At 37.9% G+C, this 72,089-nt stretch overlaps 1 protein-coding gene and 1 long non-coding RNA gene across 8 annotated transcripts; one reads left to right on the top strand and one right to left on the bottom strand.

Annotated features, from left to right (window-relative positions):
* Positions 1-2,640: 2,640 nt before the first annotated feature.
* Positions 2,641-9,453, bottom strand: LSM8 (LSM8 homolog, U6 small nuclear RNA associated). Its single transcript, XM_017681130.3, has 4 exons — positions 9,287-9,453; positions 8,114-8,154; positions 5,443-5,570; positions 2,641-2,899 (listed from the first exon to the last, which is right to left on the bottom strand). The coding sequence occupies exons 1-4, from the start codon at positions 9,315-9,317 to the stop codon at positions 2,809-2,811; spliced, it is 291 nt and encodes a 96-aa protein (XP_017536619.1). The 5' UTR covers positions 9,318-9,453; the 3' UTR covers positions 2,641-2,808.
* A 47-nt stretch (positions 9,454-9,500) lies between these two features.
* On the top strand, positions 9,501-58,279 carry LOC108410170 (uncharacterized). Of its 7 annotated transcripts, XR_012132166.1 has the most exons (7): positions 9,501-9,622; positions 25,432-25,571; positions 33,520-33,607; positions 51,802-51,835; positions 53,712-53,850; positions 56,391-56,554; positions 58,053-58,279. It is a non-coding gene; the product is annotated as an uncharacterized lncRNA (long non-coding RNA). The 7 variants fall into 7 exon arrangements; XR_012132168.1 differs by lacking the exon at positions 53,712-53,850 and having other exon boundaries at positions 58,053-58,278; XR_012132167.1 differs by lacking the exons at positions 51,802-51,835; positions 53,712-53,850 and adding an exon at positions 15,073-15,141 and having other exon boundaries at positions 9,556-9,622; positions 58,053-58,278.
* Positions 58,280-72,089: the final 13,810 nt, after the last annotated feature.

A 72,089-nucleotide genomic window follows, 5' to 3' on the forward strand; every position in this document is an offset into this window, starting at 1 on the left:
AGAAAGTAATATTTTTAAATCAAATTTCCCCATTACTTAAAAACAGGTAATAGCCTGAATTAAGAAAAAAGAGCCAAAAATTGGTAAAATTTAAAACGAGTAAATTTATAAAATGGGTAATAACTATGCAAGTTCAGAATGGGAATGTCCCAGTTTACATGAGGTTTCATTTTCAAATTCCATGAGTCAATGGTTGCCATAAAACAAATTTAATCTTTCTGTATATTTAAAACAATGTCAACATGTTGCACCTACCTTCCACTTAACCTGAAATCCTTTCTCAGATAAGGTAGCCAGTGGGACTCTGAAAAACTAAGGTGACAAGACCCACATTTATTAACTTTTCCACATTGGCTTTTGAATATCTAGAATGACTGTTTATTGTTATATCCCACAAATCGTATTAAATATTTTAAATGCAGTCTAATTTCATTTGTCACAACCCTGAAAAACAGGTATTATCATCCCTGCTTTAAAAGGATTCTGAGGCATAATTAGGGACTCATCCAGGCATATGACAAGTGCTAGGTCTCTTATTAATTCTACCACAGTTCCTTACTTAGCTATTTAGCAACTATTCCTTTTTGCTCCATTCCAGGTCTACTGAACCAGTAGCTCTGAATCAGTGAGATTAGGGCCAGAGAATATTTAAAGCATTTTGGGTAATTATAATGAGATGAAAATCACCAATAATGCACTTTGGGGAACTGCCTGAGATCATCTAAGTATTCTGTTCAACCAGGCTTCTGATAGATACTTGCCAGCAGAGATTTTGAGGTTATACTTTCTACTGATAGGCAGTATTATATAAGGAATACAAAGACCTGGTGGAACTAGAGCCTTGTTACTCACAATTCATATTTAGGGGACGATTTTTTCTGACATCTATCAGGAAAATAAATACATCTTCAAGGCATTTTAGATTTCAGAGGGCATATATCCAGTTAGGAACTCTTCACTGAGAGGGAGGGGGATTATGGTACACTAGCTTATGTATAATTTATGTCAAGTATGTTGGGAAAATATGACAACTTCATTTGTACTGTTAAAATACATTTCACTTAGCAATCTGTATTCCTGAATTGACTTTTGGAAAGAGTTTGCCAACTTAAAATTTGTTAAATAAATAAAGCTATTTTTTAAATAGATCATTTGGTTTACAGTCCCTAATTAAATTTGCCTGTTTTATTTACCCACTTTCCATTATTGAAAATTATTAAATTGATTATAAAACCTAATACTACAAAGTCAAATATTTATGAATAGCCAATACTAGCTAACTTTCCTGTAATCCTCAGAGAGTCCTCAACATCAGAACATCAATCAATTTACTGTGGATGATAAGGCTTGATGACCAATGAAGAAAACTATCTCAACAGTTCTTTCCTTATAAGTCTTATTTCTGTCAGAGTGAAGCAAAAAACTACCATGTCTAGTAAGTAATGTTTTAAATATTAAAATACACAAATGAAATCCACCTCAAAGCACTGAAAGGATCATTCCAGAAGCACTTTTCAGAATTTAATACAATTGAGCCATCATCTCTTATTGAGATTGTATTAAGCCAAAGGTCAGCAAACTATGGCCTGTGGGCCAAATCCAGCCTGCCACCTGTTACTGTAAATGAAGTTTAGTGGAACACAGACATGACTATTCATGTATGTATTATCTATGGCTGTTTTCATGCTATAACAGAGCTCAGTAGCTGTGACAGAGACCATAAGGCCCTCAAAGCTTAAAATATTTACTATCTGCATCTTTACAAAGAAAGCTTGCCAACCCCTAAACACTTTTATCTGAAAAAAAAAGGAAAACATTAATTCAAATTTTGTTTGAATTACAAGAACGTAAATATTTTCTTATTCTCATCACAAAATTATACTCTATGACCTGCACAAGTTGAGACTTTTTGTGTACTAGCCTGGGTATATAAACACTACTTCTTTGTTCTTATGGATTCTTTAAAAAGTGTGATTGACAAATTGCACAAAGAAATTTTAGAAAACAGCATATTTATAGATGAGGAACATTATTTACATAATTGATCCATTCAAATTATCAACCAAATTGGCCTGTCCAGCTGTGAGATACCATGTTTACTTCTGTTGAAATCAGGTTACGGACCCAGGAGTCATGGCAAGCTGCTGCCAACAGGAGCAATGCATTGCCTCATATAAGTTTAGTCTATGTACTTAACATTTATAAACAAATAACTTTATACTAGAAATACCCAAATTCTTAAAATTAAAGGCTAAGATGCCTTTTAAGACTATTAGCTTTTTCAGATACTACACAACTTTGTTAGCATTTTTCCTTTTCTCAACCAAACACATTTTACCCATACCTGTGAAGTGCTAGGGAGCAATCACCAGGGCAGTGCGATGACTGAGCATGGTTCAGGTAATTGCAAAAGACAAGACTCACCTCCAGGGACATTCTTAAAAATCAGGGAAACACTACTAATGTATCAGTATAGTATACTTGATTTACTAGCACACGAATTTCTTTTTTCAACTAATTTTCAATAAATATTAAAATATCAGAAATACTTTTTTCTCAAAGTTCTCAAAGTAATCATTAGAATTTGCTCACTAACAGAGAAAACCAAGCTACCAAATCTATGATTTAGGCAAAAATAAATAAATTTCATGAAAATGTAGAAATATTTTAATTTACATCTCATAATACAATGAATCAATATGAAGTCAAAATCCACAATTACACTCTCATAAAATTTCCATACATCATCCTCAGAATAGTCAGTTTTTGTACAAAGATTTACAGATGTCCAATGTATGTAGTTTTCCCTCAGTGTGCTACAGAGTTTAGAGGTTCTGCTCGAATATTCCCCAAATCAAGTGCAGAATCTGTCTCCTCATCAATTTCTCCAATGACTGCACTGTAATTATTTAAAGAGAAAAAAAATCAGTTAAAACAATCTCATTTCTGGATAAAACTGAGAGGACATCATAAAAAGAATAAACTCCAGTTGATCCTTGAATAACATGGATTTGAACTGCATGGGTCCACTTATACCTGGATCATTTTTTAATATACTGGAAATTTTTTTGGAGATTTGCAACAATTTGGAAAAACATTTTCTTTTTTCCAGCTACTTTATTGTAAGAATACAGTATATAATACATATTACCATATAACATACAAAATATGTTAATCCTCTTTATGATTTACATCATTGGTAATGCTTTCCAGTCAACATGTATACTTTTAATAGTTACATTTTTGGGGGAGTCAAAAGTCATCCATGGATTTTCAACTGTGCAGAAGGTCAAAGCCCATAACCCCCATATTGTTCAAGGGTCAACTATACTGAGGTGAAAAAAAAATTTTCATCAGGTAGTGAATTGCACATTTAAGCCACAAAATTCAAGAAATAACTTGAAAGAAACAATATTCGAGGGACCTATATTAAAGGACAGATTGCATTTAATATGATTGGATCATGAGTCTTCAAAAAGAAAAAGACACATATGATACATAGTACAAAACCCCAAAACTTCCAATTTTATTATTTCAACTTGAATCAGGGATTGCATGGGGATGAGGAGGTCACAAATCATTACTAAATAAGAATAACTTCAGTGAACTTAATCTATCAATGGTATATAATATCTATTAGTTTCCTTTTCATGATTTCTCAGTTTACTCAATTTAAATATAAGATCACCAAGTACAGTTCTATGCAAAGTTAACAGTAGCCAACAGGTACTTAGGTATCTAACAAATGATTCTTTGGTGTGACTGGCTAGGGTTAAGGCCAGCAAATTTTTCCTTGATTCAACAATAACATATCATCTATAACATAATTTCATTAAAACTGTGCTACGTAATCAAGCCATGGCTCAGACTATGGGACAAGTATGAAAACATTATTTCATAAAAAACTGGTTGTTTATATTTGTTTGGTTTTAATGAGAGTAAATTCTACAGATAGAATTATAATAGACTTTCAATACAGAATTTATCCAATTTTGCTTTAAACTATACAATGCCTTCAGTTCTCTAATAAATGGAAAGTACCAAACTCTGGGAGAATCCAAGATCTCAATTCCACCCTTAAAAATTTAGTATCATAAAATCCTCATGGAAGACAGCAGAGTGCTGGTAAATGTTTTAAAACCAGCTCTCCAAAGGAAAAGGGGGAGGCTGATATGCAGTGCTTACTGACCACGTAGTGGGAGTGCAAATATTCCCACTACGGCCAATTTCAAGCTACAAAGAAGGTATCAATCAGCAGCTTGCAAAATTCTTGAAAATGTACCAATCTGCTTCTGTGAGTCAGTTGAAGCTGACTCTAGCACACCACTAGGTCTATAGCAATATTTAATTTTTTTTAAAATCAAAGGTCAAAAACATGTTTTTGCTTTGTCTTTGTTTTTAAATTAAAGTAGGAGAAAGCAGAGCCCCAGTATAAACACTGTTGTTCTGGTCGGTGGACTTTGGGCCCCACCTGCTTTGCCTTCCTCTCTTCTTTATAAATTCACACCTAAAACTTACTCTATAGAATATTTTATAAACCCAATTTTGATTAAAGATCAAATAATTTATCCACATAAAGATGATTTTCCAACGATAAACAATGTAATGAATAACGTATTCCTTCATTTTGTGTCGTCCTTGTCCCCCCAAATCTCACATGCTAATATATCTTTTGCTGCCTTCTAGCCATGTTTTCATTCTATATAGTACTTACCAGAAGACTGATTCAACAATCTCCTATCCTCTATAACTTCACATGTGACTATTACAAGTAATGGTACAATTAAGTAAAATTTTAAAATCAGTTCCTCAGTCACACAAAGCAATTAAATACTTTTGAATTCACCAACTGAATACTTTTCCATGTATTCAATAGTCACACACATGGCTAGTACCCACTACAGTGGACAATGCAGACATACAATATTTCCATCATCCCCAGATGTTCTATCAGACAGTATTGATCTACACTGTTGTGAGGTTTCTTAAATTGCCACCACTAAAATGTTTCTTCTTAAGCTATCATTTTGGTGTGTCACAACTTAACTGAGGCCAGAGCATAAACATCTTAAGTGTTGTAATTACACTAAAAAGAAAAACTTAAGTAACAGATTAAGTATTTCTTTATAAATTCAGCTTGTGTTATAGAGCATGAATTATTTAAAACTGTTCACACAAGAGATTTCAAAGACATTTTCAAACCTTAGCCTTGGACCCTAGAAGTAAACTTACGTTTCTCAGAAATTAGGGGTATTTTGGAAGAACATTTTAAGAAGCCTCTCCAATGAAATACTCAGTGTAAGGCAGGGCCCCTTCTGGACCCTATAAAGGCCACTTAACTATAAGAAATATGAACAAATCTCAGTAGATTTGTATTCCATATAGCAAGGCAGTAAACCTATTGTATACTTAACCTGACTTAAAAAAAGACATTTTACTTACACGTTATCACCTCTTACGATGTATAACCCTAGTACCACTTGTTCTACTCCCTGTGAAGAGCTGAACACTCGTTCGTGGCTTTCATCCAAAATCAAATTAATGGTCTGGTCAAAACCTTTCAATGTTCCCTATAAAGAAAACATTCAAGAAAAAAAGACAAATATTCTGATTTACCTGAAAGTGTAAATTCAACCACACAATTTTAGCTGCTAGATAGTCCAACAGAAGTACGTATTTCAAATACAAGTTCACTGTACATAGTATGTCTTCATAACCAACAGTATTCTTGGGCACAAAACTTACCTCTTGATTTTTTTAAGAGGGGTAAAAATACACCATACATCTGACTAGCATGCAGAGCAGTTGAGTTACAAAGGGCACCTATGTACAAGTGTATTTCCAAGGAAGTAGCATAAAAGTCCATGTAGTCCAGAAGCTAACACTGGATAGATGCATACTAAAACAAATGAAATTTAAGGGAAATATATATATATATATACACACACACACACACACACACACACACACACACACACACACATATGTTCAGACAAATATGTATATATTCATATACACATACAATGTATATATATTCTCATACATATATGAACCATACCAGCTACAGCAATGCCAAATACCACTTCATGCTACATACTAGTACTAGACCCAAACACAATGTACATATTATCTCAAAAAAATCTTTACCCTTTGATACTATAGTCATTCCCACTTCAGAGGAGAAAGATTATAGTAGATACTATAATCATTCCCACTTCAGAGAAGAAAAATTGAGGCACAGAGAGTTAAATAATCACTCAAGGTTTCATGGGTAGAAAGAAGCAGATCTAGGTCTGAACCAGGAAAGGCTAGCTTCAAAGCCAGACCACTGAACTACTACTACATTATACTCCTATACAAGCAACATCATTTCCAGGAATTCAAATCTGTCCTATAAATATATACAAACTTCAACTGGTAGTAGCAGCTAACACTTACTGAGTACTTACTATTTGACAGATTGTGCTCTACAGGCCTCAAATGTATTTATTTATTTAATATCCCCAATAATCCAATGAGGGAAATGTAAATATGGCTGTTAATTATTAGAACCAGAACTCAAAGGAAATTGAGAAAGGTTTTTGGAAGAATACTGGTTTCGAATAAAGAAAGACATTGGCTAACACAATAAAGTAACACAGATGCTATGCAAGTTTCTGAAGAAACATCAACTTACGTTGATTTGATTGGTTAAATTTCTCAACTGCTGTTCAACTGTTTCATGTTTTGAAAATCAAAATATATACAATCAGAATGAAATAAAGACAAAATAACCTAGGATTTGGAAGAGAAACAAAATCTATTTACTAAAATGGTTAAAAAATAAGTTATCATATCCATACATAGTCTCTTGCTCTCATTTTACAAGTACCTTTTCAGTATATAGCTTTCCTTCTTTTATAAATTTAAATTGTTTCCAATTTATTATCTATCCCATTAACAAAAATAGGAAAATTTAAACTTGGGGTTTTCTCAACTTAAAATTGACTTGCAAATATTTGTTAATGTCAATAGGCTTTTCAAAGTGTTAAAATGAGATTAAAATACTTCAAACTGTCTTTATTTGAAAAAATACAGTGTGAGGTGCCTAAAAAAACATGGAGGAAGCAAGGCAACTGGAGTCAAATCTTTTAAACCCAAGTTTGGTTCTGCCACTTATTATCCTTGTGACTCTGGGGGAATGACTATTTCTGAGCTTGGTTTCTAACCTATAGTACAGGGGTAATTCATCACAAAGCTGAAGACTAAATGATAGAACACGTATCAAGTGTGTGGAATATGATACACTTTTAATAAATGGCAAAGTCTAACACTTTGGTAATAGTCACTTAAGGACCCACTGAGAAAAATCAGAAGGATTAAAAAGAAAAACAAAAATAACTGCACAATGGGAATGTAAGAGACTAAATTATATTAAATAATTAGAAAACAGAGAAAGCTTAGCAGCCTTAGTCTCAAAATTTTTTGAATGCAAGCAATCATATAATTATAAATGAAGAAATAATTAAGGAGCCAAAAATCCTGGGATGAAGCCCTCACATCAAGAAGAAAATCCAAGATTTTTCTGAAATTAAAAGGGGACACTGTAACAAAAGGACAAATGAAATGAATTTAGAGTAAATCATAATTTGTCCTAGATTAGACAGAAGTCATAAAAGCTAAGAATATTCAAGGACTATTAATACCATACGAGCCTTAAATGTTCATTATTCTATATATGAAGTATCTAAATCATTAAGTTTCTAAGAGACATACACAAAATTTCAAAAAAACTGATTCATGTAGTGAATGTAGAGCACTGAATAAGGAAGGAAATAAAAAAATTAAAGAACAAAATAAACAAAATACTAGAAGATAGCTGCTGGCTAGGCTAGGAACTTGCTGAAGGAAGAATCTACTGTTCATCCTAGTTCCTAGAAGCCTTATATGTAACTTACACTTAAAATTTATTAATGAAGAAAATATGGATCCACAGCTATTTATTAAAGAGAGTTGAATCATAAGCAAAGTGCAACACAGGTGTCCCCTGGTGCCCAGGCATTAATTAGGGATCAGAGGTTCTATATAAAAACGTACAACCAAGAAGCAGAGAATGAGTATACCAAATACTTACCACAATCATTCTCCCGTCAGAAGTAATAACAGCAACAGTTCCTGATAACTGAATCAAGGAAAGCATTTCTCAGGGAATGAAAATGAAAACTTAGAATCTGATAGGGAAATGGTTTCAGTTTCTAGGAAGAAGATGACAGAATTAGATACAGCTATTCAACATAGCCCCTACACTCACAACATAAAAACTTTTGAAGTTTCTAACTTCTTCAATTCTTTGTGATAACTGCACAATAAAAAGGGAAGAAAATAGAAAAAAGTCTCTTTCTGTATATGCTCAGTGTATCCCGTCTCAAAACAGCTGGGAGGTTTGATACTCTTTTTTACTCCGCAACCTGACTTTGAATAAGACATTCCCCCCTTTCTTAGACCTGTTTCTTCATCTCTGTAACAAAAACTGGATCCGTGATAAATTAATGTTGAATGATATCAAACGCATTAAGATACTGTCTTCCAGAACGTGGCTTCTGGAATTAAAAAAAAAAAAAAAGCTAGTCAATGTCACAAGGTACCAATATGCTTGCAACAAAAGCCTTTAGTTTTCCACTTTGGCCTCAAAGTTGGATAGGAGAGCAGTGCTGGGTTTCTGTCCTGAGACTTTAAAATGGTAACACTTGTATAATACGAGTACTTCATATGAGCTTTTAGTTATTTACCCTTCATGATGATCCATTACAACAGCAAGCACTGTTTTCATCCTATCAACATTAGACGTCAAGTGATAAATGGGGCTGAAATTCAATTTGTTCACCATCTTTAGAAGTTTTTGCCACCTCCGAACAATGAGCACAGCTTATGAATAAATAAGCACCTGTATTTACAACGTCGCCGCTAGGGCCTGTTCTTCGTTCATCCTATTCCCAAACTTGAACGTACAGGTCGTGGGGAAGTTACAAAGGTTAAGTTAACAGTCGACCAGAGACAGGGAAAAGGTCGGAATAATCACATTGGTTTGTGTTTTCTTTAGGTTAAAAATAAAAGGCGCCTCCGGCCCGCAGCGCAGGGGAGACGGGCTCCCGTCCAGAGCGCGGGAGTGGCCGATCGCGGGTTCTGAACCCGGCACCCAACGGCCCGCTGACCCAAACCCCCGGCCTCTCCCGCACCCGCCCTCTCCAGCGCGGACGCGGATCTCGCCATGGCTCGGCTAATGCTCGCGGCGGCCCCCAGAGGATACGGTTGATGTAGTTCTCCAAGGCGGACGTCATGATGCTCGGCCCCGGCCGCCACGGGTAACACAGCAGCAGCGGCTGTAAGAGTAGCTAGAAACGCCCGCCAGGACCCGGCAGTGGCTTCCGCCGATTGGCGGGAGTAAGTATCGTGAGAGCTACCGAACCGTAGCGTCCGCGAGTTAGCGGTTGAAAGAAATCGGCCCACCCTACCCGAGAGGCAAAGCGGTGACGAGTTAGTGCGCCTGCGCAGTGCGTCTCCACAGTTTTTTTGGGCGGTGACTCGGAAGCCAAGAGGAAAGAAAGTGACTGGGAGGCGGAAGAAAGGAAGGCGCTTCCTGAAGGTGGGGTAGGAAGGTGAAGATGCGAGAGTGGGTTTCCTAATGAAGTAAAAGACTGTGTGGTAAAAGTTACTAGGGGAAAATGTGGAGAAAGACAGATAAGGCGGGCCAAAACGGAGGAAGGTGTTTTCGTCACAAGTGAAGTAGAGTGCTGTCCTATGAAAAGTAGGGGCGGGGAATTGGAAACTTGTTCCTGCCAAATGGTCCGAAAGTTTGTCTTAGAAGTTAGATGGCTTAGGACAAAGTTGCACGCTGTAACCATGTGGTATACATCTGTGAGAACTCAGCAGTAAAAAACATCTGCATATTCTGCGCTTGCCTCTGAACGTGCTGCGGCGTGGAGACGCGAGGTAACTCACCGAACGGAGAGGGTGTGTGAGCCTCGCGCAGGAAACAGCCTCCTTTTCATCAGCCGCAGGTCCTTTCCTCAAAGTGAAATTAGTAAATGAAAAAGGCAGGTCTTCGTATCACTCTGGAAAGGACTGATTACAAGCAGCGGACTAGGCTTTAGTGGGCTTTCCGACCAGATTGTGTGGTGACATTGCACAAGTAACATGAACTCATCTGGGCCTCAGTTCCTTTGGTCCTGCCACAGCTATCATTTTGGATATTTCCATACACTTCTAGGAAATGACACTCTTACTTTACCCTACTGCTCTAATTTCAAAGGGCTTGAAGTTAGACAAGGTCTTTTCTCTCTCTCTCCCTCTCTCTGTATATACAGTACCAGCGGGAGCTACTTAATGCTTCTTACAAAAAGATGATTTCAGTTAACCTTGTGATTTCTTAACTGAAGAATTGTGGGTTTGAAATAATTCTTGCAATGTCAGAGGTTTTCTTCTGAAAAGTGAAGCATGTTTTCATTCAGCACATCCACGAAATTAATCTACAGAGCAGTCCCAAGTGGTTAATATTTTAAGTACTGAAACTTACTCTGACCTGTTTGAAACTGCATTTAGTCAGGAATTAGGTGGTGAGTGTCTCACTATGGGGCGTGAGGGGGGAAGGAAAGTATGTTCCATAAATGAAAAAAGGAAGAAAAAAATTGTGATTTGCAAATGTTAGACATTGAACTAAAAGAAAACCAAGCACTAATTAGTTGTAAATGAGGTATCATTAGTAAAGAGATTTAAAAAAGATAATGTACCACGTTTTTAAAATGAATATTCCCTGTAGTTTCATTTCACAGTGTGCTTATGTTTGAAAATGTTTATGAACATTATATAGTAATTTATATAGGAACTAATTTCATAGTAAACACATTACAAGTTTATGACCTTGTGTGGTTTCCATTATATTAGTATGACAGATATAGCAGATATGCATTGTTTATGGAGCATCACAAAATCTCTTTGGTTTGAATTTTTTACACACATCTTAAAACTTATATTTTCTGTAGTCCCTAGGGATCATAAATGAGGAGAGGAAGCCTATGGATAAAGAAAAATCCATTTAGTAAGAAAAAACATGAGCTACATCTGCATGCAAACAATACATACGTGATTTATCTAAATTAGCCTGTAGCCTTAGGAGTACATGGGCATAAAGAGTTCAACACCTCATAAAGGAAAATTAAGTTTAAGTTTCAACAGAGGAAAATGATACATATAAATATCTGACAACTAAAAAATTAAGAAGTTATACAGTGAAACCTGCAGCTTAAATTAGAAATCTCTCAAGGTGCTACTCATTTAAATGCCTACTGTATCCCTGTTAAAAAGAGTCAGCCAAAGTATGCCAGAATGGACGTATTTTATTCCATTATTTCTGAATCTAAATCTTGAGCAGGAGTTTTTTCTTTTATATTTAGTTCAAGACTGGCCCAGTATTTTATGTATCTCCCAGCCTCCTCATGAGCCTCGTCATTAGAAATCCAACCCCACATATCTAGAACAATAACGATTTATCAAGAATGGGGCAGAAAAGAGATGGAAAAGGGTAGGAAGGGGTTCCCTAAACATCTGACCTTACTGAAGTTACTTTTTATTGGTAGAAACACATGTATATAAAATGGATCTCTCTGGAAGCATGGCTGAAGAGGATCTTAATGATACCCTTGAGAATCAGGGCATAATTCATCTCCCTTTGTATGCTGTTTTCTTTCATTAACCAGAAGAATCAGACTCCTGCTAGAATTTGAGGAAACTGAATTTGCACTTTCCTGTGAATAGTTCATGGAAAACAATGACCATAATAATTGGAAATTTTAAATATCACTTTTAACCTAATATGGGAACCTTTATTTTATGTTGATTTATATTCCTAAAAGTTCCAAAAGTGTCCACCAATTAGTAATATATATTAGATAGCTCTTCCTGGGGTTCTCTAAGGTAGAAAAGGACATAAGTAAATCATAGTCTCTCCTTACAAGGTTATTCCTGAATAATTAGAGCTTTAATTATAAACACAAAATAATTAGTGCATGGAAAAGTAATAAATATCCCAAATTATAAATATAGGTAACTGATGTGGAAATAATTGTTCCTTAACACTATCAATTACAAAGTGTTTTCTATCCATTTTTTTTCTTTTAAACTATTAAGACAGGCATTTTTAACTCCCGTTTTTTAAGAGGTGAAAGAAAATCAAATATAACTGACTTGCTTATTGAGAAGCAATATAGGATCATGATTAAGAACACTGACTTAGGAACTAGACTGTCAGGATTTGGATCCTTAGTGACTTTGACTGGATTATTTAACTTTCTTGCCTCAGTTTTCCCATCTGTGAAATGTAGAAAATGATGGTACTTACCTCACCAAATTGTTGGGGGACTAAAAGTTATTCTTATAAAGCCTGGCATATAGTAAGCACTCAAAAAATATTAGTTATTATTGCTCAAGGACATAGACTACGTGATAGGTAATCTTTTCCTTAGTCCCAAAGCTTGTTGTACTAGGATACTTGTTCCCTGCTTTTTTGTCTGATTGGACAGATTGAGCAGTACACATTTTAAGTGTTTAAGGAAGAGGGAGATATGTATATGTTGAAGCTTGGAAGTTTTTATGAAAAAGGTAAGACTTAAATTGGGGCTTGTACTTTAGGAATATTAATCTGATATTAATTATTTAGTGGAGCTAGGAACTAAGGATAAGGCTAGCAGGAATCCAGGTGTGAGTTTCTGATTTGAAGCAGTAAGAATGGAAAAGCAGAAGAAATGTGATTTAAATATAGTGGTTAAGAAAGACAGTGGGGGAGACAGCAAATCATAGGACAGTGACAGTAGTTGGTGAATTGTAAGGATGGCATGGGTAGGAAGAACCAGGAAAAGCCAAGACTGCTTGATAAAAGTAGATGGAGCCAATCTGTAGAACTGTATTAACATGATACATGTTGCTCTCCAGCCAGTATTTAAGCCACAGAACATACTAGTCAGAATGGTATAAAATTTACCTTAAATGTCTGGAGAACCAGTCTTATCTCAGGAGACCCACTGTTTCCATTTATAAAGGGTATTAATGCATATTAATAAAATGCTTATGTATACTTTTATGCATTCTTTACATTATTTTTATTTTGGAAACAGTAATACAAACATTCAGCCACAGAATGATACATACATTCCTGAAAATACGTTCAAATAAATCGCTCACATAGAATAACATAACTTAAGGAAAAAACAGATCTGGGAAAGACCACCCAAAACCTGAAGAACTGAACTAGAGCAATGGCTCTCCACTGAGATCACCTAGGGACCTTTGAAAACTACACATGCCCTGGCTCTTGCCTCCAGACATTTTGAATTATTCGGTTTGCAGGAAGTCGTATCAGAATTCTGAAAGTTCTCTACATGAAGCAAAATATGGGGACCACCGAATGGCAGCATTAAATGAGACAATAATACTCCAAATGAAAACAGCATATTTAAAAGGACATGTGAAATTCCTAATAAATACAAACTATAGTAACTTACAAAGCCTTACCTTTTAAAAATGTTGAAGGTAGCCTGAAAAATGACAGTTTAATGGAGAGTTGACACTGCCGAGTGATGGAAACAAGGGCAGGAGAATATCAAAATCAGAAGTTGCAGGGAGAGAAGTAGTTGCAAACTTTGCACAAAATGTAGAGATACCAGAAATAGATGACTCTGACTTATTGTCTAAGAACTGTGAAATAAGCTGTAGTAAAGTGAAGCACATGGCTGAGCTACGCCGAAGAAGAACGGGTGCCACACAATGAAAGGATGTCATTTGTGTACTATATTCCTCCAGATCTGGTGTGATTGTGCAGTAAACTGAGTTACCTTACATTCAGCTATTCTTACTTGGTAGCCCAAGACATTAAAGTGCTAGGAAAAATTAAGTATGAACCAACCTGCTTGCTAGTTAGGTACTCTAACATTATATCCCTATTTAACATTCACATGTGAGCTGATTTTGTATTACACAAAAGCAGTGCTCTAGCAGAAGAGACTTAATATTCCACTGAGAATCAGGACTTTAAATATGCTTAATCTGTGCCTATTTACTTACCTCCTCCTGTAGTTCATTCTCCCTTTCAGCACTAGGTAATTTTTTGGGTAGGCAGCTCTTATACCTCTGAGCTTGCACCAAGAGAGTGCATGAATTCATGCAACTTGGGACAGCTTGATTTAGATAGCAGGAAAATGTGTGAATAATCCAAATGGAGTCCCAAGATCTGAGCCTTATCAGTATCTTTTTTTTTTAATTACCATCTGTGTATTATCACTACTGCAAAGCAGATTAAGGAATATTATTTTAATTTGAGTGTGTGTGAATAATCCAAATGGAGTCCCAAGATCTGAGCCTTATCAGTATCTTTTTTTTTTAATTACCATCTGTGTATTATCACTACTGCAAAGCAGATTAAGGAATATTATTTTAATTTGAGTGCATTTACTTCTGTTATTTTTGCTGGGCTTTTAAAGATTAGTGTCTTTAGTGGGCTGAATTGCAATACAGGTAAAATTATCCTGTCCTTTTCATTGTGATTTTGGCACAATAAAATTGGAAATTAATATTCATGGCAGAAATAACTGAGGTCTCTAGTATCTTCAACTTGAAATCATTCCTGAATGGTATAACCCACATTGAATAATAGGTTGACTTAGACCTGTTTCAGACATATTGCAAGAGATATCAAAGCTAATTTATTGATATCCTTGGGGAAAAATACTAAGATTAGGCTATGAGAGATAAGTAATGTATAGAAATAAGAAAGTACAGAAATAAAATGGAGTGGTAGAGTGAAATGAAAAGTATTAGGTTGACACAAATGAAGCATAAGTAACCTAAAGTCACTAATGGAAAGCAAATGCCTGAAATGACATCAAAATATGTATGGAATAGAAAAAAATGAAAAAGAAGATCAAAGCTTTCCCTTACTATTTCCGAAAAGTTCTCTTTATATAAGTTTTGCTGCTGTTTTGTTTTTATACCTAAAATAAATATAACTGCTTTCCCACTTCCACTGCCCCCACCTTTTTTTCCCAGATCATGGATCTAGATTTGTAGAGCTGGAAGGAATTTAGGAAGTTTCAAGTCCACATTCTCATACAGTGGGTAAGGAAACTGAGTCCCAAAGAAGTTTGATTAACTCTTATCAGGGTTACATAGTAGAGCGTACATGAAGGCCTGCTAGATTCTAGTTCAGTGCTTGTTACAGTTGACTCTTGAGCAACATGGGTTTGAGCTACATAGATCTACTATATGTGGATTTTTTCAATAAGTATATTGGAAAATTATTTGGAGGTTTTCAACAATTTGAAAAACTCAGAAATTAACCAGATAACCTAGAAATATTGAAAAAATTAAGAAAAAGATATTTCATGAAGACATAAAATATATGTAGATACTAGATCATTATATCATTCACTATGATAAAGTACACAAGTCTATTATAAAAAGTTAAAATTTATCAAAATTTAACACATTTATAGACTACATGGCACCATTTGCAGTTGAAAGAAATGTAAACAAATGTAAAGATGCAGTATTATAACTACATAAAATGAATTGTACCTACTGTACTACAATAATTCCATAGCTACCTCCTGTTGCTAATGCAGTGAGTTTAAGTCTCAAGATAATTCATCTTATACGTGGATGGTGTAAACCTACAGTATTGATAAACACAGCACAGTACTGTAAATATTTCCTTTATGATTTTACCATTTTATTTTGTATAGCTTACTTTATTATAAGAATGTAGTATATAACATATATAACACACAATTATGTTAACTATTTATGTTATTAGTAAGGCTTCCAGTCAGCAGTACGCTCTTAGTTAAGCTTTGGGGGAGTCAAAGTTATACTTAGATTTTTAAGTGTATGTACAATAATTAGTAATAAGGTAACTTGTACTCACAGGATAAAATCTGAGTCTGTATCTGAAGATGATCAGCACATATCCATGGATATGTCATTGTCTGCCTTTTTAGGTAGACTTTTCAAAGATCAGAAGTAACTGATATCCAAGAGTATACTGCAAGGCCACCTGGTATTTTTTAGTTATCAATATCACTGGGAAGAATAGGAAAAGCAAGAAGGATATTGGGATAGGCAGAGTAATGCCTCACTCAGTGACAGACCCAGAGGCTGCCGCTGGTGTGCAGCTGCCTGGCGCAGAGGAAGCCAGGGCAAGGCGTGAAGGGCTGCTGTTCTCACAGGAGAGCACACCCGGTGCGCCTGCCACTCCCCGCAGGACTCTGGATTACCCTGAGGGCTGTCCCGCCCACAGCACCTCAGGGGATTAACCTGGAGGCTGCTCCTGGTGTGTGGGTAACCAACACATGCAGCAGAGAAGGGCAAGGTGACCAGCAGCAGGAAGGGACTTTGTTCTCCCAGCTGACACATGCACCACCTGCCTATGACTACCTCCATCACCATGAAAAGGCAGAGGAATTTGGTCCAGTCAAGAATCACCCAGGCAACCCCCCTGAGACAGGGCCTAGGGAGATAGATAGAACCAATCTTCCTGAAAAAGAATTCAAAATAAAGGTCATAACCATGCTGATGGACCTGCAGAGAAATATGCAAGAGCTAAGGGATGAAGCCAGGAGGGAGATTACAGAAATGAAACAATCCCTGGAAGGACTTAAGAGCAGATTGGATGAGGTGCAAGAGATAGTTAATGGAATAGAAATCAGAACAGGAATACAGAGAAGCTGAGGCAGAGAGAGATAAAAGGATCTCCAGGAATAAAAGAATATTAAGAGAATTGTGTGACCAATCCAGACGGAACAATATTTGCATTATAGGGGTACCAGAAGAAGAGAGAGAAAAAGGGATAGAAAGTGTCTTTGAAGAAATAATTGCTGAAAACTTTGCCAAACTAGGGGAGGAAATAGTCTCTCAGGCCATGGAAGCCCACAGATCTCTGAACACAAGGGACCCAAGGATGACAACACCAAGACATATAATAATTAAAATGGCAAAGATCAAAGACAAGGACAGAGTATTAAAAGCAGCCAGAGAGAGAAAAAAGATCACCTACAAAGGAAAACCCATCAGGCTATCATCAGACTTCTCAACAGAAACCTTACAGGCCAGAAGAGGATGGCATGATATATTTGATGCAATGAAACAGAAAGGCCTTGAACCAATACTGTATCCAGCATGATTATTATTTAAATATGAAGGAGGGATTAAACAATTCCCAGACAGGCAAAAGTTGAGGGAAGTTGCCTCCCACAAACCACCTCTACAGGCTATTTTAGAGGGATTGCTCTGATGGAAGCACTTCTAAGGCTAAATAGATGTCACCAGAGAAAATAAAATCACAGCAAAGAAAGCAGACCAACCAAATACTAACTAAAGGCAAAAAATAAAATCAACTTCACAAAAGCAGTCAAAGGAAACACAAAAGAGTACAGAATAAAACATCTAACATAAGAATGGAGGAGGATGAGTAAGAAGGGAGAGAAATAAAGAATCATCACACTGTGTTTATAATAGCTTAATAAGCAACTTAAGTTAGACTGTTAGATAGTAAAGAAGCTACCCTTGAACCTTTGGTAACCACAAATCTAAAGTCTGCAATGGCAATAAGTACATATCTTTCAATAATCACCCTAAATGTAAATGGACTGAATGCACCAATCAAAAGACATGGAGTAATAGAATGGATAAAAAAGCAAGACCCATCTATATGCTGTTTACAGGAGACTCACAACCCAAAGACATAAACAGACTAAAAGTCAAGGGATGGAAAAAGATATTTCATTCAAATAATAGGGAGAAAAAAGCAGGTGTTGCAGTTCTTGTATCAGACAAAGTAGACTTCAAAGGAAAGAAAGTAACAAGAGATGAAGAAGGATATTACATAATGATAAAGGGGTCAGTCCAACAAGATGACATAACCATTATAAATATATATGTACCCAATACAGGAGCACCAACATGTGAAACAAATACTAACAGTATTAAAGGAGGAAATAGAATGCTTACATTCATTCTACAAGACTGCAACACACCACTCACTTAAAAGGACCGATCAACCAGACAGAAAATAAGTAAGGACACAGAGGCACTGAACAACACACTAGAACAGATGGACCTAATAGACATCTACAGAACTCTACACCCAAAAGCAGCAGGATTCACATTCTTCTAAGTGCACATGGAACATTTTCCAGAATAGACCACATACTATGCCACAAAAAGAGCCTTAGTAAGTTCAAAAAGATTGAAATTCTACCAACCAACTTCTCAGACCACAAAGGTATAAAACTAGAAAAAGTTGAGGTAATTTACCTCCAATAAACCAGCTCTACAGTGTATTTTAAAGGGACTGCTATAGATGGAAGTGCTCCTAAGGCTAAATAGCGGTCACCAGTGCAAATAACACCACAGTAAAGGAGCTGGATGAATTAATTACGAATCGAATGCAATATTAAATGAGATACCCACAAGTCACTCAAGGGATACACAGAGAGTACAGAATATGACACCTAAGATATAAACAGTGGAGGAGGAAGAGAAAGAAGGGAGAATAAGAAAAAGAGAACTTTTAGATTGTCTTTGTAATAGTGTAATAAGCGAGTTAAGTTAGACTGTTAGATAGTAAAGAAGCTGCCTTGAACCTTTGGTAACCACGAATCTAAAACCTGCAATGGCAGTAAGTACATATCTATCAATAATCACCCTAAATGTAAATGCACTGAATACAATAATCAAAAGACATAGTTACACAATAGATAAAAAAGCAAGACTCATCTATATGCTGCCTACGAGAGACTCACTTCAAAGCTAAAGATGTACACAGATGAAAGTGAAGGGATGGAAAAAGATATTTCATGCAAATAATAGGGAGAAAAAAGCAGGAGTTGCAGTATTTGTATTGGACAAAATAGTCTTCAAAACAAAGTCACAAGAGACAAAGAAGGACATAACCTAATGATAAAATGGTCAGTCCAACAAGAGGATATAGCCATTATAAACATCTATGCTTCCAAGACAGAAGCATCTACATATGTGAATCAAATACTAACAGAATTAAATGGGGAAATAGAATGCAATGCATTCATTTTAGGAGACTTCAACACACCACTCACTACAAAAGGCAGACCAACCAGACAGAAAATAAGTAAGGGGACAGAGGCACTGAACAACACATTAGAACAGATGGACTTAACAGACATCTACAGAACACTCTACCCAAAAGCAACAGGATACACATTCTTCTCAAGTGCACATGGAACATTTTCCAGAATAGATAGCATACTAGGCCATAAAAAGAGCCTCAGTAAATTCAGAAGAAATGAAATTGTACCAACCAACATCTCAGACCACAAAGGGATGAAACTAGAAATAAATTATGCAAAGAAAATGAAAAAGCACACAAACACATGGAGGCTTAACAACATGCTCCTAAATAATCAATGGATCAATGACCAAATAAAAACAGAGATCAAGCAACATATGAAGACAAATGAAAATGACAGTTCAACACCCCACTTCTGTGGGACACATTGATGGCAGTTCTAAGAGGAAAATATATAGCAGTAAAGGCTTACCTCAAGAAAGAAGAACAATCCCAAATGAAGAGTCTAAACTCACAATTAATGTAAGTAGAAAAAGAAAAAATGAGGCCCAAAATCAGTAGATGGAGGGACATAATAAAGATCAAAGTAGAAATAAATAACTTTGATAAGAATAAAACAATAGAATGAATTAATGAAAGCAGGAGCTGGTCTTTGAGAAAATAAACAAAATAGATAAATCCTTAGCCAGACTTACCAAGAAAAAAAGACAGTGTACACACATAAACAGAATAAAAAATGAGAAAGGAAAAATCACTACAGACAACACAGAAATACAAAGAATTATTAGAGAATACTGTGTAAAATTTTATGCTAACAAATTGGATAATCTAGAAGAAATTGACAACTTTCTAGAAAAATACAACCTTCCAACACTGACCCAGGAAGAAAAAAACATCTGAACAGATGAATTACCAGCAATGAAATTGAATTGGTAATCAAAAAACTACCTAAAAGCAAAATCCCTGGAGCAGATGGCTTCACTGCTGAATTTATCAAACATTTAGAGAAGACTTAATACCCATCCTTCCAAAAAGTAGTAAAGTAGGGAATACTAATAAACTCATTCTATGAGGCCAGCATCACTCTAAACTAAAAAAAGACAAAGACACCACAAAAAAAGAAAATTACAGACCAATATCTCTGATGAACATAAATGTAATAATACTAAAGAAAATATTAGCAAACCAAATTCAAAAATACATCAAGAGGATCATACACCATGACCAAGTGAGATTCATTCCAGGTATGCAAGGTGGATACAACATTCAAGAATCCATCAACATCATCCACCACATCAACAAAAAGAAGGACAAAAAGGGTATGATCATTTCCATAGATGCTGAAAAAGCATTTGACAACATTGAACATCCATTCATGATAAAAACTCTCAACAAAATGGGTATAGAGGGCAAGTACCTCAACATAATAAAGGCCATATATGACAAACCCATAGCCAACATTATACTTAACAGCGAGAAGCTGAAAGCTTTTCTTTTCAGGTTGGGAACAAGATGAAGATGCCCACTCTTCCCACGTTTATTCAACATAGTTCTGGAGGTACTAGCAATGGCAGTCAGACAACACAAAGAAATAAAAGGCATCCAGATTGTCAAGGAACAATTTAACTGTCACTGTTTGCATATGACATGATAATATACATAAAAAAAACCCTAAAGAATCCTGTCTAAAACTACTAGGGTCTAATATCTGAATTCAGAAAAATTGCAGGATACAAAAATACACAGAAATCTGTTGCATTCCTATACACTAACAAACTAGCAGAAAGAGAAATCAGGAAAACAACTCCATTCACAATTGCATTAAAAAGAGTAAAATACCTAGGAATAAACCTAACCAAGGAAGTGAAAGACCTATACTCTGAAAACTGCAAGACACTCATGAGAGAAATTAAACAAAGTACTAATAAATGGAAACACATCCCATGCTTATGGATAGGAAGAATTAATATTGTCAAAATGGCCATCCTGCCTAAAGTAATCTACAGATTCAGTGCAACCCCTGTCAAAAAGTCAACAGCATTCCTTAACGAACTAGAGCAAATAGTTCTAAAATTCATATGGAAGCAAAAAAGACCCCACATAGCTAAAGCAATCCTAAGATGGAAGAATAAAGTGGGAGGATTACACTCCCTGACTTCAACCTCTACAAAAAGCCACAGTAATCAAGACAATTTGGTACTGGCACAAGAACAGACCCATAGACCAATGGAACAGACTAGAGAGACAAGATGTTAACCCAAGCATATATGGTCAATTAATTTACAATAAAAGAGCCATGGATATATAATGGGGAAATGGCAGCTCTTCAACAACTGGTGTTGGCAAAACTGGACAGCTACATGCAAGAGAATGAAACTGGATTATGGTCTAACCCCATACACAAAACTAAACTCAAAATGGATCAAAGACCTTAATGTAAATCATGAAACCATAAAACTCTTAGAAGAAAACATAGGCAAAAATCTCTTGAATATAAACATGAGCAACTGTTTCCCTTTGGGCAAGGGAAACAAAACAAAAAATGAACAAATGGGACTACATCAAGCTAAAATGCTTCTGTATAGCAAAGGACAACATCAGCAAAACCAAAAGGCATCCTACAGTGTGGGAGAATATATTTGTAAATGACATATCCAACAAGGGGTTAACATCTGAAAAATACAAAGAATTCACATGCCTCAACACCCAAAAAGCAAATAACCCTATTAACAAATGGGCAGCGGATATGAACAGACACTTCTCCAAAGAAGAAATTCAGATGGCCAACAGGCACATGAAAAGATGCTCCACATTGGTAATAATCAGCAAAATGCAAATTAAATCCACAATGAGGTATCACCTCATAACAGTTAGGATGACCAACATAGAAAAGACTAGGAACAACAAATGCTTGTGAAGATGTGGAGAAAGTGGAACCCTCCTACAGTGCTGGTGGGAATGTAAAATAGTTCAGCCATTATGGAAAGCAGAATGGAGATTTCTCAAAAACCTAAAAATAGGAATACTATTTGACCCAGGAATTCCACTCATAGGAATTTACCCTAAGAATGTAGGATCCCAGTTTCAAAAAGACATATGCACACTATGTTTATTGCAGCACTATTTATAATAGCCAAGATATGGAAGCAACCTAAGTGTCCATCAGTAAATGTATGGATAAAGAAGATGTGGTACATATACACAATGGAATATTATTCAGCCATAAGAAGAAAACAAATCCTACCCTTTGCAACAACATGAATGGAGCTAGAGGGTATTATGCTCAGTGAAATAAGCCAGGCGGAGAGAGACAAGTTACAAATGATTTTAGTCATCTGGGGGGCATAAGAACAAAGCAAAACTGAAGGAACAAAACAGCAGCAGACTCACAGAGCCCAAGAATGGACTAACAGTTACCAAAGGGAAAGGAACTGGGGAGGGGGAGTGGGAAGGGAGGGGAGGAGAGAGGAATAAGGGGCAATATGATTAGCACACATAACATAGGTTGGGGACATGGGGAAGGCAGTATAGCACAGAGAAAACAAGTAGTGACTCTATAGCATCTTACTATGCTGATGGACAGTAACTGTAATTGTGTATGTGGTAGGGACTTGATAATGGGGGAAATCTAGTAACCAAAATGTTGCCCAAGTGATTTTTTGTTAATGATACCAAAATAAAAAATAAATTAATATGCTAAAAAAAACTCAACAAAATGGCTATAGAGTGCAAGTACTTCAATATAATAATGGCCATATATGACAAACCCACAGCCAACATCATACTTAACAGCAAAAAGTTGAAAGCTTTTCCTCTAAAATTGGGAACAAGGAAAGGATGCCCACTCCCCCTACTTTTATTCAACGTAGTACTGGCAGTCCCAGCCATGGCAATCAGACAGCACAAAGAAATAAAAGCCATCTAGATTGGTAAAGAAGAACTAAAACTGTCACTGTTGAAAGATGAAATGATGTTGTACATAAAAACCCTAAAGAATCTACCCCCAAATGACCAGAACTAATAACTCAATTGAGCAAATTTGCAGTATACAAAATTAATACACAGAAATCTGTTGCATTCCTATATACTAATGATGAACTAGCAGAAAGAAAAATCAGGAAAACAATTCCATTTACAATTGCATCAAAAGGAATAAAATATCTAGGAATAAACCTAACCAAGGAGGTGAAATAACTATACCCTGAAAGCTGCAAGACACTCATGGGAGAAATTAAAGAAGACACCAATGAATGAAAATACATCCTGTGCTCATGGATAGGAAGAATTAATTGTCAAAATGACCATCCTGCCTAAAGTGGTCTATAGATTCAATGAAATCCCTATCAAAATACTGACAGCATTCTTCAACAAACTAGAACAAATAGTTCTAAAATTCTTATGGTAGCACAAAAGACTCTGAATAGTCAAAGCAATCCTGAGAAGGAAGAATAAATCTGGGGGATTACACTCCCCAACTTCAAGCCAGAAGCCAGAGTAATCAAGACAGTTTGGTACTGGCACAAGAACAGACCCATAGATCAATGAAATAGAATAGAGAGCTAAACCCACACATATATATGGCCAATTAATATAAGGAAGCCACGGATATACAATGGGGGAATGACAGCCTCTTCAACAACAGGTGTTGGCAAAACTGGACAGTACATGTAAGAGAATGAAACTGGATCACTGTCCAACTCAATGTACAAAAGTAAATTTGAAATGTATCAAAAACCTTAATTTAAATCATGAAACCATAAAACTCATAGAAGATAACAAGACAAAAATCTCTTGAACATAGACACGAGCAACTTTTTCCTGAACACATCTTCTCAGGCATGGGAAATAAAAGCAATAATGAACAAATAGGACTACATCAAACTAAAAAGCCTCTGTACAGCAACAGACACCATCAGTAGAACCAAAAGGCATTCTACAGTATGGGAGAATATATTCATAAATGACACATCCGAGAAGGAGTTAACATCCAAATTATATATAAAGAACTCACACGCCTCAACACCCAAGAAGCAAATAATCCGATTAAAAAATGGGCAGAGGATATGAACAGGCACTTCTCCAAGGAACAAATTCAGATGGCCAACAGACACATGAAAAGATGCTCCACATCTAATCATAATCATCAGGGAAATGCAAATTAAAACCACAATGAGATATCACCTTATACAGTTAGGATGGGTAACATCAAAAAGACAAACAACAAATGCTGGTGAGGATTTGAAGACAGGGGAACCCTCTTATACTGTTTGTGGGAATGTAAATTAGTTCAGCCATTGTGGAAAGAAATATGGAGGTTTCTCAAAAAACTCAAAATAAAAATAACATTTGACCCAGGAATTCCACTCCTAGGAATTTACCCAAAGAAAACCAGATCACAGATTCAAAAAGATGTATGCACCCCTGTGTTTATCATATCCCTATTTACAATAGCCAACACATGGAAGCAACCTAAGTGTCCATCAGTAGATTTATGGGTAAATAAGATGTGCACATACACAATGGAATATTATTCAGCCATAAGAAGAAAACAAATCCTACCATTTGCAACAATATGAATGGAACTACAGAGAGTATTCTTCTCAATGAAATAAGCCAGGCAGAGAAAGACAAGTACCAAATGATTTCACTCATTTGTGAAATATAACAAAAAAACAAAACTGAAGTAACAAAACAGCAGCAAGCTCACAGACTCCGAGAAGAGACTAGCGGTTACTATAGGAAAAGGGGGTGGGAGGGCTGGTAGTTAGGGAGGGAGAAGGGGATTAAGGGGCATTGTGATGACCACACATAATGTAGTGGGGGGCATGGGAAAGGCAGTATAGCACAGAGAACACAAGTAGTAACTCTATAGCATCTTACTATGCTGATGGACAGTGACTGCAATGGGGTTTGTGGGGGGGACTTGATAATATGGGTGAACATAGTAACCACAATGTTGGTTATGTGAAACCTTCATAAGATTGTGTATCAATGATACCTTAATAAAAAAAATAAATCAATTTAGGTATACAAGTGAATTTATTTGAAGAAAGATAAACAATGAAATTAGTGTTTTCCTCACATATAATAAAACTCAAAGTCATAAAGTTATGACTGAAATTTGGGAAATGTTGACTTTGCCCTTCAGCATGAGTTAAAGGACTTGTAAATATAAATGAAATGTTGTCTACTATGTAGAGATAACCCTAAATGTTCTCAAAGAAAGTTAAGCCGTAACAAGTATAGTTAATTCAGGGCAGAGAAAAGCAGCAGCATCTTAAAGAGATACATCTTTTCCTAATTAGAAAGCTGCAGAAAAAAAGAAATTTGTAAGATCATGCCTTCACCTGAAGAGAAACTATTCTCAGGCTGATTCAAGAAGTCACTGGACAAGGATTACACTCCTTTCATATGGAAGCCAGATGTCATTACGCAAGTAAAGTAAGTCCTTGTTCTGCCTCCTTGTTTCCAAACACCCCTGTGATAATTTGGCTCAGTAGTCAGGTTGATATATCTAGACTGCTTGGCAGTTACATTCCTTGCTTAAATAAGTGGCTTAAACAGTAGTCTGTGATGAACTTTGTAGTATGGATCAGCTTCCTGCTAATTCTATTCACATTGGTAAGTTTCTGTGTCTGAAAGGTTGAAGGACATGTGTACTGGGTGACTTCAACAAGGTACCTGCTCGCTTTGATCTGTTTGGGTGAGCAGCATGCCCAGAAAATCCCCACCTCTATGGCTCACCTCTCAACTTCCTTGCCTCTACATATTATTAGTGATTTGAACCAAGCTCTTCATGTTATTTTATGCTATATTAACATGAGATGGTTTGCAGATATTCCTTTAAGGAAAAAAGATGTTTATTTCTGCCTCTTATTTTTTATAATGCAAGTACTCGAAAATTTGCAAAAAATGTTGAGTTATTTGAGTATCCACCTGGCCTGAAATTGAAACATCAGACAAGTTAATTATTTCTCACTCAAACTACTATATTTCTTTCTCTTCTCTTCTTTGCCAACTTTTTGAATGAGGCATTTGCTCTCACTGCCTCCACTCCTTTAGTGCCAAATCTCTCCTCTCCACACCCCACCATCTGGCTCCCACCCCCATTATTCTGTTGAAACCTTCTCAAAGCTTTCTGACTGAGAGTAGAGTTTCTTAATCCTGGTTTCACTTGACTTGTCTGCAAAGTTGGATGCTTTGTTTTACACCCTTCTTTCAACAACCTACCTCCTTTCTTTCATGATATCCAGGACCTACTGTCTCCTCTTAATTTTCCTCCTGACAACTTAACCCCTCTTTCTCTGGGTGTTTCTTACTGGAAGCCTTTTTGAAAAAGAAATGTAACATGGCAGATAAAGTTAATCTACTCTTTCTTTTATTTTCCTTTCCTCCCTATTCTCCTCCTATTCTGAAGTTGTATTATCATTAATATACTTTTCTACATTTGTGTCTCCTCATTCAATGTAAACTATTTCATATTTTAAATTTCACATATGCAGAATAATAGTACAGTATCTTTTCATGTGTCTGTTGGCTATCTAAATTTGTTCTTTGGAGAAGTACCTGTTTATACTGTCTGCCCATTTTTTAATCAGATTACTTGCTTTTTGGGTGTTGAGGCGTATAAGTTCTTCATGTATAATGTGGATGTTAACCCCTTCTTGGATGTGTCATTTATGAATATATTCTCCCATACTGTAGGATGCCTTTTGATTCTGCTGATGGTGTCCATTGCTGTACAGAAACTTTTTAGTTTGATGTAGTCCTATTTGTTCATTATTGCTCTCTTGTTTCCCTTGCCTGAGGAGATGTGTTCAGGAAAAAGTTGCTCATGTTTATATTCAACTTTACCGTTTGCTTTTATTGAATGTTATGTACTTGTAATTTATCTATTTTCATATATCTATATTTACACTCTAATTCCTCTACAGTCTTCTGTTAATGAGTTTCAACTATCCTTTAATATAGGTTTCACAGCAAATTGAGTGGAAGGTACAGAGATTTCTCGTATACCCCCACATCTACCTAACCCCCCTATTAACATCCTCCACCAGAATGCATGTTTATTACAATGAAGGAACCTATATTGATACATCATAATCATCCATAGTCCATAGTTCATGTTACCATTCACGTTTGGTGGTGTATGTTCTCTCTGTTTGGACCAGGGTACCAGCTATCAATATAGACCAGTGACTTCCGAAGCTCCATTAACCTTCGAGATCAACTGGGGGATGATTTAAGCAAACTCCATGCATATTTCTTATAAGTATAGAACTTCTCCAAAATCACAGTTGTTATTATTCCTGGAAACTTTCACTTGTCCCACCCCTTTTCTCCTACCAGAGTTGAGAATATTACCATTCTCTTAGTCACCAAAAACAGAAAACCTGGACTCATTTTTGTTCTTTACCAATTCTGTTTCTTTTTGTCTCATATTTAATTATTTCTCATCCTACTGATTCTGATACACAAACTATCCTTAAATTTTTTCTCTTTTCCATGTCCACTTTCATTGCCTTAGACCAGGCCTTCATCATTCTTACTTGAATTAACACCAATTCCTTCCAGATATTTTCCATATATTTAATTTTTTCCCATTATTATTTATCCTTCATCTTGCGCCAGTTTTATTTCTAAAACAAGATGCTGAGAATTTTTTCTGTAAGGAATAGGTAGTAAATCTTTTAGGCTTTGTAGATCATATGATCTCAACCCTGACATTGCAGCATGCTAGTATACAATAGACAATAAATAAATAAATGGATGTGGCTATCTTCTAATAAAGTTTTATTTACAAAAACAGTCAACAGGCTAGCTTTGGACTAAGGGCTGTGGTTTGCTGACTCCTCTCCTACAACATAACTTTGGATCATGTAACCTCCACCAAAGCCTATTTTCTACAGAACGTAATATTCACCATCCTTCTAAATCTGGCATCATCCCCAGTTTACCACTTAAGGTCAATTGCCTTGAACTCTGAAGTTCTTGTTTATATCTGATGGTATCTCCTGATTGGATGGAGAGGGGAACATGGTTCGGCGGCAGGTAGGCTTGAGGATTTGGTCATGAGAGGATGAGATTTCTTCCATGTGGTAGTTCCATATTCTCCATGAAGTAGGGGAAAGGACACTTGCTGAGAGAAAGGTGGAAGAGATGGAAGATTGAAGAGGATCCAGATCAATATGAGCATTGTGGGGAAAAGAAAGGTAAACTATTTGGAGAAAGGTAGCAGGATTTCTGGGTTATATCAGGATCAGAAGTGTGACCTGATATTTTTAATTTAGAGCGAAATTAAATTGAGAAGGTTTCAGCAGGTACTCACCTGATTATGTAATTTCTGTGATTACTAACACTTTCCTGTTTGGGTGCAAACAAGGAGAAAGTGAAGCAAGATGAATTCATGTATGGTTTTGTTAGGTGAGTTCAGTTGGAAGAGAAGTTGAAAGTATTTGCAAAGGGATAATAATAGAATTTGATGAACAGAATGGGAAGTGGTGACAGGAGGGGACTGTGGGTAAAAAGAAGGTGGTAGGATGAAAGGAACAAATGTCTGCACATTACTGAAGAACTATGTGGTTGTATGAAGTACTTGTATGCATAGGAAGTGAACTGAATGCCTAAGAAGCTGTAGTAGGAAAGTCAGATGCTTCTATTTGAAATTTTTGGAAAGGTTTATGTTTTTCAAAAGATATAAAGGTCCAGGATGTGACCATAAAATGAGTGAGTCTAGTGGAAAAAAGAAAATGTCAATGGAATATGGAAATCAAGAAACTGAGAGGCTGGGGCTTTTGGATGGCTCATTTTTAGGTATTGAAATCACCAAGGATAAAGGAAGAAAACCAGGTGGAATGGAAGACTGTGGCAAACAGAAGGCCAGTGAATGAGTGTGACTAGAATGTTGGGAGTAGAGCATAGGAAACAGTGGTGTATCCAGGTGACATTAGAATTAAAAGTATAGTGACTTTTGCAGTAGGAACGGGGTGAGATAATTTAGAAGTAGCATCAGGGAGCAAGGGATGCCCATACCTCAACTCCTGCCCCTGACCTTGGCTCAGGGCACAGGTAGGTTTTAAGTAAGGTAAGGGGGTAGAGGAAATATTTGTAGAATGGAAACTGCTAATCACAGATTGGGGTCATAGGAGATACTGGAAGGGTTTGTTGGGGAAGGGAGTGAAGTCAAGAGGGTAAATAGAACTTGAGGGTTAAGAATTTTTGAGAAAAAGAAACTTAGAGAGCAGGGGACTCCTGCAGACTAGTGAGGTAAGTGGGCATGGGAGGCATGATGGTACTGGTCTTGAAAAGCTCCCCTTATACTCCTGGTGGTGTGTTAGCCTCAGGCATTAAGCTATGGTGTGGCCTCAGGACTAGTACTTATTCTGTCAGCAGCTGACAGTTCTAGAATCATCTGCCACAATTAGTTTCATTACCTTGGACAAGGCACTAACCCTCTCAAAATCTTAGTTTTTCCGTGTTTGCAATGAGTTTGTCTAAATAATAACTTCAGGAATTTTAAGTATCGGAGAGAAACAAAATGGGCTGGTAAGTCTGCAATATTAAAAATAAATATTCATCTTGCAAGTCAATGGTCTATCAGAAGCTAATATTATGAAGAATGAGAAATATCTGGGAGTTTATACATCTGCTACATTTGACTTCAAAGCATATTAATAACCTCAACAAAACAGAGATAAGTGAACAATTCAGTATTTTTTAGAGACATTTGGTTATGTCTTCCAGCTAAAGCAAATATACTTTGTAACTCATAAATATGAATTAGTAATAGATTTATGATATCCCAAATGCCAAACAGTAATTAAAGTTAAAACCAAATTGCAAACTCTTATCTCTCACTCTCCTTCCATTCTTTAGTCCCTCCTGTCCGGTTTGTATTATTAGTTAACTGTATTATCATTATTATTTAACAGTAGAATAGTGGATGAATTAGGCACTAGAAAGTACACAATCAAATTAGTGAAGGAAATAAGTCAGGAGTTTCATTCAATCAATAATGAAAATGCTTCTTCATAATTAATGTTTAGATGAATTTCCTAACTCCTAATTAACCTACTTAGTTAAATTGATATAACCTTAATTCAGTCAACCCTGTAACCACACTCATAACCTACTGGCTAAAAACTGCTTATATCAGTCCAAATTTTGGAACAACTTTGGTTCCCATCAGACAGTGAATCCTACCAACTAAGGAGCCACTCCTGAGGTCTTGATATTTAGCTGAGTTTGTGTCTTGGTAGGTACTTTGTTGAATGGCTTAGACTCTTCTGAGAGCTAGGTCTCTAAGGGAAAAGGCAGCAAAGCTTCAGCTTGGTTGGGAAAGGACATTGCATAAAATCAAATGGGGTTATGTGGACATTTTTATTTCCTTTTTGAGAGTAAAAATGGTGTTTATCTTGGAGCTAAAAACCTTAAATATGAATTAATTTCATTCAATTAGACAAAAAGTTAAAAACTGGATTATTTCAGCAGTTGAAAAGTGTTTGCATACGTAAGAAAGTGGTTCAGAAGTTTGTCTTGGGATACTGAATGTAATTTAAATTTTTGAATTTGAGAAATATGACATTAACTTATTTCATACTAGATTTTGTACTTACAGTTTGGATAATTGGCTACTAGATGACATGGTTGTGATGTGCATAAAGGTCACAAGACACTAATGGGGCATTCTGTAGGCATAGATAATAGAAAGAGCCAATGCATGGAATTCTTTGCTGTACAGTTTAAAAGCACAAGTTATGTATTCGTTTTTTGTAAATGTTAGAGATGCAAAAAAGAATATTACACGATCTCAGTCACCAAAGAGATGATTGTCTTATAGCTAGAAATGTAAGTGGTGTTTTTTATTTAAGTGCTATAATAGAATGTGATAAATGCTACAGATGAGGTCTGGTGTTTGGAAAGAAAGGCTGGAAACACCACCCTGGATTAAAGATATTTGGGCAAGCCCAATGAACAGCATTTGAATATGTACAGTTGGAGCTAAGAGAATACAAGCTGAATTTTGTCTTGGCAAATAAGGGCTAGAGAATGGGGTAGTCAATAGTCAGCACTGTGGAACATGAGGACCAGGGCTTGGATCTTAGCTTTGGCATTTATTAGCTGAATGACTCATTCTACTTTCTAAGTTTCTATTCCTTTAAAATGAAGAAACTTGTTGAAATTATTAAAAATGTGTGTTAAATGCCTGGAACATAAAAGGTGCTTCACAAATGTTGTTAGAGTTCTAATTATACCTCTTGTTCCACAGCTGTCTTTGCCCCTTTTGGAAAACTGGTTAATCAGGATACAACTATGTTGCATAATGCTGAAAGTAGAAAGACATGAATTGTGGAACGAGAAGAGGAAAAGTGAATGACAAAACACAAAACTTTTGCAAGATGGCATGGGGGACAGAATCTCCAAGATTTCTAAACAATATTCTTATCTGTTATGGAGGAAATAACTGATATTTTTACAAGGATTCATCAGGCTTGGGGGTGAGGAGGGGAGAGATGCTGCTGAGATTAGCCAAATATAGTCTGGTTAAGTCCAACTCTACCACCCCTATACTACACAGCTGAATGGTATCCAGCACACAACCATGCCAGCTGCTCCCACTTGCTGTCATAACCGCTGCCCATCAGTAGGTGACATTGCCCTGTTCCCAGTCCATACTTTCCTTGTTGATTATTTCATACTTTCTGAACCTCTCTTCAAACTTTCAAGGCCTCCTCCACTGTAGGCACCCTTGGCTGATGACCTTGGTTCCTCTTTCACTGGCAGAAAAAAGCCTTCACAGGATTCTCACACCTCAGCTGCTCATCTTCTGCATCTATGTCCATATTCACTCTGCCTTCTTTCCTGTTAGTAAGAATGAACTTGAACTGTCTGTACTCTTAGTTAAAGCCAGCTTCTCATCTATGCACTGTATTCCATCCCTTTTCACCACTGAAGGCTTGACTCCAGAAATTCTCACCTATTCTCTTGGGTTATAATTATTCCCCCGCTTTTGAATCATTCCCATCAGCATGCCAACTGCTTTATTTCTCCCAATTAAAAAAAGTTTTACTGCACCAGCTTCATTTTTTCTCTTTAAAACAAAACTCCTTAAAAGAATTTTCTAAATTCACTATCTTACTTCCTGTACTTCCATTCTCTATTAAACTCAATCCATAAGGCTTTTACCACCTCTGCTCCACAAAATCTGCTCTTGTTAAGATCACCGATGCAATTTATATTACTAAATCCAATAACCGTTTCTCAAACCTCATCTTCCTTGAACTTTCAGCAGCATTTGACATGGTCTGTTACATTCTTCTCCTTAAACCATTTTCTTGGTTTCCTAGATACCACACTTTGCTGGCTTGCTTTCTACTTTGCTTATTCCTCATTCTCTTTTGCTGCCCCTCTACATGCTTCCTCTCCCATCCTCTGCACTTTGCAATTCCTGTATTTAGTCTTTAGACCTCTTGTCCATCTATACTCAGGCCCTTCATAATGTTATCCAATCTCATGGCTTTAAATACCATATACTGATGTTTTCCATATTTATCTCTAGCTTGAACCTCTATCCTGAATTCCAGGCTTGTTGCTAAACTTCCTCCTCAGCCTCTTCAGTCTTGGCCATTACTACAAAGAAATTGGGTATCTCCAGATTTAGAAGTAGTGCATTTCAGTGTGTGCAACTTTCCTGTTTCAAGATAGATTAAGCCTTATTGGAAAGATAATACTGTCTCCTAAGAAAAGGTGACTATTGCAAAATGTTCCTGTTTAGAAAAAGAAATTTTTCCTTACCCAAAGCCTTTAAATGTGGTTTATAAGCTAAGAGCTGGCACTTTCATTCAGTAAGTTAATTCAGTTTTTCAACTGGAATAACAAATTCTTATGCAAATTGTGGAAGAGTTTCAATGTGTATGTGTTTATATTTATACAAGTAGTTGATTATTTTTGAAGAAATATATATTTCAATATGTTTAACTTCTTTCACAATTTATTTATAGCTCACCTTTTTCAAAAAATGATTTATAGTTACTTGTGACTATAAAATGTGACCAGGTAGGATATATTGGAATGGAAATAAAAGAAGAGTAATGAAGGTGGGGTGCAAAGCAGTTACATATTGAAATATCATATGTGCTTCTGTGCTGGCCTTTGTCACATCTGCTCCTCTTAAAATGTGTAAGGAAAATACCTGCAGAGGGGTAAAGTGCTCCCCAAAATATAATTTTGGATCTATTCCAGTATATAGATAATCAGAAAATAATATCGAAAAGTTCTGCTCTGTGTAGCACTGCAACTGTTGATTTAGCTTGAAAACAATTTAAAGCAGTTATAACCAGATACTTGCTTCAGATAACCGCAAAAACAAAAATTTTTAAATCTTCCTTATCAAGTACCCATAGACCTGATTTTGAAGAGAACTACTTCCTCACACATCCTCCAAGATGCTCCGTTTGTTCAATGTTCACCAGGATAACTAAGGTAACTTGTATTGGCTTGTTTATAAACTAGTTAAAAGTTCAGGGACTTCCTCCAAAAGTAATTCTTTTCACATTTTAAAAATTGGTCTGTCACTCTCTTTTCTGGCAATAATGAGTTTCAGAACTTGTTGTTTGTTCAGGCTACTCTCAATTTGAGATAAAAATATAACCACATCATTAGCTGCTAAAACATTGTTCATCTTTCTATTCTATATGGGACTGTGTCCAACACATCTGAAAATGGCATCAGATCATTAAGAATCAAGTTATAAATAATGGTGGCATGATAATCTTGATTTACCCTTGTGGAAAATTTTAGCTCTCCTACCAGAAATCCATTTTTGATAAATTTAAGGATTGTTCTAGGCTACTGTTCTAGTTGAAGAATAGCTTGAACTCATTTTGTTGTTATGCAGTTTTTTTAAAAGCAGTATGTTTAATCAGTTACCAGTTACCTGCGTGGCCCCAGGATAACATTCATAAACCCACTGGACTTTTAAAGTCCAATTTTATCTAGGTTGAACTTAAAAATTTCCCTTTGATACCAGCTCAAGAGCTTGGTTTTTTTATTTTTTCATTTATCCACTCACCCTGACCCCCAACCCCCAAACTCCCTTTTTTGTTTTTTCATTTATCCACTCACCCTGACCTCCAACTCCCAGAACTACCATTTCAGCTCTACAACTTTGCTTTGTCTCCAGGCTTTCCACTGTAATAACAGTGGCCTTAACTGAACCACTTAACCCTTGCAAGTCTCATATTCCTCTGCTTAAAGCATCTACCTCAAGGTTGTGGTAATTAAATTAGTAGAATTTTTTTTTCTTCTATCCTCCTAGGTTCTCTGGCTGGGGCCCTGTAAATTGGACTGACAAAGGACAGATTAACTGGAGAAAAGCAAACAGGAGTTAATTAGCATGTGCATTGCGTGTACAGGAGCTCTCAGATGAGTAACTCAAAAGGGTGGTTAGAATTTGGAACCTATATACCTTAGTAGGGGAAAGGGAACAGGAGAAAGGGCACTTATTGACAAACAAATGACTTTTGGGAAAGGTAAATGTGTCCTTAGGGGAATATATGGGAGATATGATAATTTATGGCAAACTGTTTATAACTTCAGGGGGAAAATGTGTTCCTAGCCTGGGGCTAATAAACCACAAGCCACTGAAACCAAAATCAAACAAGAGAAAAACAAGGTGGGGAGAAGGCTTTTTGTTGCCTCCAAGAACCCTGGCTCCATCTACTCCCCCTCACCCATTTATCCGGCCGCAGCTCTCACTCCCCCATTACCCTCCCATTTCTCTCTCATTTTTGCTGGGCGGACAAAAACCTCTCTTGTCGCTGTGTGTGATTGCCTATTCCCTGACCCCTTGTAAACACCTACTGTACAGAGATAAATTAAAGAGAGAATAGCTCCTCTCCACACCTTGTAAACACCTGTTGATATGGAGTTGGACCAAGGCGAGGCGAGAGATTCTAGAAATACTGCAGTTTTACCCACAGCCCACCCCTTCAGAAATCATGCCTCACAATTTACTCAAAATCACAGTCTGCACAATAACAACAGCAATACAAGCATGATAATCCTCAAGCCAGAGAATTCAGCTAGGTTCAAAGTCCTATTCAGATTAAGTCCACAACTCACCCATTCCACAGGAGGCCAGCAGCTGAACCAGTAGGGAGCTCCTACTAGCAGCTGCAGCTAGGGGGTGAGTCCAAACCACAAGGACTGTAGATAAACACCAGCGTAGGCAACTCTTGTCCATCAGGTAGGATCATGCAAAAGAGTGGTCCTGTAATAGGACTGGCAGGAATGGGGTAGATGTAGCACTACTGGAAACACAGGCACTGGCCACAATAGTAAGATACAACTTCCCTGCAAAGTGCTTTTATCTTCCAGCCATTTGGGTACTCTACCATGATCTTTGGGGGCTGCTCTGCTGTTACTCCAGAAACACACAGGAGGCCAGCTTCCAGGCCTTGTCCCCAAAGTGCTAGAGGGCCAGCCATCGCTGGTTCATGTGTTAAAGTGTCCAGGGCCATGTAGTCTCCAGGTTGCTATGGGACTCAGTCACATAATGCATTCCTGCCAGGCAGAGGCAGGCCTCACTGATGGACTACAGCCCACATTGTCTTCTGCCCTGGACTAAGTCATCTACTTCATCATTTCCTGGGGATGCCAAGGCAAATGGCCAACAAGTTGCTGGTAGAGGCCTCAGTCACACAGACTAGTTTGTCTGTTTTGCAGCAATGGAGTTAACTGCACATGTTTTATCCCAGCCCCAGCTGATGCCCTTGCATGCCAAGGGGCTCAAGGGCATCAGAATTTGTGCCAAATGTGGGATAAACATACTCCAGTAGCCTACAAGGCCCAAAATCTCTTGTAATAATGCCACAGTTATCTGTAAGAGAATCAGAGGGGAGCATAACATCATACACATCAGACTTCCCTGTTCCCAAGGGGGTTCAGGCTTATTCCATTTTGACAGCCCCACCCCTGTATAGGAGTGGGGGCCCCAGGATACTACTCAAGGTCACAATAAATTAAGGACACACACCAACTCCTGTGTCCACCAAAACCAGAACACACTATACACACATTCACTGGGGACTGATCATTCACTCAACCTGGAGCCTTTGTCTTAGGCCCCAGCCAGCCCCCCAGGGCAGGTGCCTCGACCCTCCTCTCAGTCAAACTGTAATGCCCAACTGCCCTCAGGCAAGGGTCCAGGTGGGTTCTGTATATCCTCCCCCAGAAAGTCCTGCAGAGACATAGGCCGAACATGGAGCTTTGCCTCCAGCTTTTGTGTCCTGGACCTCAGTGGCTAGAACCACTGCTGTGGCTTGAACCACTGCTTGTGGCTTTAATTGCTGCCAAAGTTAAAACAAGATCTTACTGGCCTTCCCATCAAGTTTTTCTTTCACTGCCCCCAGCTTTATCAAATCAACCCACATCTGGATGCTCAAGACCTTCGTGGGACCCTTTGCACCTCTCCTTTCAGTCGTAGCCCATACTCCCTTCCATGCTTTTATTGTTTCAACCTCCCCCAGATCTACTAAAGTACGACTAGCCTCACTTATGGGTCATCCTATGGTGGAGGCAAGAATAATCACTAGGGGCCCAAAGAGGGATGGGGGAGCTGTATGGAGCACCAGATTTCTCATTCCTACTGTGAACAACTCATCAGGGCACTGGGGGTCCACATTATAGATGATATTTTTCATGCCCAGCTCCTGTAACACCTGCTGGAGCTCTGCATACATTTTCCAGCTAGTGGCTAAGTATGGTAAATCACCCTGATTAGGCCAAACTGCCCTGATTGACTGCTATCAGCCAATCCAGAATCACCTGATTCCCTGTGGTGTGATGGGCACTTTGCAGCCACTGTCAGAGGGAGGGGTGAGTCATCAGGGAAGCCAGTTTACCCATTTTGGAACCTGACAGAATAATGCTTTCCACCTGCATATCCCAAAGACGCAAAAGCCATGTAGGCAGAGGTTCCAACACCTTCTGCCGAAACCAGATGCTCATGTCTACCAGTTCATCCTGGGTATAGGGGCGGAGCATGGAGTGCTCCACAACCTGGGGAAAGGGTTGCTTCTCCCCCTGAGGAACCCACAGTTGTTGCATTTTTATTTTCTTAATTACAATCAGTCAGGACTTTAATATGGGAGGGACTAGTGCTTTGGGCAGTGGCCTTGGCAACAGTTTGGCCCTCAGCCCCACCCCCTCATCCTCCCCTGACATCTCAGAGCTCTACCATTTCCACAAGCTAAAGGTACTGCTCCTTTCTTTCCCTCTCCCATGGCCTGGAACACATTGTTTTCTGCCTCGTCCTCCCTCGCCACTAGTGCATCTTTCAGCAGCGTGACCTCAGTTCTCAATAGCTGTCTCTTTCTTAAGGGTATCCCATAGCTCATTACCCAACTCCTCCAAGTGATGCTAAATTGCATCCCTCTCCTCAGTAACCCTTTCCACTACCTTGAGAAACAACAACCCCACAATCCCTGCTGACACACAGCCACTCAGGGCCCCTAAACAGTCTCCTATCTTATGGAGGGCTAAGTCCAAAACATCTGATGTCTCCACCCTTCCCCAGTTCTGGGGAGGAGCCCACTTATCTAGGAGGCATTTTACACTAGACCAGTTCCCCACTAGGGGCTTCCTGAGTGGAAGCCCCACTATCCACAGGGGGGCCCCCAAATGCACCAACCACTGGGGTATCCCCACCATCCATGGGGTTTCTGGGATCTCCCCACAATCTCTAGGGGCAGCTCACCCTAGCATTGCACCCAGGAAGACAGATTTTGGGTTCAGAGGTCCTGCCAACTATTGTCAGTTTCAACTCCTGGGCGAAAATGTGTTCCCAGCCTGGAGGAAATAAACCACAAACCACTGAAACCAAAATCAGTCAAGGGAAAAGCTGGATGAGAAGAAGGCCTTTTATTGCTTACAAGAATCCTGGCTCTGTCTACTCCCACTTACCTGTTTCTGCGGCTGCCACTCTCACTCCCTGTTTCTCTCTCATTTTGTCTAAGCCAAATACCTCTCCTGTCCCAATGTGTGCTTGTCTCTCTCCCTGCTCCTTGTAAACACCTATTGATATGAAGATAGACTAAGGAGAGAACAGCTCCTCTCCACATCTTACAAAACACCTATTGATGTGGAGATGAACTAATAAGGCCAAGTGTGAGATTCTGGAAATATTGTAATTTTACCCACAGTGTGTCTGGGTGTGGCACAGATTTCTTGTCTCCCAGAAGAGAATTAGAGTTGCTCCTTAGAGGGGATTTATGACAACTGAGTTCTTTTGAGAGGCTTGGCTTTTAAGCAGATAAGGGATTTCAGGAACTCAAATGCCTTGAGCTCAAAATAATCCTTATGCCAAAGTGGCATTATGGGGGACAGCATCTCTTGATTCCCTTTAATTTATAAGACCATGTAATACCCTTAGAACATTCTTGACAAATAGCAAACACTCTCTGGGTGCACACTGTTGTTATTGAGATGATTGCTGTGGTGGAATTCTGTATGAGCATCCATAGCTGGAGGTTTCAGTTGTGCTGCCTGAACAAGAGCCTGTGTCCATAGAGTTAAAGGTGAAGAAGATCCTAATCCCTTACCTCTCCTTACCTCAAGGTTTTGAACCAACTAGGATCAGACTTAAGGAGGTAGTAGTACTGAATGGCAGGGAGAGAATGTGGACGAAAGCAGACCTCTAGCCTCAGGCTGCCTGTAAGGTAGGAACTTGAGGCAGCACAACCTGCTGTGAGCCAAGAACTGTACAAGGTCTGGGCGCCTCTCTGAGAGTGCAGATATTTGCTTTACATTTTAAAAATTAAAGCTGAAAGTGCTCCTGCCACTGTAGAAACTGGGCTTTTTCTCTCCTGCAGAAGATTATAATTTTACTCTCCTTTGGTTAAGGAAAAATCAAACATGAACTGATTAGACTTCTATGTTAACCTGATCACTACTCTGTTTAGTAATTATGTATGAGCTAAATCACATTACAGAAATACTTGTGGCAGAACTGTCCTGTGAAGGTGTGACTTGTGTTTGCATTTTTATTTTAAAGTTAAATATAAATTCCAGTTATTTATTCCAGCTAACAGAGCAAGTGGAAGCAGGCCTCAGCAACTGCAGGTGGGGTCCTGCACACCTACCAACAATTAGAGGGTGTAGGCATACATAGATGATCAGCTCCACCAGGCATTCATGTTATTAGTTAAAGTAAAACACACACACACACATACACACACAGAGTAAACCATGTGCCCAGAATTATCACTGTGCTTGGCTTTTTTGTTGTTCGTTCATTTTTAATATTCTCTGTGGCATCCTCTAGTCATGCTGAGCTACCTGCCTAGACAGTCCAACCTTTCTCTGAGACACTAATTATTGTTTTATTTTTATTTGTTTTTTGCATGCTGGTCCATCAAGTCATATAGAATTTGAGGGGTCTGCCCATACCCTATTTTCCCTTAAACTGATAATTCTGTGGACTCTCTAGTCCAGCTACCTAGGTTCAATCCTGGCTCCTCTGCTATCCAGCTCTTAGACCTTGGAAAGTAAACCCAATTCCTCACTGGAAAAGTAGAAATGGTATCACTAGTACTCATCCAGACTTAGGTTGGTACAGTTTGGAGAGATTCCATATGTAGTAGGTTGAAGTATGGACCCCCAAAATATATGTCCTTGTTCCAATCCCTAGAATGTATGAATGTTGCTTTATGTGGAAAAAGGGTCTTTGTGGGTATAATTAAGTTAAAGATTTGGAGATGAGGATATCATCTTGGATTACCTGGGTAGGCCCTAAATCCAATGACAAGTGTCCTTATAAGAGTGAGGCAGAGGAAGATTGGACAGACAGAAGAAGAGGAGACCATGTGAGGCAGAGATTGGGGTGATGGAGACATAAATAACAGGATGCTAACAGCTGCCAAAAGCTGAAAGAGGAAAAGCAGGGATTGTTCACTGGGCCCTCTGGAGGGAGCACCGCTTGATTTCAAACTTCTGGCCTCCAGAACTGTAACAGAGTAAATTTATGTTGTTTTAAGCCACAAGTTTAAGGTAATTTGTTACAACAGCCAACGGAGCAAATACCATATAAAACCATGTAAAGTTCCTGGCATTTGGCAAACATTTGATAAAGATTAGTTATTATTAGCCTTGGCCAATAAGGAAATGCTGCTCACTGGATACTGGTTTCTCCCCATCTGCCCAATCAGTACTCACACTTCTTTGCATGAGCAGGTGCTAGTCATTGAGAGTTGTTAAGAATGGAAGATTTTTCTTGGCACTTCTGAGAGGGCAGAAGTGTTTGTCAAAGTCTCCAACACTTTCCTTAAAGAAAGGAAATGTTGTTGGAAATTCCTACATTTTGAGCCAAGGCAGAAACACACAGTGCACTGATAATGAAGTTTCTATTTATAACATGGACCCATGATTTCTCCACCGGAAAAACACAGGCAATTAGACTATAGATCTCACATGTGTCCAAATATATTTTGTGCGATTTGGCCAGTCTGAAGGCTTCTTAGAGCTGCAAACAGAAGCAGATGATCCTGGCAGGGGTGACACCACAGCCTGTTTGCTAGAAACATCCTCTTACAGAGGGTACCATGACCATGTATCTGGTTTGTCTGGACTTTCTGGTGTTTTGTCATACTAGCACCCCAAATGGCTTAGTATTTGTCCCTCTAAAAAATGTCCCAGTGTAGATGATAAATTACATACTTACTCCAACATGGAGATATATCATATTCAGCTTGCCAAGGAACACAATCTAAAATTACAAATGCATTAGGCAGTTTTGCAACAAAAGCCCTAGAACTGACTGAGGTAAGGACGGTGGATCCTCCTGACTGGTGGTTTTCAAAATGTGGTCGCCAACTGGCAGCATCAGCATCAGCTTGGAAATTGCTAGACATACAAATTATTGGGGCCTACGCCAGACCCACTGAACCAGACACTCTGTGGGTGTGCCATCAGTCTGTTTTAACAAGCCCTCCAGGTGATTACAAGGCACATTAATGTTTGGTAACCACTTCTCTAGACTTATTTCTTGTTGCCTATAGTGAAGACAAGGAAGAGCAGAAATCTAGCTAGGAGAGCAATGGAAAACATACCTGTTAAAGAAAAGCCAGGTTAAAAATAAAAATAAAGGCCATGAGGTTAATGAGTTTAAAATGAAATATCAAAAATTAGAAAGGAAAAATATACAGGTGGGGTGGGAACAGCAGAAACAAAGAACAGGTCCCTAATGGGTTCTGGAGGTAAAGGTGCCTTCCCAGTGTGGAGGCAAGGCCCTTACTGCTCCCTTAAGAAGTGAGTTGGGGAGAGCCTGGCACATCTTCGTCACCTCCTTTCACTTAACTCCTTCCCAGGACCTTTCAGCTCTGCAGCCAAGCTGGAAGAAGATCTTCTCAGACCAGCAAATATCCTACAGTACAAATTTCATGCCACTGACAATGATGGGGCTTCATTTGGTTCTTTTCTACGAAAGATACTTGTCTCAGCTGAGAGGTATTGCCCCTGGGCAAGTTCACTCTGGATTTAGTGAGACCGAAAAAACAACAGAAAGTTGTGGGTAAAAGGGTTTATACCAAGTTTTATTCTTGTACTGGCAGGTCAAGTGCTGGAATCACATCTGCCTTTAGCAAGTTTGCAGTCTGTCTCCATCTCTGCCTCTGGGCAGAGCACTGGGTGGAGCTATTTATGTAGTAACACCAACAATAATGGCTTATTACGAACTGGTGTATAAGCATTAGCCTAGGCAGTATGTCAATTATATCATCAAGTAGATTAGGGACAGGTGAAGATCCTGGCCATACGAATTTCCATTTTCCCCACAGTAATAAAACTTGGGTTTGTCCTAGTTAGAAGTTAATTTGATTTGAATCAATTCAAGATTTTTGTTGTTTTCTCTGAATCTTGAATATGATGGCTTTAATGTTTTTGAAGACAAATTTTTTCACTAACTGTCTTGCCAATGGTTTCAGCCCAGGTAAGTTCACTATGGATTCAGTGAGACTGAAAAATGACAGTGGAACTGTGGATAAAGTAAAGGTTCCTGTGGCCAGGATCCTCACCTGGCCCTTGTTGGCTAGCTCACTACACACGTGTGGGCAATATGTCCTTATTGACTCTAGATAAAGAGCTCTGCCCAGTGCTCTGGGTGACATGGTGGCACACTGCAAGGCTGCAGGAGAGCAGAGCAGAGGCTAGAGTGGTGGCAGCATGGAGCACAGAGACTGAGACAACTGCGTGGGTAGAGAGGCCCAGAGGCAGAGACCAGCTTGCTGCAGGCTGACTCACTCTGAGTGGATGGGATTCTAGTGACTGACATGCCACCATGGGAATAAAGTTGGGTATAATCCTTTCATCCCAAGAATGTTCTACTGTCATTTCTTTGGTCTCATTGACTCCATAGTGAACTTGCCTAGGGCTGAAACTTATTGGCAAGACAATTGGCTATAGTTGGCAGGATTCATTGTTGACCAAGGAAAAGAAAAGGCTGCCCTCATGGGAGGAGTGTTTCAGCAGGCTGCACCTATGGATGGGGACACATACCAGTGGACATATGGTACTGGGAATGGGTGGAGGACTGGGGTCCATCCCAAGAGAAAGAAAATTTGTTGCTGACTGAAATGGCATCATTATGAAGTGCTATGGAAATAATAAAGGATGTCGTGGTAGCCCAAGAGGAAACAGCATGAGAAAGAACAGCAGCCTGAAAAGGAATGGCATGAGAAGAAATGGCACAGAAGCAGCAGCATGAGACTGCATGCTGCCATTTGCCATGGGGCAGCTGTGGGATGCAGTGGAGCCATCAGCCCCAGAAATGGATGAGCAGAGGTTTGACGAACAGGTTGGGGTGGAGGCCTTGCCAGTGCTGGAGGCATCAGCCCCTCCTTGGTTGAAACCCTACCTGAGTAAAAGCTGGTGGAGAGCCTGAAGGACTCAGCAACTATGGGTTCTTCCAGAGGTGCAGCCACCTCCTCACATTGTGGAGAAGTTCATGCTCTGCTTCTATCCTCAGGCTCAAATACAAAAGGAAATACAGTCTGCATCTCAAAGGAAGAATTTAAAGGGTGCCATGAAGGTCATGAGGATGTAGATGTGGGTTGGTTTGAAAAGGCAGATGCAGACAGAAAGAAATTGGGTGACTGGAGCTGTGGCAACAACTGAGATAGGAGCAGCAGTTCTGGCTACTGAAGATGAAGCAGAAGGCAGAGATAAAGCAACAAGATTGGCCTGTGTGTCTGCAAGACTTTCTGCTGGAGAGGCCGGATAAGGTGGTTATTGTAAGGCCCGCCCATGGTTCTTTTATGATGTTCCAGCTTCCTTGCACAGGGACCATTGCAGAGGATTGAGGGCACATAGATTGAGAGGCAAGAATCCTGGAGTGGTGTAATGTGGATAAAGTGAAGTTTTCTGTGGCCAGGATTCTTACCTGGCCCTGGTTAGTTAGCTCACTTCACACATGTGGGCAGTACATTGTTACTGACTCTATATAAAGAGCTCTGCCCAGTGCTCTGGATGACATGGTGGTGCAGCTGCAAGGCAGCAGGAGAGCAGAGCAGAGGCTGGAGTGATGGCAGCACCGAGGACAGAGACTGAGATCGCTGTGGGGGTAGAGAGGACCAGAGGCAGAGACCAGCTTGCTACATGCAAACTTGCTGTGAGTGGACGGGATTCTAGTAATTGACCTGCCACCATGGGAATAAAGTTGGATATAACCCTTTCACCACAAAAACGTTCTACTGTCATTTCTTTGGTCTCATTGAATCCATAGTGAACTTTCCCAGAGCTGAAACCCATTGGCAAGACAGGAACATTCTTGGGGTGAAAGAGTTTATACCCAACTTTATTCCCTCAGTGGCAGGTCAAGCACCAGAATCCCATCCACTCCCAGCAAATCTGCATGCAGGAAGTTGGTCTTTGCCTCTGGGCCCTCTGCCTCCACAGCCATCTTAGTCTCTGTTCTAGGTGCTGCCACCACTCCAGCCTCTGCTGTCCTGCAGCCATACAGCCCAGAGCACCAGGCAGAGTTCTTTATATAGAGTCAATAATAACATAGTGTGTAGTGAGCAAGCATACCAAGGTCAGGTGGGAATCCTGGCCATAGGAACTTTCATTTTCTCTACACTAACCATCCAGAAGAGGTAAGAACTCTAGGCCCATTCAAATAACTACTACTATTAATTGTTTTTTAAGGACAAAATGGCTTTTCTATTTAATTTTTGTTAAGTGTTTTTTCTCCCTTCTTATCTTAGTCTGACCTTTCAGCTATGATGTTCCAAGAACAAGGACAGAATATTAAGGCAGCTGACACCCCAGCAATACACCAAGAGAACAAGGGCTTTAGCTTAATACATTCAGGTGTGTCCTGGGGCAGGCCAAGGATGAGCTGCCTAAAGCTGTAACTGACAAGAAATAATTGGCTTGAAGATGGTGGGAAATTTCATTTTTTCTCTCCTTCAGGAGATGCTCATAAGAGAGTTGCATTCCCTCCCAGCCACAGATGATCAGAGCTGGGTGAAATGGCCATTCAAATTGGAGATAAAACTGCAACTGGGAGCAGCTATCTCTATGGAATGAAAAACTGATACTTTTGAAAAATAATGTTTAGAATTAGTGTTCTCTTCTACAAAAAGAAAAAAATGTTGGGAATAAAACTGAAAGCAAAAGATTAACTGCAATGTTGATATAATTATGAGTGGATACATTTTAATGAATAACATTTTGTTTAGTTAACATATAAGCATATATAGCACAAAAATGTGCAACTACTAAAAACTATACTGTTAAGATGAATTTTCCTCTGGTTCTCTAGGTTTTCCCACTTAGGAGGCAACTGAATATATATCATTGGATTTAGTTCAAACTTCTAAACTGTTTTAAATTGTTGATCAATTATATTTCATTTTATTTTTGGAGGGGGTGGTGCATTGTGGATTGCCTGGTGGTAAATTTGCTGTTTGGAGAAAATGGAAGTTCCTATGGCCAGGATCCTAACCTAACCCTAAGCTACTTGACTATGTAATTGGCCTACTGCAGAGGTAATGCTATCACACCTGTAGGCAATAAGCTACTATTGACTAAGTCACTATATAAAGAGCTTTGCCCAGTGCTCTGGGTGGAGGCAGAGACAGAGGTGGATTACAGACCTGCAGACTGCTGGATGCAGAGGTGATTCTAGTGCTCAACCTACTGCTGTGAGAATAAAGCTGGGTATAAACCCTTTTACCATAGTAGCATTGCATTGTCATTTCTCCATCTCACTAAATCCATAGCGAATTTGCCCAGGGCTGAAAATCTCAGGCAAGACTCTGAACATTTAGCAGATGTTTTACTTGGCAAGTGTCACTCTATGGAAAATGGAAGTTCCTGTAGCTAGGATCCTCACCTGACTCTGATATACTTGCCCACTCTGCACATGCAGTGCTCACTGGTGCATGCTTGCATATGTATTGGCAGTGAGCTGTTATTGACTCTATATAAAGAGCTCTACCCATTGCTCTAGGGCTGTGAGGCCTGGAGACAGAGACTGGCTTGCTGCATGCAGACTGCCCCAGAGGCAGATGGCATTCTAGCACTTGACCTGCTACCATGAGAATAAACTGTGTATAAACCCTCTTACCACAGTAATGTTCCATTGTCATATTTTGGTCTCATTGAGTCCAGGGTGAACTTGCCCAGGGCTGAAACCCTCAGGTGTAACATTTGGTGTGGGTGGCAGGATTTGCTGCAGACAAAACATAAAAAATGGCATAAGCTGCCTTTTTGAGAGCAGTGCTTCAGCAGGCTGCCCTTATGGCTGAGAAAATACTGTAGGAATCCTTTATGGATGAGGAGGAACTTAGGTGTCCCCCAGTAGGCATGTGGACCGAGGTGGCTTTCTTCCTAAAGGAGTGGGCCCCTCCCCAGCACTTGGGGGAAGTGGAGGTGACACCTGAGACAGTGATAGATTGGGAGAGCCTTAAAGAAACAGAGTGCCTGCAAGGTGGCAGGAACTGTGGTTTGGCTGTAAAGGAGAAGGATGAACTGCAAGAAGCACAAGAAGAGGCAGCATGTGAATGCAAGGTGCAAGGTACGGTGGAGGAGGAAAAGATTTGTTGGAGAATGAGCTGTCTCAGCAAAGTGCTGAAGAAAAGGTAAAGGTCATGAAGGAGGAGGATATGCTCCTGTGAGAAGTACAAGAGCGTGATCTGTGAGGTGCCATAGCAGAGGTAAAAAATTTATTAATGACTGAGATGGCATCAATATGAGGTGCTGTGGAGCGGGTAAAGGATGTAATGGTAGTATGAGAAGCAGCAGCACAAGAATGCAGACTGTAAGGTGCTGTGGGGGAGGTGAAAGATGTAGTGGTGCCGGCCATCCTGAAAATGGAGGAGGAGCTGAGAAAGGATGAAAGCCCGCCGGCTTGAAAGCACCCCCAGTTGTAGTTAAGACAGTAATAAAGACACAGCAACCACAAGTTCCTCAGGGAGAGCTGCAGCTCCCTCCCCAGGTTGTGGAGCACTCTATGCTTTGCCCCTATACACAGGCTGAGCTGGTAGATTGGGGCTCCCATTTCAGAAGAAGCCCTTGGAGTAGATATCAGCTTGGCTTCTGTGTCTTTGGGATGTAGGGGTGCATGGGATTATTCTGTCTGGGTCAGAGATGGGAAAGCTTACTTCTCTGATCATCCTGCCTTGCAGCAACGACTGCAAAATGCACATCAGACCCCAGAAAGTCACCCTCTCCTTGATTGACTTATGGCTGCACTTTGTACTGTATGGCCCAAACAGGGTGATTTACCATCTTTCCCCACTAGATGGCAACAAATGCTGAGTTCCAACAGGTGTTATGGGAGGAGGGCATGAAAAATGCGATTTACAGCCCAGAGCATCATAGCCCAGATGAAGAGTTGCTTACAGCAGGGATGAGGAATATAGTGCCTCGAATGGCTCCCCTGTCCCTCTTTGGGCCTGTAGTGGCCATTTGTGCCCCTCACTTAGAGCATCCCATAAGTGAGGTTATCCATATGGTAGCAGACTCTGGAGAGGCTGAAGCAATGCAAGAATGGAAGGAAATATCCGCTACTCAGAGGAAGAGTTTAAATGCCCTGTGAAGGTCATGAGGACCCATATGTGGGTCGACTTGATAAAGGCAGAAGCAGACAGAGAGAAATTGGATGGAAAGTCAAATAAAATCTACTGGAGCTATGGCAACAATTAAAGCCAGAGCAGCGGTTTCAGTAGAATGCTAAAGCAAAGACCAAGAAATGGAAGCTTGAGTCAAAGCCATAAATCTGGCCTGTGTGCAGGACTGGAGAGTGTGCCAACCCCGCCTGGACCCTCACAGGAAGACAATGGGAAATATGGTTTTGGGAACCAGAGGCTACATGTTGAAATATAAATTCATTAGTCCCCAGTAAATGTGCAGTGTGTCCTGGCTTTGATGAACACAGGAGCTGAATGCTCGCTGATTCATGGCAACCCTGAGTGGTTTCCCGGAATCCCTGCTATTATAGATGGATATGGGGATAAGGCTATTAGAGTGAAACAAGCCCAAATCCCATTGGGAATAGGACATCTAATACTGTGTGTGATGTTATGCTTACTTCTGATTCTCTTACAGACAAATGTGGAATTATTGCAAGAGGTTTTGTGTCTTTTAGACTACTGGAGAGTGTTTATCATATATATGGCACAAATTCTGACACCCTTATACTGTTTGGTATGAAGGAGTGTCAGGTGGGGCTGAGATGAAACATGCAATTGCCTTTGTCACTGCAAAGCAGATAGTCAAGGTTGTGCAGTCCTTGAGTGTGATAGACCCATCCAGGCCCTGTGAGCTGGATGTCTATGTAACTGATGACGGTTATGGCTGGGGCCTCTGCAGTGGCTTGAGCAAACTTGCCAGCCTGGTGTATTCTGGTCACAACTCTGGGAAGGAGTACAGGTCGTTTACCTATGGCATCCCCAGGAAATGATGAAACAGATTAATTAGCCTGGGGAAAAAGAGAATGTGGACTGTAACCTATCTTTGGGGCCTTACTTTGACCTTTGAAGAAGACAGCAGAGCCCAGGAAGAGTGCATCATGTGCTCTAAAAGTGACCTACGCCGAGTCCCACAGCAACCTGGAGACTCTGTTCAATGGATGTGCTGTTGGACATTTTGACACATGGACCAGCAGTGGCTGGCCATCCTGGCACATTAGGAACAAGGCCTGGAAGCTGGCCTCCTGTGTGGTCCTGGAGTAACAGCAGAGTGGCCCCTAAAGATCACAGTAGTATACCCTAAATGGCTGGAAGGTAAGAGCATCTTACCAGGGAGTTTTGTTTATCTTTATGGCCAGTGCATATGACTCAGTAATGCCCACAGGAAAAGGGGTAAAAGTATGGTAAACTAGACCAGGCAGAACCTCCTTCCTGTCACAGTCCTATCACAGGACCACTCTCTTACATGCATCTTACCTGATGGACAAGACTTGCCTATGTTGGTGTCACTAAAACATGTGTCTTATCACCCTTAAGGTTGGTCTCCTCTAAAGTCTGTGAATTGGGCACACACCATAGCAAAACTTATGCTTGCTTGGAGAGCATGGAAATTGTGGGTTGTGAACTCATCTAAGTAGAACTGGTTTGAGTACAGCTGGAATGATTACTTGGTGGCATTAAATTTCCTTAGGCTGAAGGATTATCATAATTTCTGTTATCAACTCTATTATAATTTTCATTGTCATTTGTATATTGTTGTAGCCTTTGTTGCTATTGTGCAATATGTTTACAATGCTCCAACTTTCTCACACAGGGAGCATTGCAGAAGATTGAGGGCACATAGATGTGAGGCGAGATTCCTGGAGGGGTGGAGTGTAGGGAAAATTCAAGTTCCTATGGCCAGGATACTCACCTGACCCTTATATACTTGCCCACTGTGCACATGCAATGCTCAGATGTGCATGCTTGCCACACATGTTGGCAGTAAGCTGTTATTGGCTCTATATAAAGAGCTCTGCCCAGTGCTCTAATGCTGCAAGGGAACAGAGAAGCCGGGAGGCAGAGACCAGCTTTCTGCATGCAGGCTGCCCCAGAGGAGGACAGATTCCAGCATGTGACCTGCCACCACAAGAAGTATGCTAGGTATAGCTCTTTTACCCCAAAAATGTTCCATTGTCATTTTTCAGTCTCACCAAATCTAGACTGAACTTGCCTGGGGCTGAAACCCTCGGGCAGGACAGCCACCAAATAAACTAACCTTTTGCATTCAGTAAGCTCTGAAGGAGCAATATTTCCATGTTGTGTCTACTTTACGCTAGTACTTTACAGAGTACCTTTACTCTGAAATTGCATTTTCTAGATCCTGAATTAGACATGTGGATAGAATCTGGAATGTCTTTTGCTATTAAATATACCTTAACAAAGGGATTTTTAACATAATATGTGGAGGATGCCATAGACCAGCCTTAAGAAAAAATGAGAGAGGGAATAATAATGATGATAACTATTATTTATCTAACAACTACTGATGAGACTGATGAATTATCTACTACTCTCCTGAAGGCAAATTTAGTGGTTGTATTTAGAAAAGTGGATTTTCAGAAAGTTCTGTAACAAATAATAAACAAGTATAAAAGCAACAGTAATGATAATGAACAAATAATTTAAAGTTATTTGCAGTTTTCTCTTCTAGAGCAAGAATTCTATTGAATGGGTAAGTCGTGTAAATGCAGTGTCCAATGGTAAAATCATCTTAATGTAGGCAGTAAGTTGCATAGCTACATATATTGTTGGTTCTCTAAGTATGGATCAAGGACAACTAGAATCTTGAGATAATTTTAGGAGGGCAACAGAGTGGTCATTTCTCCAACTACATGTCTGTGTAAGGCTAGATTTTCTTCATATATTTCAACTAAAACAACGTATTGCAAGAGACTGAATCAGATAAAAACCTCTCTTCTATTAAGCCTGACATTAGAGATTTGCAAAAATGTTGATGCTGTTGTTTGTTAACGCAATATTCTTATTACATTTTTGTTGTTATTGTCAAGAACTGTGAAGAGTCTGAGGTTTTTACTCACAAGTTTACCACTTAGCTTACCACAGTTTAATGGAAGGTGGCAGAAGACATGACACTTGTGTCAGAGTCAAAAACCTTATTGCTCACAGAAAAACCCAATAGCCAGAGTGTCAGCATATTTATATCAAGGTACCTCAGTGAGCACCAACTCCCCAGGGGCAGAACAAAAGAGCTTAGATGGATGGCTCTGCACACAGTGGGTTGCATGAAAGCAGAAGCAGACTGAGCTTGGGAAACCTGCCATTTGTTGCTGGCAATAGCAAGCCTGCTCATTGTCCTGGAGGGGAGGCCTTACCTTATCCCTCCAGGATGCTGGCTGCCTACACTACCGTGAGAAAACCTTGGTAACAAGCTGTCAGGGCCTTGCTTTCTTGATACACACAGCAAGATGTCTAGGAACATGAGACATATAATGGAGGCATGTTACTCAAAAATTATTTTTCATAAAAATATTTGTGTCAACATAGATGTATGCTGGATATATTATTGCTGTTTTAAAATGAAATAATATATAAACCTTTCTTTACTTTCATTTATAATTAGTAATATCAATAGTGATAACCTTTCTAAAAATGCTCTTTGGGGTCCTCAATAATTTTTAAGAGTATGAAGATGTCCTGAGACCAAAAGTTGGAAAACTGCTGTTATAGATAGTTTCACTTCTCATCATTATAACCCTCTTAACTTTTTCCCTTCACCATAGTCCTAGAAATTATTTATTTATTCCTGCCAAGGAATGCCGAGGGGTTTATGCAGAGCCTGCTCTGGAATAAGCTCTTCTAAATGTTCCCTGGTACCTCACCACTGTTGGTCCCCACTGTGCTATTTGTCCTAGAAAGGGCTGGAAGAATTAAGTTGCTTTTGACCCAGATGTGTCTGGCAAAGTTGAGATATTCTACCCAAGGCCCTGCTAGCCAAAATTTGCAGAAATGTTTGGATTTTTATTCATCGCTACTTGGCAGGATGGAAAGAGCTCATTATGAACCTTGGTTGACAGTGATGTATGTTATTAGTTAATTAATTTAGAAGTTAGAAATCCTCTGAATGTTTGTTTGTTTTTTCCTTGGGATTTCTTTGTTCTTCAAATTTATTCAGTAAATCTTCCTTACCTTCATGTATATCCAACAGGAATCTTTAGACTTTTCCTGATACATACATAACACACACACACACTTCTTTGATATATGTATGTATAATCACAAAGCTCCTTGGCCATATTTGCATTTTGACAGCACTGGGCCTCTGGGCTGTCTTTGTCTCCTTCCCTATTTATATTTTCTCAGGGCAAGACATCCCAAGGTCTTACTACAGAATAGCCACTTAAGGATTCCTCTGCCCTGTCTGGAATATGGTCATTTTGAAATATGCATAATTCCAAATGATGCAAACCAGTATAGAAAGTTTACTTTCTTACACATTTCTGTAACACTTTGGTAATAACATGTATGCATTTTTAAAAGAAAGTTACATTTAATTTTTAAAATGGAGGAAAATAGGATTTTTAGTTATAATAATTCATTGGCAGCACAAACTTTGAACACTTCCATTCAAATCAAATTGAATACAGGCCATTAGACTGCAGGTTCCTTAAAGTCAAGAGTTACATCTTATTTATCTTTCTATCCTAGATACCTAAGAAAGTGAACACAACATAGGTGCACAGTAAGTGTTTGTTGTATTAAAGAGATGAATAATAAATATTAAATGCTTATTTCATGGAAATCTTAAGACATCCCTGTAGACTTATCTTCTTACTAGACCATTTCAACTTCCCTAATCACACTTCCAAATCCCTGAACAAAATTTTTCAGTAGACTTCCACCATGAATGAATATATCCAAATTGTTAGTTTGAACCACATTGAATTCCTAATTCTGTAGAATGGTCAAATAATGGCTATTTCATGTAGCTTATCCTAAACAAATCTAGGTCAATGTTAATATTTTTGTTATAATTTGGTAGGGGTAATATAAGACAAAGAAAACAGGCAGATAGTCCCTCAAATGAAAATAACCTCACCATGCTTCCATATTCTTTGTTTTAATTATTCCACTGAAATCTCTTTTTCTGGGAATAATATACTTTATGGCTGACGGTTTTTTGAGTCCTAGAAATATCTGATTCTCCTCACCTCTCATCCGCAAATAAACTAGCATAAGAGTGTTTTATAGCTTAAAGCAAAACACTGGATACAAACCATGCAAATTTCTGAGTGGCTTGAGGCAGTGGAGGTATCTATAATAGTGTATTCCAAACTATTTTTTTTCCTGAAAACCTCACTAGGAAATTCACTTTGCATCATGTGCAGCCTCACACAGGCATACTCCTTAAACAAAAGTTTCATAAGTTAATACTTACTTTGATATTCATGATTCAGACTTTTCATTTTTTATTCCCTCTCTTTGGTCAAAAAATTGCCACAACCCAATAGATCTCCACCTACATTTGGAAAGCAAGAAATAACTCATATATCAACATATAAAATCTATTTTAACAAGGGCTGTTTCAAAAAATGTAAACAGATAAAATTGGCTGCAGAAATGTAAACTTGTGGGAGAACATGCCTAGTGGAACAGAGAGACTCAGCAATAGCCTGTGAAAAGTTGAGGGAAACTCAGGAATGCCTGAGGATGGGATTTTATTGGTGATTAATCTAGGTTGTGTCAGACGTTCTGTAACTTCTATTTGCCATGTTTCAAATTTACACATGAAACATTATTTTGATTGTTTTTAAAATGTGTCACCTGTTTTTCTGAGACCTTGTTATTGTAACGGTGTTTTTAATAATTATAGTTTTTCTCAGAAATGTAATTCTCGTAGTTGTGAAAAGAAAACTAAAGATATGTAAAACAATCTTTTGCCAACCATGTGTATACATCTCTGTATCTATATTTTTCATCTGCATCTATCTATAGCATATTTAATGATAATAAGTCTACATGTAAAGCAGAGGAAGGGATAGGAAATGTTGGAGGGAGACAGTTGCAACTTTAAATAGAATAGTAAGGGAAGGTCTCAAATAAGAAGGTAATGTTTGTGTTGAGATCTGAAGATTTGGAGATCAAGACATGTGGATGGCTTTCTTGAAGAAGAGCTTTCCAGGCAGAGGGTGATTATCCACTGTGTTGGAGAAGCAGCAAGCAGGCCACCATGGTGAGGCGGAGTGAGGGAGGGAGTGAAGAGCAGCCAGGTTCAGCATCACGGTGGATACCCCAGGACTGTTGTAGGGCACAGCAATGACTTGGATTTTTACTTGGAACAAAAGGTGAAGCTGCTGGAGGGCTGGGATCAGAAGGATGATAAAATTTGTCTTATATTTGATAGGATTTCTCTGGATGCTGTGTGATTGATATATATATATATATACTGAATGTTGGGTAGGGGACAGTGTGGGAACAGGGAGACCATTTACATGACCACTGCAATAATATCTGCCAAAGATGATGTCATCTTGGCTAGGAAGGTAGCAGTTGAGTGGGAAGAAGTAGTAGGACTCTGGATGTATTTTGAAAGCACAGCTGGCAATGTTTGCTTACAGGTTGGACAAAGGTGTGAGGAAGTGAGGAGCCAAGGATGACTCATGGCTTGAGTTACTGGAAGAACTCATAGATCAATTAAAAAATGATGAATGCCTCAATGGAAAAATGGGCCACAATGTAACTGAACTTAAACAAAAGGTGATTTTTTAAAGCACTATTTTTGTAGTAAACGTTTTATGAAAAACAAGTGAACAAACCATGTGTACAGATGGATGAATTTTCACAAAGTGAAGAAAAATACATTTGTGTAAACAGCACCTAGTTCAAGAAACAGAACATTGCCGGCACACAGTAAAACCTGCTCCCTGAAGTACTTATTTTAAAATTAAGTCTGTATTTATGTTAAGTCCTTTCTGCACGGCAAATGATATAGAGCAATGGACCACAGATTAAGAGATATCTTCAGAAATCAGGAAAGGAAGAGTTAAGAAACTTGCCTGCAGTCGTATGACAGGAATTAGTCATCTACTTGATCTCATGAAATGCATACTGAAAAGTTCTTTCCTAACAATACAATGTGAGAAAGACAGAAGATAAAAATAGACACATTTTCTACACAGATCTAAAAATTAGAAAGTTCACCAAAGAGTTGCAAAAAAAAAAAAAAGCTGAGTTGACCAAAGAAAAACCTTTAAAAAATGTAAACTTCACTTTTTCAAAGTGAAGCTGAATATACTAAGGTCCAATGATCTGTACTTTTTTTTTTTTTTGGGGGGGGGTTTTAAAATTTTTTTATTGAGGCATAGACAGTAAAATACACAAATCTTTAGTGTACAGCTTGATGCATTTTGACATGTATTTAACCATCAAAATATCACATTCTTACTAATTTTTTCCCCTTCACCTATCTCACCCCCATCACACCCCTATGACAACCACCACTCTTTTCTCTGTGTTTATGAGTCTATTTCTGTTTTGTTTGTTCATTTATGTTGTTTTTTAGATTCCATATGTAAGTGAAATCATATGGATTTGTCTTTCTCTGACTTACTTTACTCAGCATAACACACTATAAGTCCATCCATGTTGTCACAAATGTCAAAGTCTCAGCTTTTTATGGCTGCAAAGGAATATGGTAATATTCCTTTGTGTATATGTACCACCTCTTTATCCACTTATCTATCAATGGACACTAAGGTTGCTTCCATATCTTCGCTATTATAAATAGCGCTGCAATAACACAGGAGTGCATATGCGTATCTTTTCAAATTAATGATTTTGTTTTTTTCGAATTCCCAGAAATGGAATCACTGCATTGTATGGTATTTCTATTTTTACTTTTTTGAGAGTCCTCCATATATTGCTTTCTACAATGATCTGTACTTTTAAAATAAAAAACTCATTACCTGGAAAGCTTGGTAAAGGTGAGAATCAGAATAAGGGGATTTAGATACTGAGTCAGGGTATTGGAGTTCTAGTTAGTTTTACTCGGAAGCTATATATGAAAAAATACATGAGCCAAAAGCAGGTGTGTGAAGAACTGAGGAAAGAAGGGCAGGGAGAAGTTAACAGAGGAAATTAAGTTTCTAGATGAATATTTGAGGTCTTTTCCCAGCCCCAAAAAGTAACTTTGGAAATGAAAACTTATATTAGGAAAAGTTAAGCTATTGATTTTGAAAATAATATAGAAAATTGCTTATTTCTGACTGGAAAAAGGCATCTGTAAAGACTTCATGCTGAGGAATGCATCTATGCATATATACTTTTTTTCTTCTCCTTAGGCAGTAGGGAAGGAACAAAGAACATTTTATAACTCTTAAGAACTCAAAAGCCAACGAAGGCCCTTTCAATGATTGGCAGAAAGCACAGCTAGGTAAGCCTGTGAATGATAGCCAAGGAAGGACACCATCAATATGTACGGACCCTATTCAGCCCAGAAACCACTACACTAGTTGTTAATATGACTAAATATTCTTTATATTATCTTTATTAATTTTACAAACTATATTCCATTACTTTTAGTCTGAGGTCATGTCTTTTGAAGTCAGTTAACAGGTTTGACAATTCAGTGGCTAAAACCAGAAAGCAGACACACAAGATATAGCATACCTTGGTAAATTATCTGGATATTATACCTTTAAAAGGCCAACTTAAAATGATACTGATGCTTAGAATTCTTCTGAAGAGATTCTTGAAATTAGGTCTCTATAAAAGGTGAACTGTAAACAAATGGTGATCATCAGGCTTTTAAGAATTACCCAAACAAGAGACTCATTATGTAAAATGTTTTATATTCAGAAAGTCTTTCAACAGTTCTCTTTTGGTTTACCTGTTTATTCTAGGTGATAGTTGTGGCTCCATGTTCATGTATCATCCTATTGCAAAGGCATCATTACCATCTTTTAAGGATCTTCCATTGGTGTCTACTGAATCATCAGTTGTGTTCATGGGGCTGTCTAGCCTTCCTTTTTAATGTTCTAATCATCTTCACAAGTACTTACAGATACACTTTCTTCTGACACTAGACTGAATGGCCTGCATGTTCTTTAATGGCAAGAACATTATCCACTCCATTTACTGCTATCTTCTAGTTAGTTACCAAGCAGAGTCTGGCACAAAGTTGGTGTTTAATCAATATTTGTTGAATGAATTAATGAATTTTAAAGCATGGAGGCCACTATGCACTGGTAAGAAACCAACCATGACAACATCCTGAGGTTTATCTTTATTTCTCTTAGCTCTTCTGGTGTTGACACCATCCAGCCCCAGCATTCTGTCAGGAGGCCGATCAGATGACTAGGAAACATGGAGCAGTATTTGCCATGTGCACTCATGCCAAGCCCAGCAATACATCTGGCTCTGCCTCAAATATATCCATGTGTTACTGCAGACACATAATGATGTAAGTGGGATTGTGTGTGAACATGCTTTTGAAATTTTTGAAATAACAAGTATTTTAATGTAATCACATTCACCCATCCCTCACTTAATTTCAGATTCCTATCTCTGACAGTGCATATATATTATAGTCTCATGACTTTTACCAAAAATAAGTGAAAAGCATGGATGGTACCCTGCCTTCCTTATAAATTATCCAAAGTTATTTTTAAAAAAGAAAAAAAGGCCAAAATCATACAATCTAAGGTTGTTTTGAGCCCTCCCATCTCCCCACTTCTAATTATACTCATCAAAAAAATGAAAGAATGTCAATATTTGTTATGTGCCCCCATATGACAGGTGCTTTATGTGTAGGATCTAATTTAACTTTCACAACAATGCTGGCGTGGAGGTATTACTTACACTAATTTGTACATGAGACTGCTGGAAATAAAGTGAACTGCTTAAGGGAGCATGGTTAATGAGTATCAGAGCTATGATTTGAACCTACCTATTTGATTCTAAAACCTGTGCTATATCCCTGGCATCTCAATGCAATAAATATACCCTAGAATTCACACAACTCTTAAGAGATCTCAAACTGGTTTAACCTTTTTTTCTCACCTGTTTTTTCATTACTGTGCTGTTGTCAGACTTTCTAATGGTGAGAACTGATAGTGTGGAGACCTCACTAAGGGAACTTTTCAAAAAAGGTGATACGTGACTAAAAACGATACAAGTGTTAAAGGATTTCTTCTGTTTCTTCGAGTTTCACAGCTTGTTTAGTTCCAAAGAAGAATTATTGAAATAAACTTTTCAATATGTAGAAATGTTCTCTCAGGAAAGAAAGTTCCTTGGTCTTGAAAATATTTTTACTGGAGCAACATAGAAAGGTACCATAGAAGCCTATTTGAACAAGTTACTTGAGTCAGCTACTCTATACAGACATAGTCTGAAAGATTCGTAAATTTAGGTAAACACTTTTGAGGGAGACCTAACATTTCAGGGTTCCATCCCAGTTTGGAGGCATATTTTAAATAAACATTTATCATACACTCTGCTTTTCTAACCATAAATGTAGTTGTTAAAATGTTGAAACAATGAATGAACCTTCTCACAAGGCACATACAGAATCTTTCCCAGGAGTTATTTGGGCTTGGGGTTAGATATAATTTCATTCTCTATTACTTAATAAAATTTGGGTTAAGTAAAACTAGCATTATGTAATACTATGTTTGCTTCTAAATGTTTCCTGGAGGGGGCAGAGGAGGAGGAAAGCAGTAGTGTTTTGGTAAGTAGGAAACATTTTATGAAAAGTCCATTCTAACAGAGACTGATTATACCTGGTGGAGATTATATGTGTGCATAATTTTTTAATCTATTCCCCAAACTGCAACAATTTAAAACCTTTATAAATAGATATATGCATATACATACATACACATGATATATAATTATACATACATGCATTTATTCACATGTGCATATAAAAATGATGAGATTTTTATTCATTTTTTTTTCAGAAAATAGCAGTTCACAAAACACTGAAGATGAACTACAACCATCTTAGCTATTTGAATGATGTTTTAGCCCCTACAGAAATAAGACATTTACAAGTAAATATGTTTTGATTGAATGTTTTCTTCTATACAGGCACAACAATAAAAGCTTATTTTTATTCCAATAATTGAAATGTGCTGTTAAAAATAAATTCATGTTTGTATTCCCACCTTGCATTGTTTTTGACTCATTGTAAGGGCTTAATCTATATTTCTTTAATTATAATCTTGCATTTTGTTATGGTTGCACACAAATTGAAATCCTACTCAGATACACTAAGTCAGTGTTTAGAATAAACTTTGTGTATTGCATGAATTATCTTTATCAGATATAGGGTTTATTTTAAATAAAATGAATTTAGACACTTCAAGACATTCGTAGGTTTTTTTCTTTCTCGAAAGAGGAAGGGAAAGAAAGTCATTTTTGATTGAATCTCTAATATATGCTGTCCCAGGCAACTTGCATAAATATTATCATAAATATATTAGCATTTTGATATGCCAGTAGGTGGTGCTAATATTATCTGCCCCTATTAAAGCCAGGAGAAGTTGCTTTATCTTATTCATTTCAGTGGATCCTGGATTGCCAAGATTAGATTTCCAAATAGTTACTAGCTATTTTCTTAATTTTACATTTGAGAATCATTGATCTTAGAATAGTATCCTTATAACACCTGTGGCTTGAAGTTTCTTTGTAAAAATCTCATCAGGTGTTTATTCAGCAGAGGCTTATATTCCTTGTCACAAAGGGGAACCCAATACCTCCTGAGGTGGTCATCCCACCTGTGAACTACTGTGGCTCTTAGAAAGGGCTTCCTAATTTAAAGCAAGAATGTTCTCCCTCTAAAATCAATCCATTTATTCTGAATTTGTCTCCAGGGGCCACACAGAAGCAATCTATTTATTACTCAGCAAGTATTCTCTGGGGATATTAGTTTCTTAGTGATGCTGTAACAGAGTACCACAAACTTGGGCTGCTTGTAACAATGGGTATTTATTCTGTTTCTGGAGGCTAGATGTCCAATCAAGGTGTTGGCAGGGCCATCCTCTCTCCAAGCCCTCGGAGAGAATCTGTTACATGTCCTTCTCTTTGCTTCAGGTGTTTCCAGCAATTTTTGATGTTCCTTAGTTTGTAGATTCATCACTCCCATTTGCAAGTAATGGCATAGTCAGAGATAACACAGGTTAGGAATTCAACATATCTTTTAGGGAAAATATTCAACTCACAACACTGAGCATCTATCTACTCTACTCCAGAGTTTGAATTAGTAACTAAAGAACAAAATGAGGAAGATAAAGATATGAAATAACTTCTCTTTGAAGGATCTCAGTCTAGTAGAAAAAAAGGTCCGTAAAGAATTAGTACGTGTTTAAAGTGGGTGAGAACAAAAATACTGAGAATATAGAGGAAGAAGCAGCCCACGCTGATTAGGCAGGTAGAAGAAGGCTTCATGGAAAGGAAAACCAGCCTAACTTTCCAGATGAGTTTTTTCCCCATTAATTTTCTGCTTGAACATAAAACAAATTCATATTCAGTGTAGATCATTGGAAAATATGAAGAGCATAAAACAAAAATCTTACATTAAACTTTCACCCAAGGATAATAATAGTTGCTATTCTTATGAACATTTTTTTTCAATATCTTCTCAATGCATATTAAAAACTTTCATACAAAAAAAGGCAGGTTTGATATAGTATTCTATAAACATTTTTTTCATTTAACAGGACCTCAAGAATATGTTTACACTTCTTAAGGCATTCTTCTAAAATGATTTATTAATTATATGATGTCAGCTACCTTAAAGGAGGGATGTGGCAAGTTGTTTTTGGTGTCTTTCTCTACCTGAATCCAACTGTACTGTATCTAACAGATACCCCTAGATTTTCTAGCTTGTATAAGGTATTAATCCCTGGTTTCCAGTGCTGAGGTAAGCTTTTTCTGTTTTTGTATTCTTTTGGCCATTTCAGTGAGTATGTAGATATAGAATAGGAAGTTAGGTATTAATCTAGAAATCCATAGTGATCTTGAAAGGAAGAGTAAATGTCCTCTAGGCGAAAGAGGAGTAAGACATTCTAGGTAGGAAAATGATACATAGAAAATGTAGAAATAAGAAAGAAGGTGTCTGGGACTGGTGTGCTTACAGTTGGAAAGGTAGTACGGAACCACACTGCAAGATTTTTATGCCAAACTTAGATGTATGGGTTTTGTTCTTTAAGAAACCAGGAGGCATAAGAATCTATTCTCTTTACAAATGACAACCCTTCTAATTCATGAAATAGCTAACACATTTCCCTTGAGATTGTCTATTTTGGGGGAGGGAGAAAGCAGTTTGCTTTATTTTATTTCATGATGTTACAAATAATCCCAAATTAGACATTTTGCTGGATCATCCTGATGTTCTCATTTTATTTTTTGTTTATTTATTTATTTGTCTATCTATCTATCTATTTATTTATTTACTATTAAGGTATTATTGATATACACTCTTATGAAGGTTTCACATGAAAAAACAATGTGGTTACTACATTCACCCCTGTTATCGTGTCCCCCCAATACCCCATTGCAGTCACTGCCCATCAGTGTAGTAAGATGCCAGAGTCACTATTTGCCTTCTCTGTGCTGCACTGTCTTCCCCCAGTCCCTTCCACACCATGTGTACCAATCATAATACCCCTGAATCCCCTTCTCCCTCCCTCCCCACCTGCTCTCTCCCACCCCTCCCCTTTGGTAACTACTAGTCCCTTCTTGGAGTCTCTGAGTCTATTGCTGTTTTGTTCCTTCAGTTTTGCTTCGTTGTTATACTCCACAAATGAGGGAAATCATTTGGTACTTATCTTTCTCCGCCTGGCTTATTTCACTGAGCATGATATCCTCCAGCTCCATCCATGTTGCAAATTGCAGAATTTGTTTCATATGGCTCAGTAGTATTCCATTGTGTATATGTACCACATCTTGAGATTGTCTTCTGTAAGCTGATTTGCCCAATTTCTTCCTTCTCTCCCCACATAATATGCTTTGATTTTTATCATGTGTGGATAGTTCTCCAATGAGATATACTTCAGTTTATTTTTGGCAGTTACTAAATATACCTAGTTCAGTTTCCTTTTGCATTTTCAAAGTACTCTTTCACATGTATAATGTCTTGGAAACACAGGCTTTATCATTTTCCTCCATTTTATTCTCTTTTCCCACCACATACATAATACCTCCCAACACACACAAAATACTAGAATTATCTTATTACCCTAATAGAGACATAACTAATTATTTTTTTGGTTGATAAAGGGTTAATTGCTAGTCTCAACATGTCTGTTTTTTCTTTTTTTGCATGTCTAAAATGAAGTGATGCCTATCTATCAAGATGAGATAGCCAAACTCTCAATAAGGGGCCTGCTAGTTAGGTATAAATATAAAATTTAAAAAAAATTTACATGAATGCAAAAGGATAGTTTGTTTGGAAACTTTTAGTATTTCTTAAAGCTGATCTTACAATAGAGCTAAACCATTGCCATACTTCCATTAAACCAAAATAGAAAAAAAAAAAGAGTAAATGTTTCCTACTTGCCATATCCCTTAAGTTGTTTCCAGTCATGCCAAGTATCTTTAATAGTGTTATTGTCAGTTTGGATTGCATTGTAACAACCTTTGCAGATGTACTAACTTAAACAGGAAAAAACAATGGCTGTGATTAAAAAAAAAAAAACAAAGTCTGGTAATAGCAAGCACACCCCAAATAGTTGAAGCAAATTTCCTGAAAGGTAGCCAATGGAAATTTGGAACATTGTCTAATTGTCTAAATCTATAATTCTTGTTCAGAGGTAAAATATATTAGATTAGATTCTGTTAAAGCTATCTTGTACTGAAATAACTGGCTCAGGAGAATTTAAAGGGGAAAAAAAAGAATCCTCTTACGACATATTAGTAAAAAAAAAGGACATGCCATGGGACTATTTAATAGTTCTTCCATAGCAAAAGGTGGCTTCTTGGTATTTAAAATCATCTGTGACTATTTATAAGGGCCACCATGTGAGAATATGGGAGTGAGGAGATATCTTTTGGCAAACACCTCAACATGCTGTTCTATTATGGTTAGTGGGCAACATTTTTTTTGATAAGGAATCTTGTTAAATAAGTGAATTATTTTAGGAACAATAATAATAAAAATCCAACAAAGCATACCTAAACGATGAAATCTACATTTAAAAAGAACATAGATGTTTATTATTGTAATTGGATACTAAAATGACAGTATTTAATGAAAGTCTTAGCTTTGGCTGAGGCTTTATGAGTATGCATAAACTACTCACATATTTCAAACTGAAGTGTGAGAGTACCATATGGGACTTGCAAGAGAGATGGTCAAAAGCTAATTTTATATAGGTCTTCACCCACACTAAAGGTATAAAAGGGCAGACATGGAGATTAGAGGAGGGTTTATGGGGAAAGATATCAGAGAACTTTAAGTCCCCTACATTCCAGCCCCTTAAAAATGCCCAGGAAAATAGGCATTAAAGTAACCCCTCAGAGTGCTTGGCATATGCTATTTGGAAGACAGAGTGCACACAGTTTCAGGCCAGACAAAGGATGAGAGGGTGACTTTGGCTGGCCAGCTGGCCTGGTGGTGGAACTAAGAGGAGCCAATACATTAAGGCAGTCTGTTCTTCCAAAATTTCTTGGGGGTAAAGAATCGTGAGAGTTTCCCACAAACCAGATGAGGGAAAGGAGAGAGAAAGAGGAGCAGGTCAGGCAACTTTGCTCCTCTCCAAGAACGTTGCCTGGAGAGATTCTTCTTGTTAAGAGAAAGAAGTTGAAGGTGTACCCTGGATGTCTAGGAGCTGAGGTAGGAATTGTAGGCAGTCAGTCAGAGGCAATGCATTGCCCTTTACCACAGGCACTTGGATAAGTGATCTTTGGCAATGGGTTTCTCCCCAAAGAACCTTAAAAATCATCTCAAAAGCCTGGAGAACTTTATGTCCGGCCAAGCCTGGAGAATGTTGTCTCCAGTTCTCTACAACAGTATATAATGAGGAAAATCTTGCCTGCTCCTTGATCTTCTCCTCAAGCTCTACCTTGTAGAAGTCAGACACCAGGGGTTAGTATGCTAGAGGAAGAGAGGCAGAAGCGTAAAACAGAAAGAAGAGATGAGGCTGACACTATTTTGAGCAGGTTTGAGCTAGGGAAAAGAGAAAATTTGGTATAAATGTAGTTGTAAGTTTTTACAGTTACATAGGACTAGACATTTTAATATTGGAACTGTGATTTAGGGGACTAAAGTGAACAGAGGTTACTCTGAAGGTGACTAAAAAGTCAACAGTACCTGCCTTGAAGTGTACCTTCCGTCAGGGAAGACCAGGCCTGCAGGGTGAGTTTGAGAGGGCAGCGGTTTCCTGCTTGCACACTTGAGTTCTTCTTGTTCAGTGGAATGTAATTAGCTGCCTACCTCTCCCCAAAGCCCTCTGGATTCCAGATATGAAGCCAGTCGGCTCCCATTGTTAACTTCATTCTAATCCCAAGAATAATAGGGCCCTTGCATCTTGATACTTATTTCAGTAGCTCAGGATTCATTTACCACAGTGCTGGCCTATCTAACCTTGTACCTTGAACCTTGTTTTAATAGCCAGTCTTTGCATCTTTCCTTGTCACCATGCCCCCATCTTGATTTCTGACCCTTGAGTTCATTTTTTGATTTGCACCTGATATCCTCCAACTATTCTTCCTGGGCCCTGAACTCCTTGGAACCATATTCCACACTCCTGGTTCCTTTGATTGGAATGTCACTTTACTATACAGTGATAGAACAATATTAATTCTTTTTTCTAAAGTAAAATCTCAGTTTTATCCTGTTTTCATAGCCATAATTTCATTTAGACCTTACAGTTTATGCTGAAATTTAAAGCAGGAGCAGGGACTAACAGTGCCATTTTGCAAGGGTACCAGTGACACTGAAAAGTTAAAAGATTTGATCAAACTTAAACACTTGGTAAAGATGGATAAGTCCCTGGTCTCCTGACTCCCGGTCCAGTATTCTTTCCATCACACCAGCCCTTATACTTGTATTTTCTAGGCATTTTTTAAAATTGAGATATAATTGGCATAACATATTAGTTTTGGGTGTACAACATAATGGTTCAATATTTGTATATATTGCATAAGTCTAGTTACCACCGCTCGCCATACATAATTACAAAATTTTTTTCTTTTGATGAGAACTTTTAAGATCTAAAATAATATTAGTTCTAAAGATTAGGTTTGGTTGCATTGATGGGGAAATAATAGTGGTTTAACAAGAAAGAATTTTATTTCTCTCATACAAGGCATCCAGAACTAGTATGGTAATACCTCTATGGTCATCAGAAAGCCAGGCTTCTTCTGGCTAATTCCTTTGCTCTCCTCAATACCCAGAGCTTCATCTCTTCAACATGGCAGCTCAAGTTTCAGCCAGGAGTCCACAGGCCAGCTGGGAATACAGAGGAATAGGGACAGAACACCTTTTACCTTTAAGGACATTTTCTAGAAGCCACACAGAACTCTTTTGCTAACTCCCATTGGCCAGAATTTAATGACAATGTCTCAACTAGTCATAAGGAAGACTGGGAAGTATAAACTTTATTCTGGGTGGCTACTTGCCTCAAAAAGCTTGTGGATTCTATTACTAAGGAGGGAAAAGAAGAAGGATATTGAGATGCCAGCTAGCAGGGCCCACCGCAACTTTGTAGTTTACATTTTGGCAGAGCTGTTTTCCTTAGACTACAATTTTACTTATATCTACTTGCTTCTGAAATACTATGAGATTTTTACATCTATTCTTATACTTTATTTTATGCCTATGAACTGAGTATCATTAATGTCAGTAATGATAGAATTATTTTTAAATTTATCTTCACTATAATTTATCCTTAATATTACATCTTGCCTGAGTTTTAAGTAAGAAGATACTGAATATTTTCTTTCATTTGATTTGTTTATAATACAAAGCATTGTATTAAATATTCAGATGTATTGATTAATAAAATAAAGTATATGGTGCCACAACTTAGATCAATCCCTCATTATTACTTTAGACTCTGTTAATAATCACGCATCTTGAACTCTTTCTCTTAAATCTATTGAAAATATCACTGCTGAAATTATTTTTCTAAAGTGCAGGGAATTATATGCACTTCTCCATATAAATACTTTAATGAGTTCTCTATTTCCTATAGAATAAATTCAGATTTCTTACCTGGAAATTAATGCTTCCCACAATCTTATGCAAACCTTAATCTTTAGATTTGTCTTCTACTATATGCTTTGTATCACTTATCCTTAGTGTAAATATTCTCTATATCCCATAAGTGCCTGAGACTTTTAATCTTGCCTAATTTGCTATGAAGTTCTGTCTGTTTGGACTAAGCACCTCCCAACATTTATCCTCACATGCACCCTTCCGCAACACACACACACGCACTTTTCTTCTTCTACATATTTTACCATTCTTCAGGAACTTCTAAAATGCCACATTCTCCATAAAGCCCTGGCCCAACAATTATTTTTCTTAAATTTATTACTATAAGTAGGTTTTAAGCAGTTTGTGCATCTTTATTCTCTTATCACATCATGTATTTATTAAATAAATTTTGTTTAGTTTTTAATCACTCCACAGCACTTTGTAGATAAAGTACTTACAATAAATATTTGGTAATTAGTACCATAATGTTTTGACTTAGTCTGTGAGTTAGAGCTCCTTGGAAGCAAACTCATATCATAAAAGATGAACAAACATATTTGCACTCTAATGTTTTACTTCCAGTTTAACTCTAGTACCAGACAATAGGAAGTGAATGGCATTACTGTTTGATACCAAATGAATAATTCACAAACTAATTCAGAATCAGTCTAACTCTTTTGCAAGAGTAATAACAGCAACAAAAATGTATTACAAACCCTACTTAGTTTATCCTTATAAATAGTGTATCAAATTTGGGTAGCACTCAGATAATTGAACTTATAACTTGTGAATAATTAAAATAGAATGTCATAACCATCAGAAGCCATCAAATACAAATCATAACAAACCACATTTGCTTCCTCTTTTGCTAGGATTATAATGGAAAATCAGGGAGATATTATGTACCAAATATATCTTGATTTCTTTTTTAGTTATTTAAAAGTGTTCTTTATGAAATATAGAAATAATACTATAATGGCCATTGAACATTTACTTCTCTTTATTTTTCCAAATTCCCTCCAGTTCTTTTTTAATGCACTTATTTATTCACCAAATATTTGTTGAAAACTTTCTCTATATTTCACATAGAATATTTCTAATTTAATAGGTAATTTGACTTTATAGATATCTATGTGGATAAGATGGTTAAACATGAATTTAATGATAATGTGGCAGATTAATTCCCCATTTATTAAATCACCTCTATAGGATGTGGATTACTAATTTGGTATCAACCTGAAGAGATGCTAAAATTTCTACTCTTGGGCCCTAGTCAATGCATTCATCATAGTCTTTAATGTTGAAAGAAGCAATACTCATCAAATGTGTACATGTGCAGATGAAACAAAATTGTAGGTTACAGGTAATGATAAAAACTAGAGTATTTCTATTTTATCATTTCATAAATCCTAGGAATTTTGTCCACATTATTGATTGTAATGATACTGAGGCAGCTAACGCTTTTTTAAAAAAATTTTTATTAAGGTATGATTGATACACACTCTTATGAAGGTTTCACATGAAAAAACAATGTGGTTACTACATTTACCCATATTATCAAGTCCCCACCCACACCCCAATGCAGTCACTGTCCATCAGTGCAGCAAGTTGCCAGAGATCCCCTATGTCCCTTCTGTGTGATACACTGTTCTCCCCGTGATCCCCCACACCATGTGTACTAAACATAATACCCCTCAGTCCCCTTCTTCCTCCCTTCCCACCAGCCCTCCCACACCCCTCCCCTTTGGTAACCACTAGTTCATTCTTGGAGTCTCTGAGTCTGGGCAGCTAATGCTTTTAAAAGAGAATTGATTATGTATCAGCCATTGTGTTAAAAAATTTACCAATTTTATTTAACCCTCACTAAAAATTTAGTTTTAGTGAAACAATTAGTTTCACTAAATGAAATTGTTTAGATGAAACAATTAGTTTATAGATGACAATACTTACATCCTAAGAGAGCCAGGCTTCTTATGAGGTTCACATTGGTTGGATAACAGGGCCCCCCTCTAATAAGGAGAAAAATCAGGATTCCATAGGGCCTCTCATACATTTTCTTCAACTTCCCATATCTGAGTGAGTATACTAGAAAGTTCTTTGTCATTTCTGTTTCCTCAGTCCTTAACTCATCCTAAAGGGTTCTGCTTTGATCACACTGTATTTTCAGATCTCAGCCTCCTTGACCTTTAAAATTAAAAACAATGGATAGATTCAGCACAGAACTCTCTATGTAGACACATTAATTACTTCAATCACCTCTCTCTTTCCTTTCCCTTAGGGAATTCTTTTGTAATTTTTCTTCTGCTCTCCTAATCCACCATGGAAGACAATGGAATCACTCTAGTTTCTTTAAGGTTTTTGATTATTTACTTTTTTAAAAGACATTATTTTTTTAGGGTAGTGTTAGATTCACAGAAAAATTGAGCAGAAGGTACAGATATTTCCCATATACCCCATATGCATGTATGTCCCGATACATGCATAGCTTCTCTCATTATCAAAATCTCCCACCAGAGTGGTACATTTGTTACAACTGATGAACCTACAGTGACATATAATCACCCCAAGTCCATTGTTTACAATATGGTTCAGTCTTCATGTCACACAATCCGCGTGTTTGGACAAATGTATAATGACATATCACTAAGGTACCATAGAGAGTATTTTCATTGCCCTAAAAAATCCTCTCTGCTCTGCCTAGTTATCCCTCCCCTCCCCCCACCCCTGACAACTGATCTCATATCCCTGTCTCCATAGTTTTGCCTTTTCCAGAGTGTCATAGAGTTAAAATCATACAGTATGTAACCTTTCAGATTGGCTTCTTTCACTTAATATGCACTTAAAGCTCTTCCATGGCTTTTTAGCTTGACAGCTCATTTCTTTTTTTGTGCTGAATAGTATTCATTGTCTGGATGTACCACAGTTTATTTATCCATTCATCTATTGAAGGGCATCTTGGTTGCATCCAACTTTTGGGTATATGAGTAAAGCTGCTATAAGCATTGTTGTGAGCAGGGTTTTGTGTGGACGTAAAGTTTTCACTTCATTTGGGTGCATATCAAGGAGTGCAATTGCTGGCTTGTATGGTAGTGGTATGCTTAGTTTCGTAAGAAAACTCCAACCTGTCTTCCAAAGTAGCTATACCACTTTGCATTCCCATCAGCAATGATGAAAATTTCTATGTGTTTCATATCCTTGTCAGCATTTGCTTTGTTTCCAATTTTAGCCATTTTAGAAGGTGTTTCATGGGACTATTTACCTTTTCAAAGGCTGTTGACCTTATTGCCTATACACAATAAAAACTTCCATGGCTATTATAAATTCTAAAATGGCATGATCCTAAGGTTCTCATCAATTTCTCTTCATCAGCCTTTCAGTTTTCATAACCAAGTTTAGACTACCAAGTCCCTTTATTGCTTTCTCTAAAATCTGAAAAATGACATTGTCTGGAAGGTAAGGCAAATATTTGCCAAATGTACTGATTTTTAGTAGAGTGTAGCTTCAGAAGATGTCTGGGCAGTTTAGTTCAGTTGCATGTATTTTTTTTCTGGGACAGCTTTATGATTTGCTTTTGGCTACACCTTCCACACCTTTTATCCACTGAACAGTCCATATCATCATTCGTTTTTATCCTCATCAATATGTTGTCCTTATGCCTTTATTCTTAGAGGACATCCAAAGTTTGTTCCAACACCAGGATTCTGTCATTTTTGTTTTCTACAATTAAGAGCCTGTAGCTCAGGGAAGATGTAGTGAATGCATAGCTTTGATATTTCTTTATTTGTGATTTTTTTCCTAATAACAGTGGCCATTTTTAACTGTGTAACTATGGTAGGGCAGAGGAGTAGTAATTGCGCTCTTAGCTTGTTCTGTATTTTAAATATAGTAATAGCATCCACTCTTGTAAATGTTGACTTTTCCTAAATGAATTCTTCAGAGAATCACAAAACAACCTCTAGCATGTTGATTAAGAGTCAGATTCCTGCTTCCATATCTTTGCTATTGTAAATAGTGCTGCAGTAAACATAGGGGTGCATATGTCTTCTTGAATCTGAGATCTTGTTTTCTTTGGGTAAATTCCTAGGATTAGGATTCCCAGGTCAAGCAGTATTTCTATTTTTAGTTTTTTGAGGAATCTCCATATTGCTTTCCACAATGGTTGAAAGGAACCAGGGATTTAACCCCAAGTTTCTGTGACCAAACAGAAAGACCAAGTTCTATAGCCTTTCTCCAGTTCCTAGAGCAGAAAGTATAGGTGAGATCACATCCTTACTATCTATTACATCATTTTCTATGCAACTCAAATAAACTTTATCCATCAATAAAGAGAAAAGGAAAAATCTCTGGAAAATTCAGAATTATTTTTGATATTTAAAAAATGATGGCTCAATATCAACTGAGTCCATAGACATACACAGAAGAACTAGTTGCCAAAGCAACAGTAACCAAGTTGCCCTTATAAATTCAACTCTGAATTATTGATTTCTCAGAGATTTTTCAGCAGGGATAATAAAAGCAAGTACATGGTAACTGTCCCATATTTATAGCAGCTCCCATTTAAAAGGAAATTTATGTTGCATTTAGAAGAAATAAATATTTTTAGCAATCACATTTGTGTATTTTCCATCCCATTTACCTCATATTAATGGTATGAAAAAATGTGCCAGAGGAGAAATGAATATTAAGCTTTTTATGTCATGTACAGGTTAAGTAGGCACATTGTTCTCAACAAAGATACACTGCTAATGGGTAATATCTAACCACTGTTCCACTACCAAGATTCTATATATTTGAGTAGAGAGGTATCTCTCATTCTCCATGAAGCAAGGTCATTTTCTCTATTTTTTCTGCTGACAGTAGGAAGGGATTCAGTAGATAACAGATAGGAAAGAGAGAATTGAGTCTACCATGTAGGGGCAAAAAGACCCAAGTTTCATATGCATTTAAGCAACCTCTTGGTATGGGTCCTCCGTCACTGAGGGATGAAATGTTTCTGTGTTTTCCTTTCATAATGCCTCTTAGAATGATCTCTGGAAAGGTCTTTTATTGTCTTCAAACCTGCACTTTCCTTCCTTTCAACTTTCTTTCTCTATATGCAAGGTTGAATGATGTTGAGTGTTTAGCATTTTCTGTATTAGCACCCCTAAGGTGTAGCCTTAAATGTGAGACTTACAGTTTACCCTCTCCTGCCCCTCAAATCTAAGTCTAACACAAAATATATAGCAGCATGGAGGGTATCTTGCTTAGTTTTCTGACATAGACTGGGCATGATGCCATGTTTTCCTTGGTCGCTGGGCTCTCCCTCATCTCTGTTCCCGGCCCAGTGCTGCCAGTAACAACAGAGAGTAAGGAAGGGGTGAGTCAGTGGCCTCAGTCTTAGCTGTTGTGTTCTCTTGAACAGAAAAGAGCAATGATGGAGGTATAGCACTCATATATATCTGTCCTTAAGACTGTGATTGAATTGAGCAAAATCAAAGCTCTATCTGTTCTGGACCCATGTTTTGGAAATACAGGTAAATTATTAGAAGTAATTCCAATATTTTGTAGTTGTTCTTGTTTAAAATTGCACTAAAGATGTAAAATACTTGCTTCCTGTGAAATAGGACATTGACATTCATTTAAGGAAGTTTGAACTACCTCCCCGCACCCCAAGTAATACTATTTATAATTGATTTTCTTAAGTGTCTTTATTGATATTTAGCAATTACTCAGTTTGTGACCATTTGAGTATATCTTCCAATATGAGGAGAAATAGTTGCTCTTAAAATAGTCCTCTGATAACCACATTCCACCAAAATTATATGACTGACAATTAAAAGGTAGTAAGCCAGCTGCTATTTCACTACTGGAAATAGTAGTGAATATTAGCATTCCAAAAATTAAGAACTTCCTTACTTTCAGCAGCTTGTAGATTCTAGTCTTCCTCTAAATTCTAGGGGCTGAATATTACATCTAAAATAAGTGGGTGTCAAATGTATGCTCTCCTTCACTCCTAGATATAGAACCCCAGTATTGATCATGAAAAGAAACAAAAAGACCTGAAATCCTATTCCAAACCATCTTGCTCAATATGCATCAATACAGAGCTTTGCTTATCTTTATCATACACTTTCCCATAACTCTCATTCCAATATAATTTGCATGTATCATTTGAATAGTTACCAAAGAGAGATAGACAATGAATGACTAAATGCTGGTTATAATTATTTACCCATTTCACTACCATTAAGCTGCAACAAATAGGAAGTAAATCTGTTTTAATTTAATAATCTGAATTAGTTCTGTGCTCAGCTGCCTACAAGACTAGGACACAGGGTAAGTGTTTAGTGTTAAGAACATTAAGAAGAGAGAAGGACTCCTGAAGAGAGAAATGGAGCCAAAACTAAGTAATATTGGGGAGAGGGTGCCAAAGGGGGAATGGATAAAAAGAGATTAATAGGGCTAATTATTTTTGTTTCTTATTTGGTACAATATATAGTCCCAATGAATATTTGAGGAAAGAATAAATATCTGTAGGAAAATGTAAAATATTAGTGTGGAATGCAGAAGAGAGATGAAGGCATATAGGGGTGGCAAGCAACATGAGTTGGATGAGGTGCCTAGGAAGAGGGAGGTAACATAAGATGGGGCTCCAAAAAACACCAAGCTTATTTAGGGGTAAGAAGAAGATGAAACCAGCAAAGAGTTTAGCGTAATGAGAAAAGTATAAATTTAGTGTCCCTGATCCTGTTGGAAATAAATTTTAAGAAAGAAAAAAATGATTAAATGAAATGGTACCACAAGACGAACATTG

This window comes from Manis javanica, chromosome 6, assembly GCF_040802235.1.
Source record: "Manis javanica isolate MJ-LG chromosome 6, MJ_LKY, whole genome shotgun sequence".
NCBI lineage: Eukaryota > Metazoa > Chordata > Mammalia > Pholidota > Manidae > Manis > Manis javanica.

What these genes read in the sequence shown, in the direction of transcription:
- LSM8 (XM_017681130.3), bottom strand. Translation starts at nt 9,317, where the DNA reads ATGACGTCCGCCTTGGAGAACTACATCAACC. An exon ending in CTTGGAGAACTACATCAACC is followed by an intron (nt 8,155 to 9,286) that starts GTATCCTCTGGG and finishes TTCAGTTATCAG; the next exon opens with GAACTGTTGCTGTTATTACT. An exon ending in CTGACGGGAGAATGATTGTG is followed by an intron (nt 5,571 to 8,113) that starts GTAAGTATTTGG and finishes TTTTCTTTATAG; the next exon opens with GGAACATTGAAAGGTTTTGA.